This window comes from Quercus suber, unplaced genomic scaffold (genome assembly GCF_002906115.3).
Source record: "Quercus suber isolate HL8 unplaced genomic scaffold, Cork oak 2.0 scaffold_1032, whole genome shotgun sequence".
NCBI classification, from domain to species: Eukaryota; Viridiplantae; Streptophyta; class Magnoliopsida; order Fagales; family Fagaceae; genus Quercus; species Quercus suber.
The window spans coordinates 44,513-111,796 of NW_027070443.1; the positions used below are offsets into that span (position 1 = coordinate 44,513).

Consider the following 67,284-nt stretch of genomic DNA (forward strand, 5'->3'; position numbering starts at 1 on the left):
AATGCTTGGCTGCGAGCATGGATCAAGTTGATAATTTATAGTTATGGGGGAGCGAAAACATCAAGAGGTATTAATTAAGTTATGAAACTTCTTCTGATCACTAACTCTTTGTTAATATTACATTATCTCTTTACACTATTCAAGCTTACAAAATATCAAGAATTTTAAAAAATGATAATTATCTGATTTATAAAATGGTTAAATTTTAATATTTTTTATTTTATTTTAAAATTATACACAAAAAAGAGTTTATGAACTGAGTAGTACATAACATCTAATTGATAAGAAAGTTCTATAATGTTACTACATTTATAAGTTTATCCTCCCTCCCCTAAGATATGCCATCTTGACTTCAACAAACAAAAAATCTTTCGTACTCAGATAGATCCACTTTAAAAAATAAAATAAAAATAAAAAAACTAAATGTTATGAGTGATATATATAAACACACATAAAATATTGTATAAGTTTTATATGGAGTAAGAACACCTATAGACGCACATGATTTTTCAATTTTTATTCTCTTTAAAACAAATTTCATAATAAAACAACATTATGTTTATATTTGATTTATTTTTTGACAATTCAATAATCCGGGGGGGGGGGTGGTTAGAGTTGAACCCTTACATGACTCCATTGGAAACACAAAAAGATGTCAACTGGTTGAGCAAAACACTTTTGGCAGCTATATTTGAATTTATTAATTATATTCTATTTAAGTCTCAAGTATTCAAATGACATATTTAACTTAATATTTTATATTAATGGATTTTGCTGTTTTTAGGTCTAGATGGTTTCTCTGCTTCTGAGCCCGTACATGTCATAGCTCCTATGGTGCCACCTTCCTTAGGCAGAGGGTTGCTCATATGAGAACTCCTCGAGTTGAGCCTTCTGGTACTGTACCCCTCCTCCCACTTCTACAGGTGATGCATAGACTAAGGCGTCTGGTGCTACTGCTGCTGATGCTAATGTTCTTCCACCAATTACTTTGGATGATTCTGACATTCGACTTACGTTGGATCATGTCTTGACCGTTCAGTCTGCTCATGGATAGATTTTGGTGGACTTGCTCGATGAGGTTCGTGCTTTGCATGCAGAGTTGGCACATTTTAGACGATCACCTTCGCTACCTCCTTTTGATGATGGATTCTGATTGCCCTTTGGCATTCCGTCACAAAAAGGGGGAGTAGCATTTTAAGTAGCTTATAGAGTTTTTGTTGATAAAGGGAGTTTTTGATTGTCTTGGAAAGCCTAAGGTGATTAGATTATATCTAGGAGCTACACTTTGTATTTACATTTTTTTTTTTTTTTGGCTCTTGATGTATGTTGTTGGGCTATTCATGTTAGAGGGAGATACATTTATTTTGTTGCATATGTTTCTTATTTCAGTGCTTATTGATTTATATTTATGATGTTATTCATTGATATATGTCTTTATTTTGTGTTGTGTGGAAAATACAAGAATGTTCTGTTTAAGGGGGAGTTAACATTGTTTTTGATGTATCTAACTTAGGGGGAGAGCTAGTTTGCATATTTGTTGATTTACTGTTTTTTTGCCACACATGCGTTTATGCATGTTGTTTAGTGTTTCAGGAAATATGTAGGTTGATTCAATTTTGCTGATGTCTACACTTGCAACTGATAGATAGTAGTTAGGATTGGATTTGTTTTAATGAGCATTTTTTATGTAAAGGGCTTTTATTTGTAAACTTTGAGTTTTTAGTTTGAGTTTTGTCATGGATTGCCAAAGGGGGAGTTTGTTAGGTTCTAAACACTTAGAATTAATGTATTTAGAACTCTAATTTGTATTGTTGGCAAACCATGATCAAAACAGGCTGTTTAGTCGTGTTTAGACTTGCTCAAAGTTGTGACTTTTATGTAAAGTTGGAATCAAGCTGATGCAGAAGTTACTATGCATTTCGGCCTGACTCGATCGATCGAAGCTTAGGCTTGATCGATCGAATCTCGGGCAGAATGCGTTTTTCTACAGAATTCCAACTCAGCCCTAGCTCATTTAAAACGTTTAAGGTTTTATGTTTTGCCCTATGTATATAAGGATAACCCTAGTCACATTTTAGAGGTTGCTCATATTGTTGTTTGTGTGAATCTCTTGTGAGATCTGAGAGGAGCTTTCCTTCACACATGCTTAGGATTATCAAGGAGGAGATTTCTTCAAGAACTTGATAATCATTCAGTCGCTGCCATAAGAGCTTAACGATACACAAGCGAGAGTGCTTGTATTTGCTGGAAGAATCCAAGAAAGAAGGAGTCCGTGGTCTCGGAGCTTACACGTGGTCGTGTCAATAAGTTTCTACTGGTGGGTAGCAATAGAATGTCAGTTGTTTAAGTTCTATTGTGTTAACCTAGAACTACATAATTTGACTAAGTAACAACTTGACTAATTAACTAGGTTAATCCAGTTGTGTTTTAAGGGGTCTAAAAACAAACAGGTTTTCTATGTAACACCTTTGGTCGTCTTCTATCTAAGGATTTTTCCTACAACTTTCTGTCCTAGGGCTTATTAATTCTCCTCTGTGGTTAAAATTATGCATCAAACTTTAAAAGTTTAATCCGTAAGTTTTTAATAAAAAGAAATGCCACACCATTTAAATTAAAAAATGTCCAGTCATTATTTCGTTAGCCATGTAAACAATACTATTAACAAAAGTTAACCAAAGGACTTATACAACTCATTTTGAAAATTTGAGAGACCAATTACGCTCACTTGAAACTTGAGAGATCAATTGCACATACATGATAAACTTCAAGAGCTGATAGTATAGTTTCGCCATATTAATTTAATTCTCCTTGGTGATTAAAATTATGCATAAAGCTTTAAAAAGTTTAATCTGTTGTGAGTGAATACGCAGTGGGCGAAATCTGTCTCTGTATCATACATTACAATAATCAATTCAAACTTGGAAGGAAACAAAAACAAAAAGAAAAGGGGCCTACATGAGCAATTTGCAAATTTGCAATCCCATCCTATTGAAAGTGAAGTCTACTGAATCCAAAAAAGAGTTGGAGTTTCTATAGCCAAAGACTTGGGACCGTATCGAGTTGGACAGGTCTTCTTGGTCTCATCATTTTTATTTTCTTGCCATGCCATTACAACGACGAAGACTAGAAATGGCTTGAACCAATGTTAGGATGGCTAAGAAATTTGGAATGCTTGGCTGCAAGCATGGATCAAGTTGATAATTGATAGTTATAGGTAAGGGAAAACATCAAGTGGTATCAATTAAGTTACAAAATTTCTTCTGACCACTCACTCTTTGTTGATCTATACTATCTCCAACTCCAGTTAAAATGCTTACAAAATAAGATACTCTCCTACTAATTCATGTCTTCACAACAAATTTATCCACACGCAAAGCTGAGATACAAGATTTTTGAAGACTTATTATTATTAAAAGAATTTTAAAATATGGCACTAACTACTAAGTAACAAGTTGGTATTATTTGTGTGGTCAATAGAAGATTTTTCTCCCATGGCTGGAGCTTGTAGGATTCCAAAATAGACTTCGGGTTGTTTTATTGAGAGCAAGTTGGTGGAAGATGGAAGTGATGGGTGTCTAACCTAACCAAGATGTTTTCTAATTTCTAAGAATCTGTAGCAAATAAATGCGTGAATTATGCATAACAAGGATAATTCTTCTGCCTTGTAAGCCCTTTCCTTCCGTCCTCATGATGGATATACATGTGGTGTCTAATTTGTTGGGTTGCTTATCTCATATTTTTTTTTTTTTTTTTATTTATTACAAATAATACACTAGTTGGCAGCTGGCTCAGGCTTGTTATTGAAATTTCAAACATGGATACGGTCCACAAATAAAATAGACTTATATATGGGTATATTATACCCTTTTTGTGGTTGAGCCTGGTCGTCATTTAGTTTACAAACTTTCAATTGTTACATTTTCCCTTTATAGTTTAAATTAAGATGAAACGATTGGTTCAGCCCAAATCTATAGATTTTGAATTTTTTAAACAAATAAATTACTTGTTTTCAGTTTGATAAAGAATTAGGAGCTACACATTCCGATCGATTATATTATGCTTGTACGATAATTATATTGACTCAATCAACTCAATTTAGATTAAAAGGCACATGTTTAATACAACTTGTTCTATTATGCAAGGTTGGAATCCATAAATGCAAAGCTATTCAAGTCTTCAAACTTTCGTGAAAATACTCAAAATAGACCTACTTCATGATAAAATTCCCTTAATGGATCCGTTAATCATTCTAATTTGATGACGTTATAATAAAGATCTAAACACATGAGATGTACCCCAATCTTTCATGAAAAATACTTCAGATTGATACATCAATAACAATCTGCATAAATCATTCATTGCTTCCCAACGAACTGAGCTCTCATTCAACGACACTTGGACCAAAATCATTTTGAACCCAACAAGGGCCAACCGGCCCAACCCAAGAAACTGGAGCAGGACCAAACTGGTTTAGGCCCAAAAACATTGTCTTTTGTTTAACATAAGATTAGGCCAGATCCAAATGAGCCCAATTTGAATTAAACGGGCTTTAGGCCTGGAAACATTGACTTCTGTTCAGAATAAAGTTATACCCGACCAAAAATGAGCCCAGTAGTTTAAAACTAGGATTGAGTCAAAAGTGTTTGATCCTAGCCAACTTAAAAAGTAACAGGGAAACACCAATACGTATATTAGAAGATCCAAATTCACATGAACCCAATCTTAAAATAGAAAGTGACCGAAAAGCTCTGTACAAAAAGAAAAAGAAAAAGAGAAAAACAAATTCTCCATCAAAATTTGTAAAATTACATCTTCTATGTTTAAAATTAAATTCACCTTTCTTTATATAAAAAAAAAAAAAAATCACCTTAATAAAAAAAATTACACCTAAGGCCAAAACNAGATTAAAAGGCACATGTTTAATACAACTTGTTCTATTATGCAAGGTTGGAATCCATGGATGCAAAGCTATTCAAAAGTCTTCAAACTTTCATGAAAATACTCAAAATAGACCTACTTCATGGTAAAACTCCCTTAATGGATCAGTTAATCATTCTAATTTTATTACGTTATAATAAAGATCTAAACACATGAGATGTACCCCGATCTTTCATGAAAAATACTTCAGATTATTCAAAGTTACATCAATAACAATCTGCATAAATCATTCATTGCTTCCCAACGAACTGAGCTCTCATTCAACAACACTTGGACCAAATCATTTTCAAGCCAACAAGGGCCAACCGGCCCAAACCAAGAAACTAGAGCAGGACCAAACTGGCTAAGGCCTAAAAACATTGCCTTTTGTTTAACATAAGATTAGGCCAGCTCTAAAATGAGCCCAATTTGAATTTAACTGGCTTTAGGCCAGAAAACATTGACTTCTGATCAGAATAAACTTATAAAGTTATACCGGACCAAAAATGAGCCGAGTAGTTTAAAACTAGGATTGGGTCAGAAGTGTTTGATCCAAGCCAGCGTTAAAAATAACAGGGAAACACCAATACCTATATTACAAGCTCCAAATTCACATGAACCCAATCTTAAAATAGAAATGACCGAAAAGCACTGTACAAAAAGAAAAAGAAAAAGAGAAAAACAAATTCTCAATCAAAATTTGTAAAATTACATCTTCTATGTTTAAAATTAAATTCACCTTTCTCTATTAAAAAAAAAAAAAAATCACCTTAATCAAAAAAATTACACCTAAGGCCAAAACTTTTAAGATTGGCAAAAATTATTCTTGAATACTGCACATTACTTGGCTAAAATTCATGAAATTAGTTTGAATTATACAATATAAGTTGATGAAATTGTAAAAGTTCCCTTGGATTATACCTTAGCCACTTAGATACCACAGCATATACACATGCGTCATAGCCCATTTTTAATTTGTTGAAGGGAAAATCATCCACCTGTGACATGCGATGTCTTTTGAAAATTCAATGAATTTCCAACAAATAAAATTTAGAAAAAAGGGAAAAGAAAATAAATAAAAACACCCTTGAAATAATTGAATTTCCTCATGGCTTGAAGTAATAGTGATACCAAGCACAGACTTCTCTGTTGTGGTAAAACTAGGAAACGTGCACATAGCTTCTAGGACACAGGATGAGAAACAGGAAAAGGCAATAGCATTACGATTACGAATAATATATTCACTAAATGGGCCATGTTTGAAACAATTATTGGGAAATTGTCTCAAATTACAATTTTAACTTGGAAAACTGTCTCAAATTACAATTTCAACCTGGAAAGCTAATTGAATTAATCATTCTAGTGCTAATATGCAAGATTGGAATCATAGATGCTAAATTATTGAATTCTTCTCCATTAGCGAAAAACATTACCGTCTATATAACTAAAAAAACAGGAAGCTAAGTTATATTTTGTTTTCTTTTATTGTAAGTTTGACATTAATTTATTTGACTTTTGTTGATTGCTTTTGCAGAAAGTTGGGTTAAATGTATTTGTATTTGAAAGGAAAAAAAAAAATGTAGAGATTTAATTTAATAATAGATCTCACTTCATTGATCTGTTAATCATTTTAACTTAATAACGCTATGATAAGTTTAATTTTACTTAATCGACCAATTAATCATTTTAATTTGCACCATTACCCGTTAAGCTTGAAAAAAATATTGTGCAATTTTTCAGGATTGCATAATTACTTGCAACAGTTTCAAGGAGTTATAAGAAAAGGCGCATCATGATGTCTAATACTAGCAAGTAACTCACTACATATGCGCAAGTACACTTGAGTTTAGTACAACCAATTTTAGGTTTTGAATTTCTACAATCTCTTGAAAAGAATCTTGTAAGGGCATTCACAATAAGTTCTACAAAGTTCTAGCAAACTTTTTGCTAGAAAGCCCAATTCCTTTTTTACCTACCTACTTTTTTGAATACAAGTTCTAACAAACTCTTTATTTCTTTCTCTATCTATTTAAATATTTTTATTTTTCTATCCCAATAACCCCCACAGCAGCACACCTACACCAAGGGATACCCAAAAAAACCCACAGAAACCCATAAATTCTCGGCCAAACAAAGTTTAGCTTCAAACATGTTTGAAGTTTTGGATTCCAACTCTCAATAAAAGATGATATGTGTGTTCTTGTTAATTTCAATACGCATGATTCACATAATCTAATTAACCAAGTAAGTCATGTGTATTATACGTAAGAGGGACACACAAATATCATTTTCTTATTGGGAATTAAAATACAGGACTCCAAACATTTTTAGAGACAAACTTTCTCTACCCCGCAAACCCACCCTGACCCACCTTTGACCAAATTTCATTTCTCATCAACCCACCACCGCTGTAGGTAAATCCTAACCCCCATCAACTCCCCACACATAGTGCCGAATTATAAATAGTATAAGTATATCTAGTACTGCGTATTAGAAGTCAAAAGACCAATTTAAGAACCAAGTGTGGTAAGTATCTAACAATTCCTATCTTGTAATTAACTTGATTTATGAACCAAAATTAAGGAATGTAGATAGAGGTTTCCATTGTGTTTAAGTCATATCTTATAATTTTTATTTCTTCCAGATTGTAACTAAGGCCAAAAACTATGTAATTGATTTTTTAAAATTTTTTTTGTGATCATCATTTATAAAAAAAAATAAATAAAAAAATTTCCAACTGTTCCCAACTCACGTTGTTAAGTCTAGAGTTTGTTTAGGGTTTGTCACGGAAATGGCCAAAGGGGAGATTGTAAGGTAGAATTAATCAATCATCTGTTTGCTTTATTCCGTGCCAATTTGCTTGTAATTTAAGCACTTAGTAACCCTGTATTTAGGTGGGATTATTGTAAGGGTAATGCGTGAGAAGATGTGAAGAAAAGCTCAAGTTTGTGCAAAGAAGCAGAGTTTCACAATTAGGACTCACGGCTGACTCGCGACTGGCAAGCTGCCAAATACAGGCACGTAAGATGCACACAAGGGAGCTGAAGGGTCGCGCCAACTGTAGCACTACAGGACAAAAGTCCCAGACTGGCCAGGCTGTTACTTCGCGACTTGAACTCGCGGCTTGAACTCGAGACTCAGACCAGTCGCAAGGCTAAGCCGCCAATCAGCCCTGTTTGGGAAAATTGACTCTTCGCATTCCTTTCTCACCCCATTATATATAGACCCTTATACCCACTAAATTGAGAGAGTTTCCAGAGAGAATTTTTTAGAGAAACCTTAGAGAAAAATAAGATTAATTCATCCACAATCTTTACCTTAGAGTCTCTAAAAATTCCTCTACTCTCTTTCTCTCCATTGATACATCCTTAAGAGGTCATTGACCAAATCTTGTTCTCACCAAACCCACGTTTGTGAGAAGGTTCATTTGGTGCTAAGGGAAGCAGTTTGGAAGGAACAATATACATTGGTTAATGCTATGTTCTAGTAGCAGAATTCAGGAATCTAAAAAAGAAAAAGGTTCGGCGCAACCTCATTGGAGCAGAAAGCTTGGAGGCTTAGGTACTTGGGTAGATTAGGCTTGGAGGGTCTATTGCTGTTCATATATCCCACCTATATTCTAGTGGATTATTGACCGCTTGGAGGCGACAGAGAGGTTTTACGCGAGGACTTCGGTTTTCTCTTCGATAGCACATCGTGTGTTGTCCGTGTGTTTGCATGTTTCTTCCTTTTATCTTTGCCTTATATTTACTACTGTGGATGTGTTTATATTTGGCTTGGATTAGTTATCAATTCTGTGTTTGGCTTATGTTCATGTTCCGCACCTTAATTGTTTGATTATAAGCTTGAGTTGATATTTTGTATTTTGGGGTCTAAACGTTCAAGGGTGTTTTAGACATATATTGAACTTTCAGTGTTCTTAACCTTCTTTGTACCTTCATATGTAATCTCCAAAATCTCCCAAGCTTCCTTGGCCACTGTCATGTGAGATATCCTATAGAATCATCTGAAGACACACCACAGAATATAGCATTTAAAGTTTTAGTGTTAGCATTGGCTGCCGCAAGAGCTGCCTTATCCTAAGTAGATTTAGCAGCCTCCAGCCTAGTCCAATCTATTTCAACCGCATCCCACATAATGTCATCAATAGAACATAGAAATGCCCTCATTCTAACTTTCCAAAAAGCATAATTGTGCCATCAAAAAATGGTGGAACATTTAAGGATTGAGACCTATCCATCTCAAAAAGGGTCAAGAATCACACTCAAGTATTTAAACCACAGTGAGTGTACCCACTCTGATACCAATTGATAGTTCAAAATGCGTGTAAAACACATTTAAACGTTTGGACCCCCAATTACAAAGTTACCAATTCAAGTTTTATATCAAACAATGTATGTGTAGAAAATGATAACAAGCTTAAAACAGAATTGATAAACAATCTAAGCCAAATATAAACACATCCACAACAGAAAATAAATGGCAAAGATAAAGGAAGAGAGATGTAAACATAAGGACAACACACGATGTGTTATCGAAAAAGAAACCGAAGCCCTCGGCGTAAAACCTCTCCGCGCCCTCCAAGCGGTCAATAATCTACTAGAAAATGTAGTTGAGATACATGAACAGCAATAGACCCTCCAAACCTAATCTAACCAAGTACCTAAGCCCTCCAACTTCCTGCTCCAACAAGGTTGGGTCGAACTTTTCTTTTCTAACTTCCCAGATTCCGCTACTAGACCATAGCATTAACCAATGTATATTGGTTCCTTCCAAATTACTTCCCTTAGCACCAAATAAACCCTCCCACAGACGTGGGTGGTTAGAAAATGATTTGGTCAATGACCTCTCAAGATGTATTAATGGAGAGGAAGAGAGTAGAGGAATTGTAGAATCTCTTAGATGAAGATTGGGGACTGAGCAATCTTGTTTTGCTCTAGGGTTTCTCTCACAAATTCTCTTTGAAAGCTCTCTACATTTCGTGGGTATAAGGGTCTATATATAGTGGGGTAAGAAAGGAATGCGAAGAGTCAGTTTTTCCCAAACAGGGCTGATTGGCGGCCTGGCCTCGTGACTGGTCTGAGATGCGAGTTCAAGCCGCGAGATAACGGCCTAACCAGCCTGAAATTTTGTCTGTAATGCGACAGCTGGCGCGACCTTCAGCTCCCCTGTGTGCATCTCACGTGCCTGCAGTTGGCAGCTTGCCAGTCGTGAGTCAGCCGCGAGTCCTAGCCGTAATCTCTGTCTTCTTGCACATACTTGAGCTTTTCTTCACATCTTCTCACACACTACCCTTACAATAATCCAACCTAAATACAGGATTACTAAGTGCTTAAATTACAAGCAAATTAGCACGGAATAAAGCCAATAAGATGGTTGATTAAATTCAACCTTACATGGTCGTCATTTAGTTTACAAACTTTCAGTTGTTATATTTTCCCTTTATAGTTTGAATTAAGATGAAACAATTGGTTTGGCCCAAATCTATAGATTTTGAATTTTTTAAACAAATAAATTACTTGTTTCCGATTTGATAAAGAATAAGGAGCTACACATTTCGTTCGATTAGTATACTTGTACAATAATTATATTTACTCAATCAACTCAATTTAGATTAAAAGGCACATGTTTAATACAACTTGTTCTATTATGCAAGGTTGGAATCCATGGATGCAAAGCTATTCAAAAGTCTTCAAACTTTCATGAAAATACTCAAAATAGACCTACTTCATGGTAAAACTCCCTTAATGGATCAGTTAATCATTCTAATTTTATTACGTTATAATAAAGATCTAAACACATGAGATGTACCCCGATCTTTCATGAAAAATACTTCAGATTATTCAAAGTTACATCAATAACAATCTGCATAAATCATTCATTGCTTCCCAACGAACTGAGCTCTCATTCAACAACACTTGGACCAAATCATTTTCAAGCCAACAAGGGCCAACCGGCCCAAACCAAGAAACTAGAGCAGGACCAAACTGGCTAAGGCCTAAAAACATTGCCTTTTGTTTAACATAAGATTAGGCCAGCTCTAAAATGAGCCCAATTTGAATTTAACTGGCTTTAGGCCAGAAAACATTGACTTCTGATCAGAATAAACTTATAAAGTTATACCTGACCAAAAATGAGCCGAGTAGTTTAAAACTAGGATTGGGTCAGAAGTGTTTGATCCAAGCCAGCGTTAAAAATAACAGGGAAACACCAACCCAAATGGCAGCGGAGACAAAGGTTAGTTCCTCATTGATCAGGACCAAGTGAGGTGGAAGGAGGAGGTGGTGCGAAATTTATTCCTTCCACATGAGGCTGAATCATTCTAGCCATACCGTTGAGCTTTCGGCGACCCCCTGATCGTATTGCTTGGAAGCACACCCCATCGGGTTTGTTCACAACTAGCAGCGCCTATAAATTAATTGTTTCATGTGATTCCATGTCTAATGCAGGTAGCTCAAGTGCAGAACACCAAAAGAAATTCTGGAAGAGTCTTTGGCAACTCCGGGTGCCAAACAAAATCAAAAACTTTGTTTGGAGGGCATGTAACGAGGCTTTACCAACAAAGCTGAATCTTCATCATCGACACGTCATGGACTCTGATACTTGTGATTTGTGTGGAGAGTTTTCTGAGGATACCGTCCATGCTCTTTGGACATGCAAGGAAATAGCTTCGGTTTGGTTGTCTTTGGAATGGTTCCACCATTATGTCCCTGTTCAGCCTATGAATTACAGAGAGTTGTTGGCCAGATTTTTGCCGAGTCAAGATGATTACAAAGCGGAGATTTTTGCTATTGCTGGGTGGCTCGTGTGGAATAGGCGCAATGCCATTCACTTCAATAGAGCTGTCCGACCTGTGGATAGCATTTGCAGAGAGGCCGGTAGTTTTCTCCAGGAATTCCTTCAAGCACGGGAGAATGAACAGAGTTCTTCACGTCCTCAGGTGACTCAAAAATGGCGACCCCCTGCACCGAATATTTACAAGATTAATTTTGATGCTGTGGTTTTTCGAGCTTCGAACCTGGCAGGTTTGGGTGTGATTGCGCCCAATTTGACATATTCCTTTGTGTGATTGCCCAATTTGACAACCCCCTATAGCTGTTGTTTAGCTTTTAACATATTCCTTGTTTACCAAAAAATAATAAGAATTAAGATAAGCGGGAAATCTCGTTATATAACATTCTATATAACTTTAAAATATAGTAAAAGACAAAGAGAAAAGGAACACAACTAGATTTAAAAAATAAAAAAATATTTACCTAAAGGAGTATAACCAATTGTGCCTCTTATTCCAATGGAGCTTGCTTGGTGAATAGAATAATCTTGGGTAGCATTAAAAAGCAATCTTGCCAAGCCAAAGTCACCTACATGTCCAACCATTTCATCATCAAGAAGAACATTGCTAGGTTTGAGGTCACAGTGAATGATTGGTGTATGGCAATGATGATGAAGATAATTCAATGCATTAGCAACATCAATGGCAATATCTAGTCTTTGAAGAAGACTCAAATTCCTTGGTTCCTCAAGAGTCTCGCCTATTCTTAGAGTTGGATGCAGCCATTCATCTAGGTTGCCGTTCGCCATGAACTCATATACCAATGCTTTAAAATCATTACCTTCATAGTCAATACTAGAACATGATGTAAGAACCTTTACAATATTTTGATGTCTAATGTTTTGTAGAGCCTCACACTTGGCCATGAAACTTTTAGAAGCTCCATGACACAAAAGGTTGAGCACCTTGATAGCAATCATATGTCTACCTTGATAAAAAATTCCCTCATACACGGATCCAAAGTTACCCATACCAATTAAATTGGTAGAAGAGAACCCATCAGTTGCTTTAAGGAGATTTTGGTAAGATAGATTCAAAAACAAATTCCCCGAGTCACTTGAGGTATTTTCTTTTCTTTTATTTCTTAAAGAGGAAAGAAATAGAAGTGACAGAACCAAAGTTATTCCAAGAAGCATAGAAAATATAGAGAATATTAACTTAAAGGTGACGGTCAACTTTCTCTTCTTAGATTTTTGGTATTTACATTTCGGAAGCTGAAACTTAGGTATTAGCCTTAACAAAAGTTGCACTTCCGTTCTTAAAAACTCTAACTGTTGGCACCACACCTTCAAAATTGTTAAAAGATAGATTCAAAAATTGCAAGTAGACAAAGAGCTCCAAAAAGTTTGGAATTTGTCCAAACAAATTATTGTTGGAAAGATCAAGATCTTCCAGACCTCTTAATGATTCCAAAGAAGATGGAACAGTTCCTTGGAAGAGGTTTCCTCTCATGGCTAGAGTTTCAAGCTTTACACAACTACCAAGACTTGTTGGAATTTTACCAAAAAAACTTGTTTTCATAAATATCCAAATATTCAAGATTCTTAAAATTTCCTATTTCCATCGGAAGTGCTCCAGCAAATTGGTTGGCAGACAAATCAAGAAAAGTTAATGAGAATGAGAGACCAATGACTTGTGGAGATATTAAACCATTGAGATTGTTATTAGCAAGATTCAAAGAAAACAATCCTTTGCACTTGCTTAGACTTAACGGAATGTTTCCTTCAAGATTATTATAAAGTAAATACAAGTTAATCAAGACCGTTAAATTTCCAAGAGAGGAAGGAATGTTATTCCCAAAGAAATTGTTTGCATGTAATTCCAAAACTTTTAACTTTTGAAGTTGTCCAATTTCAGAGGGAATGTTACCTGATAATTTGTTGTTCCACATGTTAAGTCTCTCCAAGTTGATCATGTTTCCAATTTCAATAGGAATCTTTCCATATATTTTATTATTATCTAGACTTAAATAGATAAGAGAAGTTGAGAATTTTCCAATGCACTTAGGCAACTCTCCCCCAAAGTTTTTGAAACTTATCTCCAACTTAGTCAAATAGCTGGAATTTGTCAAAGAACAAAGAAAACTCAAGTCATTCTCACCTCCATTTCCAAAATTGTTACTGCTAATGGAAAAAGAGGAAATTCTATTTAGCTTTTCCAAAGAATGAAAATTTTCACTTAGCTCATTTAGATCCAATTGAAATGTCCCTAAATTTGAGGCATTAAATATTGCGACAGGGATAGATCCAGTAAATTGGTTGTTTGCAATAATAAATGCTTCCATATTTTGTAGGGTGATATCTATGTATGATGGAAGATGTCCTTGGATTTGGTTGTCTGCTATATCAAATAGTATCAATGAAGAGAGATTGGATATTAAGGAAGGAATTGTACCAGACAACCTATTTCCTGCCACACTAAAGAATATAAGTTTGGTCAATTGACCAAAAAAAGTAGGGATAGTCCCGCCTAACTTATTATCAGATGCTACAAAGGCGTATAGAGAGGTTAAGTTCCCAAAAGAAGGTGGGATAACTCCTATCATTTTATTGTTAAGAATAAAAAAGGATTGGAGCTTTGACAAGTTGCCTAGCGCTGCAGGGATTTCTCCAGTCAGAAGGTTGTAACCGACAGAAAGTTTTTTGAGATTGACGCAATTGGATAAATTGCTAGGAATGTTACCACTGATTGAGTTATTGTTCAATCGTAAGACTTGCAATTTATGCAAATAACCAATTTCAAGAGGGATTTCGTTATTAAAGCTGTTGTTTTGGAGGGTTATTTGCCTCAAAAAACTTAAATTTCCAATATGTGGTGATATGGAGCCTACCAGTTTCGAAGATGACAAATTCAATATGGAGACCCTCTGATGCCGGCGACCACAGGTGACCCCTTGCCATTGGCAAAAGTGGATGCTGTCATTCCAAGAGCTCATAACCTGGAGAGGATCATCAGTGATCTTGGCTTTGAACTCAAGCAATGCTAACCGATCTGTCTCATTATTCCCGCCAGCAACAAAGGTGGTCAACAAACCACAACTCAAGATAAGGATAAAAGCATGCATGGAAAAAGAAGAGGATGGTGGAGTTGAACTCCAGTGGGAAAGTCTTATATGCAATATGGTTGAAGAAGCAGTTGGTTTTTTGAAACAAAACAGATAAAGAGGGTTTGATTTTGCAGCTTAGCACTCATAGGAGTCCAACTAACGGGCTCCACACAAAAGATGGCACGAAGGGAAAGCCCCAACGTTGGGTTCTCGGATGAAGATGCGCGTCGTCTTCATCATCCGCATGACGACGCACTCGTTGTCAGCATACGTGTGGGGGACTACAATGTGCATCGGGTGTTGATCGACAATGGCAGCTCGTCAGATATCCTATACTACTCGACATTCCAGCAAATGAGAATACAGAGAGAAAGACTAATACCGACGAACTCCTCATTGGTAGGCTTTGGAGGAATAAAAGTATTCCCATTAAGCACATTCATGCTTTCGGTAACTGTAGGCGACTATCCTCAACAAATCATGAAGGATGTGACATTCCTTGTGGTCGATTGTTCGTTTGCTTACAATGCTATCCTTGGACGACCCACCCTTAACTCGTAGAAAGCCGCAACATCCATATACCACCCAATGGTTAAGTTTCCTACAGAATATGGGATCGGCGAGTTGCATGGAGACCAAGTGGCCGCCCACGAATGCTATATTGCCAAGCTAGAGATGGAAGATCACCAGCAGACCATGCGTATAAAAGAGCAGTGGGCAGCGGAGGAGCCGGTCGAAGAATTGGAAGAGGTAACCCTTGATGAATCGAGGCCCAAACAGATGACTAGGATAGGGACATTGGCTAGCCAGCTGATACGTCAAGCCCTCACAACTTTTCTGAGGATGAATCAAGATGTGTTCACATGGAGCCACGAGGACATGCCAGGAATTGATCCCTTGGTCATAGTTCATAGTCTGAATGTAAACCCCACATCCACACCCGTCCGACAGAAAATGCGAGTATTCGCACAAGAGAGAGACAAAGCGATAGCAGAAGAGGTAAGGAAGCTGCTGGAAGCAAGCTTTATTCGAGAAGTATATTACCCTGACTAGTTGGCGAACGTGGTCATGGTCAAGAAGGCTAATGGGAAGTGGCGAATGTGCGTCGATTTCATGGACCTCAACAAGGTGTGCCTGAAAGACAGCTACCCACTCCCCCAAATAGATACTTTAGTAGACTCGCCGATGAGACACCATCTCCTGAGCTTCATGGATGCATTTTCGGACTATAATCAAATCAAGATGAAGGATGCTGATCAAGAGAAAACTTCCTTTATCACCAACCAAGGGATCTTTTGTTACAAGGTAATGCCGTTTGGGCTCAAGAACGCAGGAGCAACCTACCAGAGGCTGATGAACAAAATGTTCTCGCACCAAATTGGGAGGAACATGCAAGTCTATGTTGATGACATGTTAGTGAAGAGCTTGCACGAAAAAGACCACCTAGACAACCTCCAAGAGACGTTCGACACCCTGCAGTCATAGAACATGAAACTGAATCCAAGCAAGTGCATATTCGGAGTAACAGCAGGAAAATTTTTAGGCTTCATGGTATCCCAAAGAGGCATAGAGGTCAACTCGGAGAAGGTACGGGCCATAATGGAGTTAAAGCCACCAAAGACAGTGAAAGAAGTGTTAAGCTTGAACGGTAAAATTGCAGCCTTAAACAGGTTTGTCTCTAAGGCGACGGACAAATGTTTGCCATTCTTCTGCACTCTAAAAAAATCGTTAGAATGGATGGACGAGTGCCAGAAGGCATTCGAAGACTTGAAGAAATATCTCTCATTTTCACCATTGCTCAGCCCGTCCAAACTAGGAGAAGAACTCTACCTCTACTTAGCAGTTTCGCAAGTAGCGGTCAGCGCGGCCTTAGTAAGACAAGAAGAAGGATATCAACGACTCATCTATTTTATAAGTAAGGCTTTCCAAGGAGTAGAAGAAAGGTATACCTAGATAGAGAAGTTAGTCTACACGCTGGTAACTGCAGGCCGAAAGCTCAAGCCATACTTCCAAACCCATACCATCATAGTCCTGACCGATCAGCCACTAAAAAAAGCCATGAGCAGCCCTGAGGCTGCCAGACGAATGGCTCTGTGGGCAATAGAGCTGAGCGAATTTGATATACAGTATCGCTCGTGAATCGCGATAAAAAGGCAAGTTGTGGCAGACTTCATCGCTGAATATACTCAATTGGAACGTAAGGGGGTAAAAGTCCTCGAATAGTGGAGCATCTACACGGACGAATCTTCAAATAGACAAGCCAGAGGTGTCGGTGTGGTAATCCAAACCTCGGAGGTAGACAAAATCGAATGCATGATCCGACTAAACTTCCCCACGACCAACAACGAGGCCGAATATGAAGCCCTAGTGGCAGAGTTAGACCTCACAAAGGCAACAAGTGCTGAGAGCATAGTCATACATTGCGATTCCTAGGTGATAACCAGTCAGATTAATGGCGTCTACGAGTGCAAAAATTAAAGAATGAAGAAGTACCTGGAAGAAGTGAAGAATCAGATCGACTGCCTTAAAGTCCAATTCATTCAAATCCCAAGGGAGGAGAAGGAATGTGTTGATCGTCTAGTAAAGGCAGCCTCTGCAGAATTAATACATGTCCTCGAACAGGTATTGTCGTTTGTCCAATTTTCCCCGCTTATTGATAACGGAACAAATGTGCAGGAAGTGAATTCTGAAAACAATTGGACCACACCATTAAGAGCATACCTGAGATCCGGCACACTGCTAGATGGCAAAGACGCTGCTAGGAAATTGAAAATCTGAGCCTCACGATTTGTGTTGATCAGAGATGTCTTATATAAGAGAGGGTTCTCTCGTCCGTACCTGAGGTGTTTAACCAGTGATGAAGTAGATTATGTGATGAGAGAAGTTCACAAAGGTATCTGCGGAAACCACTTGGGTGCACGGTCCTTGGTGCATAAGCTGATTCGAGCAGGGTACTATTGGCCCACAATGTTGAAGGACGTACAGGCTTAAGTTAAGACCTACGACAAGTGCCAAAGGTTCAGTAATTTCATAAGGCAGCCATCCTAGGAGCTGACCACAATGATGACTCCTTGGCCGTTCGCCCAATGGGGACTGGACATCATGGGCCCCTTCCCGACGGCAGTACGACAGTTGAAATTTCTAGTAGTCGGGATTGACTACTTCACTAAGTGGGTGGAAGCAGAAGCTTGGCTACTATCACAGAGAAGAACATTTGTAGTTTTGTATGGAGGAATATCATCTGCAGGTACAGGATACCCCGAGTGCTCATCTCTGACAACAGAAAGCAATTCGACAATAGCGCATTCAGGGACTTCTGTTCGGAGCTAGGCATAAAGAATCACTACTCTTCGCCAGCACATCCATAAGCCAATGGGCAAGTTGAGGTCACGAACTAATCCTTGCTCAAGATTTTTAAGACCCGGCTTGAAGGGGCAAAGGGCATCTAGCCTGATGAACTACCAAGCGTCCTATGGGCATATCGTACTACAGTAAGAACACCCACGAGAGAAACGCCATTCCGACTAGCTTATGAAAGTGACATCGTCATCCCAGCAAAAATAGGACTCACAAGCTATCGAGTGGAGAGCTACGACGAGGACAAAAACAAAGAAGCTTTACGCCTCTAGCTAGACCTAGTGGACGAGATCCAGGTAACAGCAGAGTAGAGGTTGGCGCGGTACCAGAATCTTATGGCAAAACACTACAACACCAACGTCAGGCATAGGGACTTCCAGATCGGAGATCTTGTTCTATGAAAGGTAATGGGCACTGCTAGAGATCCTTCACAAGGAAAGCTTGGCCCTAACTGGGAAGGATCCTACAAGATCACGTGATGGTAGAGGAAGGGGAACAACCACCTTGAAACTATGGATGGGATAAAGCTGTAACACCCATGGAACACAGAGCACCTACGAAAATACTACTAGTAGAGACAATATGAAGAGCATCAATGCTCTGCGATTTCCCAATTGTTTAGTTTTTACTATTGCTAGTTTCTTATTTCGAACAATTCTTTCTACAAGTGCCTTTTTAAGCCCAAAGGGGCCGGTACTTTTTCTACAAACTCATGATTTTATTTTTTAATTAATAAGAGGAATATTCAGAAAATACTGTGTTTTTCTACTTAATCTCTCTTACAATCCAAAAACAGCGGAGTATATAGTCGCATAAAATTCCAAGTCCAAAAGTGGACGGATCAACCTGAGTCCACAAGATGGACGGATTATCCCAAGAGGAAGAAAAATTCCAAATCCAGAAGTGGATGGATCAAACTCAGTCCACAAGATGGACGGATCATCCCAAGAGGATGAAAAATTCCAAGTCCAAGAATGGACGGATCAACCTGTGTCCACAAGATGGACGAATCATCAGGATGAAAATTCTATGTCCATAAGTGGACAGATCAAACTCAGTCCAAAAGATGGATGGATCATCCCAAGAGGATGAAAATTTTGTCCATAAGTGGACGGATCAAAGTCAGTCCACAAGATGGATGAATCATCCCAAGAGGATAAAAATTCTAAGTCCAAAAGTGGACAAATCAATCTTAGTCCACAAGATGGACGAACCACCCCAGGAAAGAAAATTCTAATTCCTCAAAGTGGACGGATATAAATTAAAGTCCACAAGATGGACAATTCAACCCATGAGGGTGATAATCCTAAGCCTAAACTGGACGGATATAAATTAAAGTCCATAAACTTAGCAAATGCAAACAAATATTCAGCGAGAAAGACGGATTCATTAAACATGACGGTCTCATATAAAGCATAAATATAAAACAAAGGAATAATAAAAACCCAAGTGGGGAAGAGTCTACATAATCCCAAAATTATGACGGGTGCTTATAAATTGTTCTGCCAATATTCTTGAATAAATAAATAAAAAATTTTTTTTAAAAAAAAGGGAAGAAGCTATTGCTGCGCAGACGGGGCCGTGGTTCCATCCTTATCCTCCATATCCGTTGGGTGACGGGCTTGTTCATCATGCACCTCGACGTTAGTCACTTCATCTTGGGCGTTGTTGAGAAGGGCCTCTTCACCAAACAACTCATTTGTGTTCTCAGATTGAACGGGCTGGACTTGTGACTGTTCCTGGGCATTGATCTTGACAGTGGATAAATTAAGCTCGGGATATAGGGACTTTACTTGACGGAGGGCATCATCGAAGCCGTCACCATAAGAAACTCCTAGCTCGGCCCGAAGGTTGTCAGAGTCACGGTACTCTTGTACCACAACCTCCTTTGCCAGAAGGATTGCCTTTTCCTTCTCTTCCAAGACCTTTTTTTAATCTCCTTCGTCCTCTAATGAAATTCATCCCTTGCTTTCTCCGCTATCGCCAGTTTCTGTAATTGTATAAATTTCCAAGTCCTAAGCTCGTCCAGCTTCTCCTCCGTTGCCTTCATTTTGTCATGAAGATGGTCTAGTGAGGTCTCACGGTTCAGGCACCGTCCCATCAACCCCTTCATCATTATCATAGCCTGAAATATTGAAAGTAGCAATTAGTTTCAAACTAAGAAGAGATGACGAATAGAAAATGGACGGAGGATTAACTGTGTGATGCTGAACAGCCCCGTCTCACCCATCGCCTCCATCAAGTGATTGCTCAAATCTTCATAGTCCTCGGAAGTTATGATGGACGATAACTTCTCTAGAGCATACTTAGAATCTTCTCGCAAAAGGGAAGGTGGTGGATTTTCCTGCTGGGATGACGGACCTTTCATAAATCCTTTACTGGCCCCAGCTTGATGGGGGTAACCGTCTTTGTTCCCCTAGCCATTAACCCTATGACGGGTTCTAGGGGGACTTTGGGTTTTTTAGGAGGACGGTCCACTTTGGGTAGATACTTCCTTTTTTGGGCCTGGGTGCTTGAGCCCGTCCCCTTTGGGTCCTCATCGATGGAGTCCTTTTTCTTTGTAGCATTTGCTTTGATCAAAACTCTTCTCTTAGCATCATCCATCTCTATAGAAGCCGACAGAGGAAGTTAATTAACTAAAAAAATTAAAAACCATCATAACAGAATAAGGATGACGGATTTTAGCGTTGTATTTTCTTGCAGCAGGTGAAGGTTCAGGCCCGTCACAATACCAGAAGGTGGTATCAGGTGTGACCAGTTTTGCCCAAGTCCTTTCCTCCAGCGTGGTCTTCTTAAAAAAAATTTCCAAAAAACTAAACTCTTCAAGATCTACCTGTGGGCGTCGTCTGACTACAAAAAAAAAAGAAGGTAGACGGTTAAAACGTGTTAAAATTAAATTGGAACACTGCAAACAACTGAACGGCTATGAGTTCAACACTAGGACGGGCGCATATCGGACGGGTTCAATACGCCCCAAGTTGTGTCGATGGGCATATGTTCCGTATCCCCTGGACGACACATCCACTCGTCATCCTTTAGGAAAAAATAGTGACTCTTTTAGTCCCTATTGAAGTCTGGTGTATCATAAACGACTTTCAACAATGGACTCCTAGCTACAAAACTATACATCCCCCTTGATTTATCTATTTCATCTAGATGGTAGCAGTGGAGGAATTCTCTCACCGTCAATCTCTTGGCACTATCTGTCATGGCACCATAAAAGACCTCCATGGCTATGAAGACCCTCCAGGCATTAGGGAATATTTGGTTGATGGACAGGCCCAGGTACTTGACAAGCTGACGGTGAAGGGAACTTAACGGAAACTTGAGCCCTACCTTCAGCATTTGTTCATACACCCCGAGACCTTCCACCCCTTCATAGTAGCATTTCTCTGACTTGTAGGGAAGATGGATGGGGATACCGTCTGAAATTTGGTAATTTGCTCTAAGTGTATTAAAGTGTTTTTCTTTGATGGAAGATATAAAGGCATTCACCGTCCACTCCGGAAGCATGATGAACTCCCCAGGTCCACCAACTCCTATGACGGGCTGTATTGGTTCTTCCCCACTATCCTCAGAACTTTCCTCTGACTCAGCCGTCTCCATATCCTCATTTGTTGAGGACTGGGAAGAGGCGGGCGGACTCCTATCTTCTTCCAGACTGTGTTGGTCTTTGTGACCTGACGGGTGAAAATCCTCGTAGTCTGCCCCGTCACGAACAACGAATTGATTACTTGACGCACTAGACATGGCCTACACGGGATGACAAAACCTAAGACTATGACGGGTCTAGAGAAAGGTGATGGAGTCTAAATCTAGAAAAATAAATAGTATGTTCGACAGAAAAGAAACACATAAGGGGTACTTACCAAGTTAGCAAGATGATGGAAGAAAGTTGATGACGGATGCAGTAATTGAATGGAGTGGTCTCTGACAAAGGTGATGGTTGCGCTCTGACAAAGTATTCTTAGCATAAAGTGTGAAAATGAAAGGAGATGGGTGATATATATATGGGGGGAGTGCACGGAAGTTGAAGCGTCGCTTCGATCCCAGAAAAAAAAAAAACCAATGGAGGTGTGACACGTGTCCTACGACCTGATGGCTTTTAGGCCAGGCTGTCAGTCATGTGTTATTCACAGAGTCCTTAATTAGTCGTCACCCCATGAGTCCGTCATGACGGACCCATGGGGTGAAGGGGGTAACTGAAGAGGAAAAATTATACACTTGATGGCTTATATGACGGATCCACTTAAATCACCTATATCGGACGGATCTCATACAGACGGGCTCTACACTGATGGGTCAAACACCCATGCAATGTCCAAATCAATTATCTTCGAGGAGCCCTAGTTAAAGGAACTCTTGCGGTCCACGCTTGGACATCTCAAAATCCTAGTATAAATGGAATTCTAAGACAAAGAGGATTCTAGAAGATATGCGCATTAATGGAGATCTCCTCCATCAGGAAAAGTCTTGTTCATCACGTTTGGGATTGTTAAAGGAGACTCCTATAAGGAAAAGACTTCTGCTTCAAGGAAGAGAGGTCAACCTTCGACTACTATAAAAGTCCCAATACCCTCACAAATCGAAGTACGCATAAATGACCCTCTCTAGCACTCTGGAGTTGTAAAAGATTCTAACTTAACTTTCGGAGGGTATTTGGCCGGCACCACATCGGTGCTCTCTGTAGGTTTTCTCTTTTTGTCGTGCGGGTGACTTTTTGAGCGTGCAAGTAACGTGTGACTCACTGCTAATTTTTTAGGCATCATCATAATAAAACTAGAAAATCATAATGATCACAACCTTCATAATAAATCATCATTCTTGTGCACCTACAAAGAAGGAAGATAATTTCAATATATTAGAATGATAAGCTTCGGAATTCATAAATGACAGTATGCTAAATGGTCGTTTTCCTAAAAATAAATAGAATTGAAAAGATATTCATCATCAGTAACTTAATATTTATGTTTTACTAGTGAGAAAATTCATGATGCGAGAATCCTTATTTGCGGTATGAAAAAATCCCAACCCATTCAATAATTGTGGAATTGGTGTGCATTTGCTTGGATTCATTTAGAATTCTAAACAAGAAAACTCCTCCAACAAATTCGTCAAATTTAACTACACCCTTCAAATGTCTATGTTATTCATTCAGTAAAACTGAGATAATATAATCTTATGTTATCGATATAGAGACCTCCTACATCTTGTGGACCACTTCAACGATAGAAATCAACAAATAAAAAATAGATTTTAGAGGCATATTATGTGTTTTGGTATTATAAAAAAGTAATTGGGCTTATTCCCTAACTAAATGTAACATAATGTGCTATATGATTAGTGACACCTTCTTCCCTTAAAATATTTGGACTAGCCTTATCATATTAGGTCATGTAGTGTGGGGTGCTACCAAATTATAACATATACACAAAGGCAAACAATATATTACCTGTGGATTGAAGCCTTTGTCTGTGTCTATTAGTTCCAAGAAGTTTCTGTCGAATTGAATGTAGCTCAATTATATCAGCACTCTTGTTCATCCATTCTCTTGGAAATTCAACCGAACAAGCAACCCCAATTTTGAAAATCATAATCAAGCATTCTTGACTTGTTACACTTCCATTTTGACCCTCATTGTGAGTAATGTTATTTGTACGTGTCTCTCCTTCTCTTTCATGCACACGCAGAAGGATAGGATCTATAATGTCAATTATCTGTTCTGGCAAAACTGCTTTAACAAGGTCGTGGAGGTTTAAGTTATCTTGAAAAATATTATTAGTAGGCATTTTTTCCGTGAACATCTCTAATAATAATATGCCACAACTATAGACATCGCCATATGTTGACACGTTATTTCCCAAACCATACTCAACAAAAAAACAGTTACATATAACATATATGTAACGTGAGCATAGGTTTCCACTAAAAAAAAAAGATGGAAAAATATATGTAACAGGCAAGTATATTAAAAGAGCATTTTCTCTGCAACCAGCTACTAATCCAGGAGTTACTTATAGAACTTGATGCTAAAGCTGTTATTAGCCTTCTAGCTTGCAATACAGAATCCTTTCCTCAATATGCTCCTTTTATTGATGACTGTAGGAACCTATTGCATCGGCACCCATTGTGGAAGATCCAACATTGTTACAGGGAATCTAATGCCTATGTCGACGCTCTGGCCAAGAAGGCAGTCTTTATTCAACATGATTTTTGAACATTAGACACTCCGCCTATGGAGATGTCCCAACTGTTGATGCAAGACCTCTCTGATCTATTTTGTAACCGGGTTTGTAACTATACAGCCCCTGTGGCTGTTGTTTAGCTTTTAATATATTTCATGTTTACCAAAAAATAATAAGAATTAAGATAAGTGGGAAATTTTGTTATACAACATTCTATATAACTTTAAAATATAGTAAAAGACAAAGAGAAAAGGAACATAACTAAATTTAAAAAATAAACAAATGTTTACCTGGAGAAGTATAACCAATTGTGCCTCTTATTCCAATGGAGCTTGATTGGTGAATAGAATAATCTTGGGCAGCATCAAAAAGTAATCTTGCCAAGCCAAAGTCATCTACATGTCCAACCATTTCATCATCAAGAAGAACATTGCTAGGCTTGAGGTCACAGTGAATGATTGGTGTATGGCAATGATAATGAAGATAATTCAATGCATTAGCAACATCAATGGCAATATCCAGTCTCTGAAGAAGACTCAAATTCCTTCGTTCCTCAAGAGTCTCGCCTGTTCTTAGAGTTGGATGCAGCCATTCATCTAGGTTGCCATTCGCCATGAACTCATATACCAATGCTTTAAAATCATTACCTTGATAGTCAATACTAGAACACGATGTAAGAACCTTTACAATATTTCGATGTCTAATGTTTTGTAGAGCCTCACACTCGGCCATGAAACTTTTAGAAGCTCCATGACGCAAAAGGTTGAGCACCTTGATAGCAATCGTATGTCTACCTTGATCAAGAATTCCCTTATACACAGATCCAAAGTTAACCATACCAATTAAATTGGTAGAAGAGAATCCATCAGTTGCTTTAAGTAGATTTTGGTAAGATAGATTCAAAAGCAAATTCCCCGAGTCACTGGAGGTATTTTCTTTTCTTTTCTTTCTTAAAGAGGAAAGAAATGGAAGTGATAGAACCAAAGTTACTCCAAAAAGCCCAGAAATATAGAGAATATTAACTTAAAGGTGACGGTAAACTTTCTCTTCTTAGATTTTTGGTATTTACATTTTGGAAGCTGAAACTTAGGTATACCCCCACAAAGCTTACTATTACCCTTAACAAAAGTTGCACTTCCGTTCTTAAAAACCCCAACTGTTGGCACCTCACATTCAAAATTGTTATAAGATAGATTCAAAAATTGCAAGTAGACAAAGAGCTCCAAAAAGTTTGGAATTTGTCCAAACAAATTATTGTTGGAAAGATCAAGATCTTCAAGACCTCTTAATGATTCCAAAGAAGACGGAACAATTCCTTGGAAGAGGTTCCTCTCATGGCTAGAGTTTCGAGCCTTACACAACTACCAAGACTTGTTGGAATTTTACCAAAAAACTTGTTTTCAGAAATATCCAAGTATTCAAGATTCTTAAAATTTCCTAGTTCCATCAGAAGTGCTCCAGCAAATTGGTTGGCAGACAAATCAAGAAAAGTTAATGAGAATGAGAGACCAATGACTTGTGGAGATATTGAACCATTGAGATTGTTATTAGCAAGATTCAAAGAAAACAATTCTTTGCACTTGCTTAGACTTAACGGGATGTTTCCTTCAAGATTATTATATCAAATAGTATCAATGAAGAGAGATTGGATATTGAGGGAGGAATTGTACCAGACAACCTATTTCCTGCCACACTAAAGAATATAAGTTTGGTCAATTGACCAAAAAAAGTAGGGATAATCCCGCCTAACTTATTATCAGATGCTACAAAGGCGTATTGAGAGGGTAAGTTCCCAAAAGAAGGTGGGATAACTCCTATCATTTTATTGTTAAGAATAAAAAAGGATTGGAGCTTTGACAAGTTGCCTAGCGCTGCAGGGATTTCTCCAGTCAGAAGGTTGTAACCGACAGAAAGTTTTTTGAGATTGACGCAATTGGATAAATTGCTAGGAATTTTACCACTGATTGAGTTATTGTTCAATCGTAAGACTTGCAATTTATGCAAATAACCAATTTCAAGAGGGATTTCATTATTAAAGATGTTGTTTTGGAGGGTTATTTGCCTCAAAAAACTTAAATTTCCAATATGTGGTGATATGGAGCCTGTGAAGTTTTGAGCTTGCAATGAACAATAATGGTGAACAACAATGGCGGAGAGAGAGAGAGAGGAAAAGAGAGAACTCTATTGATTAATCAAAACAGAAAAGTGTTTTTACAAGCTCATTTGATACATTACTATAACCACTACTTATATAGCTTTCAATAATAGATACAATCTGAAATCTTCTAAGAGGTTCCATCATAACTGAATCTTGATAGCTCTGCAACTGCTTCCGGGTTTTAAGGGAGGGTAGTTATAAACGGTTATCATCTGGGCTCTCTCTGTGACTAGCTTTAACATCTGTGGAGAACAGAGCAAGCCTTGAGCACCTGAGTGGAAGAAGATCAAAACTGTGTCGTTCTTGTTACTCAGAAAGATGACGTTTTCTCTTAACTCCTCTTAAACTCAACTTCATTTAAGTCCTACGACACCGTTTTGACTTTAGCACCAATTTACCGTTGGATAGAACTAGCCGTTACTCTGCACCTCTTTGTTCTTCTTCTTTCAACTTCAACCTACAATGTTCCTCAGGTCTCAAGTCCTTGCTTACTCTATCAGAGCCTACCAGTTTCGAAGATGACAAATTCAATATGGTGACCCTCTAATGCCGGCGACCACAGGTGACCCCTTGCCATTGGCAAAAGTGGATGCTGTCATTCCAAGAGCTCCTAACCTGGAGAGGATCATCGTGATCTTGGCTTTGAACTCAAGCAATGCTAAGTGCTAACCGTCTGTCTCATTATTCCCGCCAGCAACAAAGGTGGTCAACAAACCACAACTCAAGAGAAGGATAAAAGCATGCATGGAAAAAGAAGAGGATGGTGGAGTTGAACTCCAGTGGGAAAGTCTTATATGCAATATGGCTGAAGAAGCAGTTGGTTTTTTGAAACAAAACAAATAAAGAGGGTTTGATTTCGCAGCTTAGCACTCATAGGAAAAGCACATTTATAAGAATTTGGTAAAGATTGAAGAACCAACATACTGCATGTAGTACGGACCCCAGCCTGAAAGACTACAAGGACTTCGGGAATTCACCTAACTGTAATCAAAGCATGTAATAGTCAGTGACCTCAGTGCTCCCTTTACCTTTATAATTAGAGGAAAAATCAAAATATTCTTTGTGATTGAATATGAAAAATATTTAAATAAACGTCATTTCCGAATACTTGGCTGATTTCCTATTTTAATTTTGGGTTTTTTAAAAAGAAGGACAAATTATATCGAATGGAAGCTTTTTTTTTTTTTTTTTTTTGAGAACTGTCAAATCGAAGCTTATAATTGAAATATAGAAATTGAACAAATTCTACGTTCCAAGATTTTAGTTATAATATTCCAACAATATAACTAAAATTATTATTATTCTCAAGTAATGAGTATTTCTTGACCAATTTCAAATATAAAATAAGAAAGTAATTATTGAGGGATTAATAGTTTTGGATGAATAAGCATACTTTTTCCTATTATTTATAAGATATGAGTTTATTTTTCAAAATCATAACAAATTCATTACCAAACCCATAAACAAGCCTACACTCGTCTTGTATTTTATCAAGCTCTATTGTTTAAAAGTCTATTAATGTACAATTTTTTTTGTTTTGGCTGGGGCTAAACTTGTTTATTAAATAAGTCTAAAATTAAGGCTCAAATTTGACTCATTTATAAACAAACAAATATGAACGAGTTTTTTATAAATCCAAGTCCAAGCTGTTTATGAACGGCTTGATTCATGTACATCCATAATTTTAAATATATTTATATGAATGGAATGCTAGGGTTGGGACCAAATTAGAAAGTTCACAAAATATAATTGGAATTTCAAGAAATTTGGTAAAGAAGAAAGAAAGAAAAAAGAAAGAAAAGAAGAAACAGAAAAGCGGACATAAAGAGAAGAAAGAAAGAAAGAAAGAAATAGAACAAAAAAGAAGAAGAAAGAGAGCTGGTGATTAGACAAGACACTGAGCAGTGGGTCCCATTTAGTGAATGAAATTACAATATTACCATAAAACTCATATTTCAAAACTTGAAAACAAGTTTTTCTTGTTTCTGAATTTGTTCACTCATATCCCAAAAAATTGAGATATTTTAACTGAGTTAAGTGTTTGATAAATCATCCAAACAAGCTTCGTACCCATGGGGCCCACCGATTTTGGGTTATGAGTTACCAAAACTAAGATATGTTAACTTAGTTTACCAAAATCCAAACAAGGCCTAAAAACTCAGGATTGCTTGGCTTGCTCTCACTTGTGATCATCAAACACGAGTGCGGAATTTTGGTATGGAAAACATAGTACCATTAATAACAAGTTCTAAAACACGATGATGGATTAAGTTCCACTAAATTCTTTGTTTGTTATGAGTTCGAGTTAGCTCAATTGTTAAAAAAATTTATAATCGAATAAAAAATTTAGGATTCAAATTCCCGTCAACACCAAAAATTAATGAGTGTTTTAGCTTAATGATAAGAGTAATTTTTAATAACTGGTTATAGGTTGAAATCCTCTATTTATAAAAAACAAAACAAATTTGTTTGTTTGTTTGCTTCTTAAAAATATTTCAATGGGAGGGAGGGTTAAACCCTAACTAGACACATCAAGAGATACGGTGTAAACTCTTAATTAGTTAATACTTAATATTATATAATTTTGTAATTTTTTTTATTGAATGCTTTTTTTAGGTGCTTTTTTCCTTTTATATAGTATTACGCTTACAAAATATATTGGTTCAAAAATAATAATAATCTAATTTAAAAATGTTTAAATTTAAATTTTTTACTTTAATATATATTTTAATATTATATACAAGATTGTGTTATGGATGGTAGTACATAACATCTTATTGATAAGTAATTTGGTATGTTTATTAAGAATAAAATACAGAGAAGAAAGAAAGAAAGAAAGAAATAGAACAAAAAAGAAGAAGAAAGAAAGCTGGTGATTAGACAAGACACTGAGCAGTGGGTCCCATATTTAGTGAATGAAATTACAATATTGCCATAAAACTCATATTTCAAAACTTGAAAACAAGTTTTTCTTGTTTCCGAATTTGTTCACTCATATCCCAAAAAAATAAGATATTTTAACTGAGTTAAGTGTTTGACAAATCATCCAAACTAGCTTTGTACCCATGGGGCCCACCGATTTTGGGTTATGAGTTAACAAAACTAAGATATGTTAACTCAATTTACCAAAATCCAAACAAGGCCTAAAAACTTAGGATTGCTTGGCTTGCTCTCACTAGTGATCAGTCAAACATGAGTGGAATTTTGGTATAGAAAACATAGCACCATTAATAACAAGTTCTAAAACACGATGATGGATTAAGTTCCACTAAATTCTTTGTTTGTTATAAGTTCGAGTTAGCTCAATTGTTAAAAAAATTTATAATCGAATAAAAAATTTAGGATTCAAATTCCCGTTGTAGGGACCGGGTTTGGTCGCTGTCGCTATTGGATGAGTGGATTCAGGCCCAACTAGCTCAATACAATGAATTTGTAAAGAATGGGTTCAAGAACTAGGTCCTAGTGAGGATTACAACGATTAAGCATGGGTGCATGTGGATTGGATAATAAAGATGTGGACTGAAGTCTGGGGTGCTGTCCTCGGCCCTAATCTTAAGGGCTTGAAGTTCTTATTACTTCTTTAGTACTTGGTTACAAAGATGATACAAGTTACTACAATGTTCGTTCTTCCAAGTTCCCGTCCCTTTCTCTGGGAGGTCTCTCACATTATATACCCTCTTTCAGTTGATCTTGACCCTCCATTTGTTGACAATATAAGTCACTACTTAAGTGCTTGTCCCATCAGCCGCCTTCCCAAACTTTCTGTAGGTTGCAGCAACCAAGGCAACACTGTTCAGGGGTCTTTTCCTCATTAATATGACCAGAACGTTAGTTGTGGGCATTTAATGTGGAGGTTACAGTTCCTCCCTGAATTGCTCCTTCATCATACTCCTATGGCTGACACGTTGTACTTGTTCTTTCTCTTGGGACACTCTAGGAGGCTGCCTTTGAGGGTCTGTTGCCTCTTCCTCCTCTGGTCTTAGTTGGTCGAGGACAGAATTGTCCTTGGCGATGTTCCTGGGCAATTTGGACTCTCTCACTTCGTCCTTGGACGATCCTTCCTCCTCAGCATGGGCCTAGGGCCTGGTACGAAGTGGGTCGGGGCTGCCTAATTCCTTGGTCCCACACCTATCAACGCCAAAAATTAATGAGTGTTTTAGCTTAATGATAAGAGTAATTTTTAATAACTGGTTATAGGTTGAAATCCCCTATTTATAAAAAACAAAAAAAATTTGTTTGTTTGTTTTCTTCTTAAAAATATTTCAATGGGAGGGAGGGTTAAACCCTAGCTAGACACATCAAGAGATACGGTGTAAACTCTTAATTAGTTAATACTTAATATTATATAATTTTATAATTTTTTTTATTGAATACTTTTTTTTAGATTTATTGGTTCAAAAAATATATTGGTTATTATAATAATAATCTAATTTAAAAATGTTTAAATTTAAATTTTTTATTTTAATATATATTTTAATATTATATACAGTATTGTGTTATGGATGGTAGTACATAACATCTTATTGATAAGTAATTTGGTATGTTTATTAAGAATAAAATACTCTATAATCCAATTATTGGATTTTCAAAATTCATCTAAAAAAATTATTAAATAAAATAATGTTAACAAAGACTTAACATTAAAAAGTTATCAAAATTATGGATTTCATTGATTTAAACAAAGGTTTGCTCCCTTAAAAAAAAATGAGGTTTGTTACTTCATAATAAGAGAAGTAAACTCAGCCGGATCGCACTCAAAAAAGTTCTTAATAATATGAGGTTTGCCTTTAAAATTTTTAATAATATAAATTTCAAATTTTATTCTCTTTTAAAATTCGTTCCATTATACAACAACATCCCTTTTGAGTTGTTTTTCGATTTATAGATTATATTTGTATTTTTTTAATTTCAATTTACTCTTAAGTTTTTTTTGAGAATCTACTCTTAAGTATTCAAATGATACATTTATATCAATTAATTTAATACATTAATGATTTTATAAAGAGTTTTTTGTTTATAAGTATATATTATATGCTAAAGTTATTTGAGATGATCTTTTAATTATAGTATTAATTAATAATTAACTTTCCATATTTTCTTTTAACATTGTTTCCTATCTAAAATCCTCGTTATGCCATTGCTACTATGTACTAGTATAACTTTTTATTTTTATTATTGACTTCAAAAATCAAAATTATTATTATTATTATTATTATTAATGTGTGTTTCAATTAGCTTAGTTGGTAAATTTCATGTTCGGAATATGAACTCTATCTACACCAAAAATAGATTAGTGTCCTTTTTTTTTTTTTTTTTTTTTTTTTTTTGTGGAGAAAAAACCGATTTGTGTCTTAAGATAACGATAAGAGCAATCGTCATGGAATGAACCCGTAAATTAGAAATATTACCATCTCAAATAAAAAAATAAAAATATTTACTTGCTATTATTTTTTTTTGATAATGGTAATAATTAACAATTGAAATATAATTATTTGTGAGATTAGCTACAAGTTTTTCTCAACTTTCTGTTTGTTTTCCATATTACTCTATTCTTTCATTGTATAATCGTTTAATTTCCAACAAGGAAGACTCCAATTGAGGGGTCAATATAACATATAAGGACACCACTTAATCAAAAATTCTACGCCAATGAGTTTTGGTCCAATTATACTATATTAAGCACTCCTTCTCATTAGTATCCAATCTAGGATTTCACTACTCAACTCACAACACTAGTAACACATGAAAATTCCAACATAACTTGTAGCAATGAATTTTGAAAAGAAAGAATAAAGTGAAGGTTCAAATAAACGTTCAGTAACCTTTTATAAAATATATTAGCATTTTTTCCATTTCAAATCTTGCACAACTTATGAGAGAGAGAAAGAGAGAGAGAGAGAGAGAGAGAGAGAGAGATCATCTATGGTAACCCATGAAAATTAAAATGACTCCATCTAGTTAGAAAATGTTACTCTCACCACAAATCTATTAGCTATGATACCATGTTTTTGAAGTTGGTGGGCCTCCACATAATCACATTCCCAAACACTGATAGACCACATATAATGGAAGAGTCACAATCTCAAAGCACACCAAGGAAGATAGAATGAATGGAGAAGAGGATGGGAACTCTTTGTTTGGAATGGAGAAAAGCATGAGTATATACACTATACCATACAATCTAAAATTCCACCATATTAAATTAGATAATTTTTTAAAATTTTACTACTCCATAGAATAACCTTTTTTATATAATTGAATCAGAGAGTTTCATATGACATATGGCTTTTAGGTACATTTGGTGTGACATGAAGAAAACAAGAAAACGATTCCCCTCTTCATATGTTTCCCTCTTTCTCCTTATTTTGAAACAATAATCTAAATGATCATGGACAACTGGGGTTTCTACCAGGACCACCAAAATAAAAGAAGTCTCCAGAACTTATGAGATTATAGCAATTGGGTTTTGTTATGATTGTATGACTGTTCCGAGGACCCCTGAGAACTGTTAAACCATCAATAACCTTGAGTTTATTGAAGAAACTAGCCTTGCCAGGCCCTTCTTCAGGGAAATGGCCACTGCCCATTTGTGTTGTGGTGTGCTGCCCATCATGCTTTGAGTTTATCACCTCTCCTCCCCATTCAACCACTGAAGCGCTATCAGACAGGATCGAGAATATGGAAGATGGCCAATATCCGAAGTCTCTGTCCGCAATTTTCATCCACCAGTCTCCCTTTCCATTAATGTCCTACCTCATTGTACATGTCATGCAAATCAGTCTAATATTTTGAATGATAAATGAAGGTCTAAAGATTAATGAAAGAGAAAAAAAAAAAAAAATGAATCTTTTTGTGTAGAACAACATGGACACTTAAATTCACTGTCTTAAAAAATAAGTTAGGTAAAAATAAATTGTGTACAGAAAAAACAAATTAAACAATTAAATTTAAAAAGTTGTATATAAAAATACATAAACCGAGAAATAAGAATTTCAAATATACACTGTTACAACTAAAACCAAAAGAAATTCAAACATATCTGTAACATTTGTTACTATGTGTATCCAAAAAGTAAAAGTACTTGATAAAGTAATTAAATTGAAATATTGTACTACCTTCCAAACATAGAATTTGACTGAATGTTGGGTACCACCATAGATGGAATAAGGGGTGACGGTTGCACCCATCGCAATCTGGTTGTCGACTTGAACAAAGCCAGAGCACATCAGATTGTAGCAACCTGTGTTTTGATATGAATCATCCTGCAGCGATGATAATTTTTTTTTTTTTTTTTTTAAAGAAGCTTTTCAAAAATGAAACAGTATATATAAACATGGTCAGTGCTAGTAGGGAAGTCAAATATTAAAACACGTACAGTCCAATACGTGAACAGTCTAGTGTTGCTATCTCCATATAGATGTTCGCAGACCTGTTTTTCCACATAAAATAATTTTGTAAAAAAAAAAAAAAGGAAAATTATTACTAATTAATTGTTTAGCATTCGCCTAAGAGAAAAGATGATGATGAAATTATATATACCATCATGCCGGCTTCAATGGTATTAAGATCTTGACCATATTTACCAGCTATCATCCAAAATTGAGACAAGCTGAACTCATTTGTTTCCTGGGTATGGGGATTCCACACGTTCATCTCTGCCATCATTCCATAGTACTTATCTCCTTGCTCAATAAGCACTGCATGCTAGAAACTCAACCAGGAAAATAAAGGTTGTGAATGCCGATTTAAGTCCTTCATTATAGTAGATAGTAAATCTGTCTGGTCTGTAGCTAAGGGGGCAACTATAATGCCCATGAACAATAACTGGTTTAATCCAGTTTTTTGTCTCTGATGTACTCCCTTTGACTGGTATAAAAAAAGAAGAAGCATTGAGCTTAAACCTATTAATAATATTCGTTAAAAATTAAGTAGTACCTCATGGGTAGATAGATCGATTTTAGACTGAGCATTAGAGATGTTATGATGTTTTTTCCTTCCATAATTTGTTGCAGAGCCTGCCCTTAATAAATCTTCTTCTTTAGTTCTTCTTATGGGAATGGTTCCTTCTGGGCACCTTCCATTCAAGTGCCATGGCTGAGTAAATTTGGGCTTGGAGTTTGAAGAGACATCGTTCCTCTCATCAAATGAAAACCCTTCTGGGTAAGAACTTGGTCTCATCTATTGCATTCAGCATAGATACCAATGCAAACCCAGCCCATACCATACATACAATAAGTATCAAATTATTCATGATACCAAATGAAATTTACTTAATTAAACTAGTTACCTGTATTGTGTGATTTTTTAACAAAGGATGATCAAAAGCTGGCTGCTTGTTGATATCTACGCAGTCGATTATATCTCCATCCGGGCTCTGTATCACATAAATTTTCTCAACACACGTACATAGATATTAGTCTGAATTCTCAGTGTCGTAATAAAATTACACTGCTATTGTACATGGGACTTATGAAGACACCACAACCCACAAAAGTGAATGACTCTTCTAAGACTAAAGCAGAAAATACAATATAGAACACAAACATATTATATGAAGTGATTAATAACCTCGATGGATTTAAGAGCAGGCTTGTTAAGGCGCTTCAATTGCTGCTGAACCTCTAGTTTTTGTTTCTTATCGAATATGGTGTTAGTGTTTCTATTTCCAACTGATGACATTGGTATGAGAAAGAACAAACAAAATGTCATCTTTACTGCCCTCTTCCACCTCCTCCCACTTCCACAAGGCAGAGCCATGAGTGACTAGCTAATATTCGAATCAAGTGGCGGATTTGTGGTGTATAGAGATGTAATAGCTAGCTTTGGTCGTCCCCTTTGCAGTACTTAAACATATATATACTTACAAACTTCTATAGAAATGATCACCCTATTTTTGGCCATATCTAAATGGGACTTTGATTTAGCTATTTAACGTAAATTTTTTCACCTTATAAGTACAAACTTCCTATTTAATTTCCTATTGACCACTACAATTCTTTTGTTTCTTTGTTATTTTGCTGGACCACTGGAGGATTCCAAAATAGACTTTTGCCTTGTTGAAGCTGCCTTGTTGAAAGCTAGCTGGTGGATGTGATGGGTGTTTAATAAATGACTCTAATCTAATGACTTAACAAGGAGTCAATACAAAACTTTTGCCTTGATTTACTGTAATGGAATAGGAATTTGGTTCCGGTTTGGTTTTCTATGTAACACCTTTGGTCGTCTTCTATCTAAGAATTTTTCCAACAACTTTCTATCCTAGGGTTTATTAATTCTCCTCTGTGGTAAAATTATGCATCAAACTTTAAAAGTTTAATCTGTAATTTTTTAATATAAAGAAATGCCACATCATTTAAAAAATACCAAGTCATTATTCTATTAGCTATGTAAGTAATACCAATAACGGAAATTAACCAAAGGACTTATACGGCTCATTTTGAAAATTTGAGGGACCAATTGTGTTCACTTGAAACTCGAGGGACCAATTGTGCACACAAGATAAACTTCAAGGCTTAATAGTGTAGTTTTGCCATATTAATTCTCCTCTGTGATTAAAATTATGCATAAAGCTTTAAAAGTTTAATTTGTAATTTTTTAATAAAAAGAAATGTCACATCATTTAAAAAATGCTAAGTCATTATTCCGTTAACCACGTAAGCAATACTAATAACGGAAGTTAATACTGCTCATTTTGAAAATTTGAGAGACCAATCGTGCTCACTTGAAACTTGAGGGACCAATTGCGCACACAAGATAAACTTCAAACACTAATAGTGTAGTTTTGCCTTATTAATTCTCCTCTGTTATTAAAATTATGCACGAAGTCCATTGAATTCGAAAAAAGTTGGAGTTTCTGTAGCCAAAGGCTTGGGACAACATCGAGTAGGACAAGTCTTCGTGGTCCCATCATTTTTATTTTATTGCTATGCCATTACAACAATGAAGACTAGAAATGGCTTGAATCAATGTTAGAACTTAGATCACTAAGAAATTGAGAATGCTTGGCTGCGGGCATGGATCAAGTTGATAAGGAGAAAATGACCAAATACCACCCTTTTATGAATTTTATAGCAAAAAAACACTATTTCGGAAATAATTGATGATCTACCACTTTTTCTAGTACTCGAGTTCACTAAACTCGAGTACCATATTTTCTAATTCCACCGTGGCATGGCTGATATGGCATTTGGGGATTTAAAAATGCTGCTACATACTCGAGTTTCCTGGGCTTGAGTACTATATAGTGGTACCCGAGTTTATATAACTCGAGTATGGTTCGTGTTACACGGTACTAAAACACCCAAGATTGAACTTTATTTGTCACTTTCACTTCTCACTCTCACTTCTTAGAACACACTCTCACTCTCCTTTGCACCTAAACATACAAACCCCAAACCCTCACACCATTAGCGGCAAAAAACCCGTCGGCGGCAAAAGACTCTCGTCAGTGACCTCTCACTCAGCTCTTACTGTGAACACACTCTCACTCTCCTTCACACCCAAACATACAAACCCCAAGCCCTTACTCCATTGGTGGCAGAAGACTCTCATCGGCGACCTCTCACTCAGCTCTCTCACTGTCTCACACTAAGGTTAGTTTTTTAGTTTTAGGGTTACATCTTTCATTTGAAATTTTACTGGATTCAAAATTAGAAATATTGAAAAAAAAATTAAAAAAAAATTAAAAATAAAAACACAAAGCTGATATTGTGTTTCTATAGTGCAAAAAAGTAAGACTCAAAAGTACTTTCCATTTTTTCTTTTTTTTAATTATTTTGGGGCCTAAGAAACAAGATTCTTATATATCTTAGCTTAATATATTTGGGTTATTTCAAATTTGGAAGAAAGATAAATGTAAGACTCAAAAGTACTTTTCCTACAAATAGAGCTGGAATTGATATGGTTGCTTGGAGTTTAAATTATCTGTTTTGATTTTATATTTTTTGGGATAGTTGAATTTTATTTTGATTTTGCCTTTTATTTTATTTTTGGGTGGAAAATGTAATTGGGCTATTGCTGAATCATGCTAATAAGTTTGTGTACGTTATTGCTGATGATAACAAACATTATGGCATGCGCAACAACAACATATTATTTGCTCACCATGTAGAAATTACTATAATAAGTTTTGTTTATTGCAATGAAAAATGTCCTAAAATGCTAATCTGAGGCTATCATAGAAACTTTGTTTGTTTCTTAAAAGCAATTCTCCAAAAAAAAAAAAAAAAAATTTACAACTCCCCATTTTTTTTTCCTTCTATATCAGATAAGAATTACACATTGTTTTGAAATTCATATTTGTTTGTTTCTTAAAAGCAATTCTCAAAAAAAAAAAAAAAAAATTTACAACTCCCCATTTTTTTTTCCTTCTATATCAGATAAGAATTACACATTGTTTTGAAATTCATCAGTGAAACTCTCTCTCTTTCTCTCTCTCCTAATATTGTTTTTTTGAAAATAAATTGTATAGAATACATAGTGATTGATACATCCACTAACATTAAAAATTCTAAACTTTATTGATGCTAAAGTGAGTTTAGTTGTTCTTGTGGTTGATGTGATCCTTGTTGAACTAAACTGGTAGGGCTAGTTTTAATGGTGGTGGTGGGGTTGTGAAGGGGGTGTTCAATTTTGTTTCTTTATTTGTTAAATTGGTAGTTGTGTGGTAGACTTGTTGAACTTGATTGCTTTGAATATCTCTTATATATATTACGAATTGGGATTGATTAGGGGAGATTAGCTCTGCTTACATTGGCATTGCTGGTTTTGAGGGATTAATTACTTGAGAAAAGAAAATATAGTAGGATATTTTTGTCTTCTTGCACTTCATTTGGAGTTTCATGCTTCCAATCCAATAAGTTTTTATTCATTTTTAGATTTTTGTGCACCAATGCATCCTTTGGTGATTTATTCTTGATTAAGCTTGAAACTTATCTATTTGAGGCATTAGTTATAGCATAATAGATAATTATATAACGAATGTGATTGGTGAATATTAATTTGGCATTTTACTTATCAAAATTTTATATAGTATTTTAAAATGTTTTTTGTGTTATGTTTCAGAATCTAGAACTCAGCTTGAAGCTCTTTGTCATGTGAGAGTTTTATGCTTTTATTGAAATGAGTCCTTTTACTCCATGCAATGTTTTATTTGTTAGCTTTTCTGACAATTTAATACTCATTATGTTAATTTTGATTCAAGTGTATATGCTCCAATCACCACAGATATATATTCTTTTAGGTTTATGAATTGGCTTCTTTTCTTTCCTTTTTGTTTGATGTTGTTGTTTTATTAGTGGGTATATGTCGGTAATGCCATGACTCTGTTTACCTACTAGGCATAAACACATCCAAAACAAATGCCTTCACTTTACCCTACTGCAATTCTCTTTCTTTTAAATTTGCCAATAAACTATATAACAAATAACACTTTTTTCTTCGTCTAGTAGTTCATTGAATGCTTGTAAGGTATATAGCCCCTCTCTCTTGAATGAAATTCAAGCTTATAAAAGAAATGTATTAATGAAAAAGAAAGAAAAAGTAGGAACTCAATTATGTGAATTTTCCTCATGTGTCATGCTCCTTAAAAAGAGAATTAGAATGTTTATGCTTTGCATTTGACCTAATGGGCCATTAATCACCTTTAATTTATGCCAGATATGGACCCATATCAAGCGGGACCCTCTATACGGGATGTCTTGATGAGGCAAGATGTGCATCGTTCAAGTTTGCTTTGGGATGCAACTTTGGCAGGCGAGGTATGCACTTGTCCAAAATCATAGTCAATATATGTAGTAGAAAGATTTTTGGCATCTAAGTTTAAAGTGTAATTATTATGTGCTTAGTGAATGCTATTATTAATACTAAGCTGCTCTGTTTGTAGGAAGTGCTAGATGTACTGACTTGTCGTCACTGAGAGAAAGGTCTGCTTGAAGGTGGGTTAGATCCACGAATCGCCGCTTATATCATAGATGTGGGGTTAGATGGGCTACTTCGGGTCCCAAATATAGACATTGACCATAGCTTAATCACGACATTCGTGGAGAGATGGCGGTTAGAGACGCACTCATTCCACTCGCCCTATGGTGAGATGACTATCACGTTACAAGACATGGGGGTTATAATGGGGGTACCTGTAGATGGCTTGCCGGTGGTGGGATTTACCCCTATGGACGATTGGGGCGACCTTTGGTCTGACTTGCTAGGGCATAGGTTACCGAGAGATGTTCGTGGGAATAAGAACACTGCATTGATGGAAGGGCCGAGGGTAAAAGCCAAATGGCTCGAGGAGCGGTTTAGCAACCCTCTCCTAGCTGACGCCAGTGAGGAGCTTGTGCAGCAATATGCTCGGTTTTACATACTAGAGATGTTGGCTGGTATATTGGAGATGTTCCTAGCATACGTACTTGAGCGCTATATACGAGAAGACCCTGTGTATAGGATAAAGAACTTATGCCACGTTGCTTTGGCAGACTTAAAACACGAAATATCTCACTACAAGGTATTCTTTAACTTGCATTCTTTTTTCAATATATTGTAGAGACATCAGTCTTCTGTGAAGTATAAGCATGATATTTTTTTCCTAAAACCCATGAATACTTGATATTATGAAAATTGAAATTGAAAAAGAAAAAGAAAAAAAGGAATAAAGCGAAAGAAATATTATCTTCATCTTATAGCCTTACAAGTCTTGATTTGTTTTCTTCAACTATAATTATTTAACTTGTATTCATTTCTAACATAATCATTATGGTTCACATACAAAGTATGGGATGCCAAACAAAAGGCCATTGCAGTTATATACAGGGATTTTAAGGAGTCTTATGCAGAGTTGCCGCATTTTTTGGCAGGACTTAAGGATGCAAGTCTAGGTACAAAGTATAAGTTACTAGTGGACGATAATTATGGGGAACCTGTACATTCAAGTCTGTATTTTGGGTGTTTCGTCCATGTATTGTTGGGTTCAAGAAGTGTAGGCCTGTGATTAGCATTGATGCAACCCACCTCTATGGAAAATATAAAGGGAAATTGATGATTGCAATGGCAATGGATGCTAATAATAAGATTTATCCACTAGCCTTCGCCGTTGTCGAGAGGGAGAGCATAGAGACTTAGGGTTGGTTCTTGGCTTTTATAAGAACGTATGTTACCGACCGGAGACACCTGTGTGTCATATCTGACAGACACCCTAAGATACAAGCTATCTTTAGAGACACTAATTGAGACGTCTCCTTACAGCCTTCCATTACTAAACATCGTTACTGCCTTCATCATCTATGCAGTAACGTCAACACTAGATAGAACAATGAAACTTTAAAGAATCTAGTATGGAGAGCAGCAAGTGCTACCCAAGAGCGAAAGTTCAATGCCACCTCCGATTTAATTGAGAATGTCAATCGGGATGCGCAACAATATCTGAAGGATGTGCCCAAAGAGAAATGGGCTCTAACTTTTGACAAGAGTTACCGTTATAGGGCGATGACTACAAACGTCTTCAATTGCTTCAATGGTGTTCTAAAGGTTGCTTATAGGCTACCCATTACGGCAATGGTGAAATCCACATGGTTCAAACTGAATGCTTACTTCAATGATCATCGCAATAAGAGCATAGCGCAGTTGAATTCGAGAAAAAAATGGCCTAAATATGCCTTGGATATCTTCATGAGAAATACGGCGAAGGTGGAGTATCACAGGGTAACGAGATTGAGTGCATAACAACAATCATATCAAGTAGATACACCGCATAATCCAGGGACTGCTGGATGTAGGGATCACACACATGGAGTTAATCTGCTGCAATGAACTTACACATGTCAGAAATGGAAACTGTACAAGATACCATGTTCACATGTCATTGCAGTCTGCATTAGGTATCAACATGATGCAAAGCAGTACATTGACCCAGTCTGCATTAGGTATCAACATGATGCAAAGCAGTACATTGACCCATGCTATAGCGTGGACACATTACTCTAGAGCTATGCTCCCATTTTCCCTACGTTGAAAGATAGATTATCATGGCTGGATCCTAAAGAAACTCGAAAGGTCCTCCCTAACCCCCAATTAATCTGAGAGAAAGATTGCCTTGTCTCAACACAAATTAGGAATGAGATGGACGAGGGCGGAAAACGGCTGAGAACCACACCATGGAAGGAGGGGGGGAGGAAGGTGCAATGCGGGTTGTGTGACTAAGAGGGGCATAACCGAAGAACATGCCCTAAGCGGAACGAGGTACCGACGAGTGGTGGTCTCGTGGACTAGGTACGCTAAGTTTGAATCGTGGCATCCTTTTAAATGTAAAATTTTTCCATTTTTTTAATGCTGATCATAGAAGTTCTGACTTCTGACTTGTTCTAAACATTGCTATGATATGATCGGTTTTTAAATCTTAATTTACTGTTGTTTGTATGGAAAGAAACTTATGCATTAATTGTTAAAAAAAGTGTTCTAAGCTTTTGAGTGAGGTTGCTTATAAGTGATTATGGTATTTTCTTTATGGACTCTTAACAATCTCCCTTCAATTCTTTATTTTGCTTTCACAATTCATCATTGAAGTTGCGGTAGATATGCTAAATCTGCCACATATTTACTTTTCATTCATACATGCAGTAGGTGTAATGCAGAAATGCGCAGGTGTTTCTTTTGCTGTGTATTAGTTGTATAGCAATAGTACATTTCCTGGTAATTCTTGATAGAGCTACTATGTAGCTGTACAATACGTAGGCTAGTCTTGATGGTATATGCTACTTTAAGTTAAGTTAAGCATTCAAAATATCAACTGTCCATTATTTTAATATCAACTGTCATCGTTTTATCTTCAGAAGCAGAGGAATTCGCTGAAGTTTTATCCAAGCCTATTAGATCTCTTCCATATGATACACTTGGACAGACCTTCATGGCGTTTGAGAAGCCAGAGGGAGTCCCAGTTGTGGGCAAATTTTCAAATATGTTAAAATTCATTGTTAAAGAGGTATAAGTACTCCCATTACTCATGAAGATGCTTGGCTTCTCTCACCCTCTCTTGGTGCTTTAAAAAATATTATTGATGCCTCTAAAATTAAGTCTGATATTTATTATCTAGTCATATTGGTTTTATTTTTTTTCCTTGTAGAATTTATGGGCTTTATGTGCTAATTTCATGTAGGCAAAAACATAGAAAACGATCTCATAAATTTTGCTTTGTGCAGACTCAATAAGCTTATTTTATAGTGGTTGTTGATAGCTGTAGATCTTTAGTCTCCGTATCCTACTTTGTTTGGTTAAAACAACAACTTGTGCGGTATCTGTGGTTGTTTCCATGCATAGATTCTTTAAGTTATTATGATCAAAATGAAGGATGGGATATGGAAAATTTATGTCAATCATGAACATATCATAGTTGTTTTATTAACTTATGCATTTGGCGATACTATTTGGTTGATCCAACCACTGGTGAGACAGAGGATGATGGTGTTGAAGATGAATACCAGCTAGAGGACCTGGAGGTTGTAACAATTGATTACATGTTGAAAGTGGGGGTTTCCAATTTCAAAAATGCATGGGAAAGCATGGTTGATGACTGCTTCCCATGCATTATACTATTACTAGCAGGGGAGATTTTCTCTCTTTTATTTTTTTTGGGGGATGGGGGTGAATCTTAGTATGTAACATACCAAATCTTAACTTCTTTCCCTACCAAATACAGAATCAATTAAAATGATAATAGATAGAGAAGAAAATAAATGCTCTTAACCATGCAAACTAATGTACTTAGAACAAGTCAACAGAGCAAGAACTTGCAAATTGCAATGAACTATGCATCTTAGGAAAGCAGTATTGCACAGTTTAACAAGTTCATAAAATTTTCTATTTGGCTTGGAGGGATGTTAAGTTCTAAAACAAATAGAACTGTTTTGAAAAAAATAATTATACAGATTAACACTGGGATTAAGTGAAAATGCCCAAATAATACCACCTCTGAGTTCTCAAGGGTACCATATAAGTTGTGCTGAATGAGTTATGATGTTGGTGATTTTATAAACAGCCTTTCCATATACCACCCATATGATCACATGTAAGTATTAAAAAACCTTAGGCATGTCATAATATAATATAATATAATATAATATTATAAAATAATGAAGGCAGGGGGGTGTGGGGGGAAGAAAATCAACCAATTGGGAATATATATATATATATATATATTAAATATTGTGAATTTCTTCATAAAGCAAAAGAAGAAGATGAGAAGATGAAACCAACTGATTAAAGAAAAGGGAAGAAAATCAACCAATTGGGAATATATATATATATATATATATTAAATATTGTGAATTTCTTCATAAAGCAAAAGAAGAAGATGAGAAGATGAAACCAACTGATTAAAGAAACCATTGGGGCCATTGTATTCTGTTTCTAATGATTTGAGTTAGATGGCTAACCAAAACCAAAGAAAAAAACATATATGGGGACTTTTCTTTCTTTGTTTTTTTATTGAGAGAGAGAGAGAGAGAGAGAGAGAGAGAGAGAGAGAGCATGAGCTTCTAGCCAAGTGGACCCATTGCCTTTAGTTTCCAGTGAATTTAGTTAGATGGGCAGCCACAACCCCCATTCCCCCCTAAAAAAACACAGCATAATCAATTTGAATGCTTGCTAATGAAAAAAAGATAAGCGTGGGGGCATATTACCTGTTGCACTAGTACTTTACTAAAAAAACATAGGATTTTTGTCCAAAAAAAAAGTTTTGAACTTTCATATATAGTATAGATTTATGTCACTACATCAATCAGAATTTGACTTGTATATATAGTGGGTTTGATGCTAGAGTTGTAAAGCTTATTATTGATTTTTACTTTTAAGTTTGCTGAGATCATTACTAATCCCTTTAGGATCACTTATAACACATTATAAGTGGATTTTGATAATTGTAATCGGAGGACTTAATAGTGAATATATTAAACTGCTAATACTGTTTTGGCTAAACATCAAAACAATATGCCATGCAATAATGAGAGGAATTTGTGGGAAAAAAAAAGATAAGAATCAGAAGGCCAGACTATCATAGTTCAAATTCACCTCATCCACCCCATCTCTGTCCATAATTTCCACAAATCCTTTGATCAATGAATTAAAAATGACAAGGTTAGGGCGCACCCCAAGATCCTTCATCCTATGCACAAACCTCAAGGCCTCCTTTAATTTACCTTCCTTACAATACCCACTTATGATGATGCCACAAGTTCGCTCATTGGCCTGCACTTTGTTGTTCTACATCTCTAAAATCATCCCTTCGGCCTGATCTGTCTCTCCATTTTGAGCATAAGCTGTTGCTATTGTGTGTTGTATGTAACTGCATCAGGTTGCGTCCCAGAATCTACCATCTTATATACCAGATTCCAAGCCTCTGTGATGTTGTTCTTCACCATGCTCTGACAAGCACATTATAAGTCCTGAGATTGGGCAGTGTCTTCTGACTCTTGTCCATTTGCATGAAGTTCTGGCTTCAATCACCAAAATCAACTTATCAAAAAAAAAAAAAAAAAATTGTTCACTACAAAATCAAATGGATGTAAAGATTTTAAGAGTACAACAATAAGCAAGAACTTCATGCAAATGGACGTAAAAATCAAATGGACGTAAAGATTTTAGGTGCATGATTTTACACTCCAGAAATTGGGGCCACATACAGATTGATACTCAAGTTTGACGCAATCGGGTACTACTAACACAGTACTCGAGTTTAATGGACTTGAGTATCAATGGGCATGAAAAATCACTCGACCAATACAGATTGATACCCGAGTTTAATGGGCTCGAGTACTGAATGCAATAAGTTTAATGTACTCGAGTATATTGGGCATTGCAGCAATGCTAATACAGATTGATACCCGAGTTTAATGGACTTAGGTACTAAACATAGTACTTGAGTTTCATGTGCTCGAGTATCAATCTGTACTGGCCGCGTTGCATGATTGCACTGAAGCAATTGGGGCCAATACAGATTGATACCCGAGTTTAATGGACTCGGGTACTGAACACAGTAATCGAGTTTCATGTGCTCGAGTATCAATCTGTATTGGCCGCGTTGCATGATTGCACTGAAGCAATTGGGGCCAATACAGATTGATACCCGAGTTTGATGGACTTGGGTACAAAACACAGCGCTCGAGTTTCATGTGCTCAAGTTTCAATTTGTGTTGGCTGAGTTGCATGATTGCACTGAAGCAAATGGGGCCAATATAGATTGATACCCGAGTTTAGTGGACTCGGGTACCACACTATACAGTACTCGAGCCCAGGAAACTCAAGTACGAAATGGCATTTTTAAATCCCAAATGCCATGTTAGCCATGCCATAGTGGAACTATAAAATAGGGTACTCGAGTTTGGTGAACTTAAGTAGTAGAAAAAGTGGTAGATCACCATTTATTTCTAAAACAATGTTTTTTTGCTATAAATTTTATGAAAAGGTGGTATTTGGCCATTTTCACCTAGGGGGAGGGAAAACATCAAGAGGTATTAATTAAGTTACAAAACTTCTTCTGATCACTAACAATACCTTCTAAGGGAGAGATTCGTTCCTCCACATTAAATGGCGCCATCTGTGAGATTCGTTCCCACAGACAGCGCCAATTGTAGGGTCACGTTTCACAACCTAAGCCCAATATGCATGGGATTATGGGTTAATGAGCTCAATACAATAAATTTGTAGAGAGTGGGTCAAAGAACTAGGCCCTAATGAATCTAATAACGGTTAGGATGGATTTGAAAGACCACCATGCAAGAATGATACACGTGAGGTTAGATGAACGTATTGTCCAAGGAGGCCAATATTCATATACTCTAGTAGCAATAGTTACCAGTACAATTCTGGTTGTTATAGTCCCTCCTTTCTCTCTCTTTCTTTTTTCCTACCCCATGGAGGGTTGCCCTTACTATATAGTCCCTCTTAGGCAATTCTTACCCTACACTTGTCGATTATTTGGGTTGCTACTTGAGTACATATCACATCAGACACCCCTTCTAACCTTCTATGAGTTGCGGTGGTCAAGGAAACACTGTTCAGAGGTCTTTTCCACATAAATGCGGCCAGAAACGTTGCTGCAGTGTATTTAATGTGGAGGCATCAGCCTTTCCCTAGATATTTCTGGGTTCTCTTCCTTTTCATGGGTTTATAAGGCACTCTTCTGACACTGGAGTTATAGCCAATAAATATTATAAAAATAATATTTCTAACACAAAACTATTCTAAGCTGATTGGAATTACCACAAAATTTGCCTACACTGATTTGGTGGAGAGGCGGTACGATCTTCTAAGAAAATTGCAAATGGGTGTGTTCAAACGGAGAGGCTAAGAAAAGGAGGCATGGGATCTAGAGAGTTCTGAGAAGAGAGTTTTTTTTTTTTTTTTTTTTTTTTTTTAATTTTTTTTAATTTTAATTTCACTTCCAATACTTATCATCTAAGATTTAATTCAAACAAACATAAAAGCAACACAAAGCAAGATTAATGACAAAATCAAAAACCAAAACTCAGCATACCATATCGTCTCCCCAACAGCCAGATGATTCTAGCGAAAACCCATTAGGAGAAATAACTGTAGCCTTTCTCCAATGAATCGTCTTAGTTTCTGAAACTTGATTTGTCTCATTATCCCATGAGAGGCGGTATCTTAGATCTGATTGGGATTTCTGTGGTTTTGAAGTGTTCTTGTACAGCGACAGTTAGAGATTGGAACAAACACTTCAAATGGAATATACCGACAACTAAATCGGAAGATGGAGGAGACCGGTCTGATGGTGAAGATGGCTTCCTTAGATCTGTCTCTCCAACTGTCTCTGCATCTTATCAAATTTCTCTCTATGTCTTACGGATGCTCTCTAATATCATTGATATATGTATGTTATATCTCTCTGGCAAAACTAAAGATTCACAATTGTTTGTTCAGTGTTTTTAAAAGGAAACGTGTCGTACATTTGCCCAAACGAAGAGACATTAATGTTTAGATGTTTTTTATTATAAACGTGTCGTAGTTGTGTAGCCACGTGGTGCAATGAGGCGCAATCAACAAAAAGTCAAACGTTTCAACTATTAATTATATATAGATAAGAGTTTTACTAACTATGCCTAAGGCATATGTTAACAAACCATTTTAAGAATCTTTTTTTATAAAACTTGTCAAAAGTCTTTTATGTCAATTGATTGACATATTCTTCCAAAAAAAAAATAATAATTGGAATCTCTTGGTGTTTCCGATAAACCATCCATGGGTCAAATCCTCTCAACCTTACTATGGAATTATTAAATTATAATTAATTGTTGTACAGGGCATAGTTTAAACATAAATTGTAATCCATCTAAATATAAGTTCATTTGGAACTATATAATTTTACATATGTTAATGTGACTTCATCATCTCAAAAAACCATAGGTATTATATATATATAATCATTAATTTATTAATATAAAATATTAAGTTAAATATGTCATTTGAATACATAAGAGTAAATTGAGATTGAAATAGAATATAATTAATAAATTCAAATATAGCTGCCAAGAATGTTTTTCAACTAGTTGACGTCTTTTTGTGTTTCCAACAGAGTCATGTAAGGGTTCAAATCCAACCCCCCCCCCCTTCTAATTATTGAATTGTCAAAAAACGAATCAAATATAACATAATGTTGTTTTATTATGAAATTTGTTTTAAAGAGAAATAAAAATTGAAAAATCATGTACGTCTATACGTGTACTTACTCTATATAAAACTTATACAATATTTTATGTGTGTTTATATATATACACTTGTAGGGATAAGGGCCCAAAAATCGTATATTGGGCCTTGGCCTCAGCCGAGGCTTCGTATTGTTTGAGGATGGATGAATAGCTTTTGAGGGCTTCGAGTGCATGGGCCCATGAATAGGGAGTTAATGGTGGTCCGAGGAACAATTACTCCTCGGTCGTAGCAAATACAGCTCAGATACGCGTTCCATTAACAAGAATGACTCCCATAGAAACTCCAGTGTCAGAAGAGTGCCTTATANTTTTTTTTTTTTTTTTTTTTTTTTTTTTTTTTTGCTTATTTGTTGTGTTTGCTATTGTTGTTGTGTTGTGTGAGAACTAAGTATTGTTTTCTATGGTTATGTACATTATGGTTGCTTTATAGATAAAATAGAAAGAGTTATTTAGTACACACTGAATCTAGATTACAGGAGCAATATTATTATTTACAATTTTTGAAATTTAGGACTTTTGATTTATATGAGTTATTATTATTTAAAAACTTTCATCAATTATTAATACACATTGAATCAATGGATCTTTTTTTGATCAATGCCTATTAATGTAGATGCAGTATGTATACTGTGAATGACTATTTGTGTTTTATAGATTGAGTTTTTTTTTTTTTTTCTTTGAGTAAAGGAGGTCATAAAAATTTATTTGTTACAATTGGTCCTTTCATTTATTTGTATGTATTAGATAATGAACAAAGACAATTAGAAAAGATTGAGAAACAAGAAACTGTAGGTCTTCTCGCAACATACATAAAAGTAATAGAAAGTCAGAAAGGGAAAAAGGGAGGGGAGGGGACTGGTACATGGGTGAAGAGGGATGTTTGATTGTAAAAGGGGAGAGTTTTTTTTTTTTTTATATGATTTGTAGTGTAGTTTTTTGGCCTTTTAGAATCTGAAAGTTCCTGAATACTTAAAATGAAGGGTTCGTTTTTGTTATCACATGTTTATTACGCTTCTTTTTTTTCTTTTGCATCCTATTGATCTTATGCTATTGGAATCATTATTAACCTTCAAAAAAAAATTTATATGTAAGTTTCCTGTCATTTTCTTAAAGATTATGGTGCATTCTGATCTAGGTTCAGTTCAGAAATTGAGGCCCACTTGGTTGATGCCAAAAAGTAATTTACATGGATAAAACATATAAATTAATATATGTAAATATAAATGAAGTTCAGAAGCCAAAAATGCTACTCTAAGATAACAGGGGACTCTGTTTTTATCGCTTTTCAGAACTATACTATAATCTCTGACATGTAATTTCTGAATTCTGAACTAAATTTTGTGGGGTGTGTATGGTTGTGGTGCAGTAGGTATTCTCTGCTTAGGGATCCCCAGTACAATAAAGGACTTACTTTCATTGAGAAAGAGAGGGATGCTCATTACTTGTGCGGTCTTCTGCCTCCAATAATTTTGTCTCAACAACTTCAGGTTGTATTAGTGATATTGGCTTATAGCATTGTTTTATCTGATTCATTGTCCTCATAGTTTGAATTTTCGCTAACCCTTTTTTGTATTTTACTAATCCCAAGAGAAGAAATTGATGCAGAACATCCGACAATATCAAGTCCTGCTGCAAAAGTACATTGCCTCGATGGAGCTTCAAGTAGGACTTAGGAGTTTCACCATCATTGAATTTAGTTTTGATGATGATTGTTGTACATTGTTCGCATATGATCACCATGTGCAGACAAATTGTCTGATAATATTTTGAATAGTATTGAAAATGATTGTCTTGTGCATAATGACATTTGGACTGATTGTGTATTTTCAAGTTTGGGATCATCTTGAGATGTTGAGACATTGTAGGACTATAGTTTGTTTAATTATAATGCCTTAACGTTTTTATTGTTTCTTTATTTCCTTCGTCTTTCTATTGTTGGTATAATTAAACCCCTTTCTTTAATAAGGCTTTGTTGGAATGCATGTTTGTGTGCTTAGAATTTTGTGGAAAGACAAATGGACTTAATTTATTATTATGTGATGAATGAAGTCCTATTGAAATTTTGAAAGAGGTGTAATACAAATTTTTTTATTTTTTTATTTTTATGTTTTATTTTTTACAGGAGAGGAATGAAAGGCTGTTCTACAAACTTCTAATTGATAATGTTGAGGAATTTCTCCCAGTTGTCTATACTCCAACTGTGGGTGAGGCTTGCCAGAAATATGGGAGCATCTTCAAGCGCCCTCAAGGTCTTTACATAAGTTTGAAAGAAAAGTATGAATATCTGTTTTTGCTGTAACTATTTGCAACTTGGAGCTACTTTAGTCATAATATGAAGGAGTGCTTGGATTTTGCAGGGGCAAGGTTCTTGAGGTGTTAAAGAACTGGCCTGAGAGGACTATTTAAGCAATTGTTATGACGGATGGTGAGCGAATTTTGGGACTTGGGGATCTTGGCTATCAGGTAATTATGTTGTCAATCATTGTTTTAAAATTCTAAACTTATTAAACAGGGTTTGCTATTTATGAAGAAACATTTAAGGCAATGTCATACTCAATTTGATTGATTTTACAGTTATTATTATTTATTTATTTAATAAATATTTGTAATTTTTGTTTAACTATCCCATGCATCGTACGGGTTAGCGACTAGTTATAAGTATTTTAGAAAATGGTACTAAGTAACATGTTATTATTATTTTGAGGTCAACATAGGATTTTTCTCTCTTGGTTGGAGGATTCCAAAATAGACTTTGGGTTGCTTTATTGAAAGCAAGCTGGTGGAAGATGGAAGTGATGAGTATCTAACAAGGACAAGTCTTTTGCCGTATAAGTCCTTTTCTTCCATCCTCATGATGGATGGATTAGGATCCAGTGCAATACCTAAGGTATTGCATTGCACCGGGTGCAATTCACCCATCTCCTTTCACAATTTTTTTTTTTTTCACTTTTCACCTTTTTAACTTTCACTTTTTATTTTTCTTAATTTTTTTCTTAACCTTTTTGAATCAATGGTTGAGATTGAAAATTACTTTTTGCAACTATCAATCTCAACCATTCATAGGAATTGAATCAAGTGCAATTCATGATGGATATATGTGTGGTGTCTAATATATTGGGTTACTTATCTTTGCAGTTAAAGAAGACGAAATTAAAGAATACACTAGTTATTGTAACTAGGTATTGTAGACATCGCATTTTGTGCTCCTTAGAACTCGGGCCCCCCTTCCCCAATGATGCTCAAAATCTAGGCCCAAGGCCAGTTTAAAGCCCAATTGGATATCAAATTGACTTGAGGAGTGTAAATATGGAAAATATAACCTTTTGAATGAGCGAAAATCTATTTTTGGAAATAAAATGACCAAAGTGGCCATCGGCCTGCTTACGTGGGCCGCAGCCTACATACGTGGGCCAAAGCTTGTGTACGCAGGCACATTCTTGTGTACGCAACTAAAGTTTCAGAAGCATAAGAAAGGCAAGTTTTCTGCAATAATAGCTAAGGTTTGTAATGAATCTCACATCGTTTGGGAGCCACTCCAAACCCCTTTTTTCCACTATAAAAAGCCTTACATGATACATTTTTAGACACACTGAAATCCCATGGGGAAAAACCTAAGATTCACTAGAAAATAGCGAATCAAAAGGAAGTTTTTTCACAAAACACCCTCAAGTTATTTTTATATGATTGGGACCTTTTCTGGCCCCAATCCTTTTAGTTTAACGTTGCTAATCGTTATTTCATTGAATTGTGATAAATTTGATTGAGGGCAACTGTCAAAAATCAAGCCTAGGAGCTTTTTGCTTTAAGGTATTCTTTCTAGCTTTCTTTTTATTTTTTGTCTTTCTTTTCTTGTTTTAATCTTGTTTTTGGTTTGGTTTATGTTTATGCATGTTTGCCTAGGTTAGTATATAGTTTTGCTTATGTTCTAAGCATGCTAGGTTGTTAGAATTAGGGTTTTCTTGCTTGTGCTCTGTTTTCTACTTCGTGTTTTTGGGTTAGGGTTTTGAGTAAGTCCCACACACGCATGCCATGAGCATGTGTATGCAGGTTAAATCGTGCGTATGCAAGCTTCAAGCTGTGTACGCAAGTGCTTGCCTAGAAACACTAATCTAGATCTCTTGTTGTTTGGGTTGATTGTTTCACATGTTTTGTCTCTTTTCTTTTAAAGCCTTTTTCACATGTTTATACATATTTGTGTCTCTTATATGCTTAACATGCTTAGATTAGGGTTTTGTTTCCTTGCTTTGATGCCATTCCATTCATTCAAATGTCCGTGCATCAATGCTATAGGTACCGTTGTTGTTGAAAGGTAAGTAGAGGTAAGTTATGCATTCAAATGCACATGCATACTATTTGATAAAATGGTTTGATGATGAGCATGAATGTGTTTGGTCAAACAACATAATCTGCATGTCCCCAATGTGATTCTTTGATATGTTGTTGCCTTAGATGGGATGTGTGATATGATGCTAGATGAATGTTAGGTGGATGATATATAGGATGATAGCATGCTAGGGTTTGGATATTTGTGTGTTTGGATCTCTTTTTCTTTGTGGATAGATAAGTATGCTTGTTTAGGGATAAAGATGCCATGATTGTATGTTAGATGCATGCTAGTGTGTGTGTGAGTTTAGGATACAAGTGCTGAGATTGTTTTTAATAAGGTTAAGGTATAAGACACAATGATGGGAGGCCAACCTTAGGCTTAGGCAATCTTGGGTGCCTAACACCTTCCCAAGAGCGTACCTAAACTCTAAACCATACTCTGGTAGTAAGATCAAACGGTCCTTTCTTAAAGGGATTCTATATATAAGGTTCCTAGACCATTGCAAAAACTAGGTGGCAACTCCAACTCCTTGTGTCCATAGGCATTGCAACTAGGTATTGCACCTAATCTCAATCCATGATGGATATATGTGTGGTGTCTAATATATTGGGTTTCTTATATCTGTGGTCAAAGAAAACAAAATTAAAGAATTCACTAGTTTTTTATTTGTGTTTTTATTTTATTTTTCCAAATAATACACTAGTTGGCAGTTGCCTTAGAGCATTAGCATTTGATTTCTAAAAAATATTTTATTTTATCATCTCAAAAGCTATTTTATCTATTATACCATACCATTTTATAATACACCTAACATCCCAACTTTTATTTTACCATACAACACATTAAAATAATATAACCCAAAACCCAATAAAATATATATATATTTTTTTTAAATACCATCTTGCTACAGTACCATCATAAAAGTAGGATGGTACTGGAGTGCAATGATAAAAGTTTTTAGAATTGGAAGTGCTAATAATGCAAGATTTATGAGGTTTGATGCTAAATTTTAGCATATTTGGAGTTTTAGCATGCTGAATACTGATGCTCTTAGAGCACTTGCATGAGTAAGTGCCAAATAGAAAAGTGTTGAGTTTTACACATTTTTGCTCAAAAACTACCTATATCAGTCTATCTGTAACATTGTTCATATGCAAAATTGCTACAATAACCGTGTAAATATACACAGTTATTGTAGCTTTTTATTTGATTATTTTAAAATTTTCTCTCTCTCCTATCTTACCTTGTCAGAATCTCTCTCACCTCTCCTCTTTCTCACCCTCCCTTCAATGTTCAGATTCAGATTAAGAAGACGAAGGAGGAGGAGGAGGAGGGGGAGAAGAAGGAAACAGTCACCAGCAAAACACTCACAAAGCGAGTCTTTGAGACTCGAGTTTTAATATGGATCTCAAGTTTCTAAAACTCGAGATGCTATTTTTCTTAAAACTTTGAAACGTTGCCTAACTTACTACATTGTTGCCCCTCTCACCGCTAGTCTGCCCATTCCCCCTCAATTCTCTCCCAAACTGAATTACTATTTCGAAGTTCCTACTCCAGGTATATTTTGAATCCACAAAACCCAAACCAAATCCATAAACCCACACTCATCTATAACATCTTTGAAAAGCTGCATTTGATTATGAGGCCGTATTGCACCCCCGAATTTTTCATCTTATTGGATAATTTCATTAAAATCGCCGAAACACAACCATGGAATATGTGGCTATGAGTTGAGATCCCATAGCTTATTCCACACTTCAATCCTTCTTGCTGTCTTGGGTTCTCCATAAAACCCCGTTAATCGCCATTCGTTCTCTGAGTCCTTATCAATAGTAGTATCAATGAATTTTTTATCTAATCCTATAATTGTCAGATTTATTGACGACTTGCAATAGAGAACCAATCCACCTTCTCTGCCTTTTCTTGGAACCACCCATCGATGGTCAAAATCAATACTTCTTTGTAAAATCTCTAGCCTTGCTTCATTTGTCATTGTCTCGGCCGTAAACATGACAAAGGAATCTTTAGCCTGTACAGTATCGACAAGCTCTCCCCCTGTACGTAGGTTCCTAAGCCCACAATAGTTCCATACTATGCAACTCATTGTTGCTGGCGGGGCTGATGATTAGCCTCCACCAAAGATGCACTATCACCATCTTGAGAAGCTTGGAAACGCTTAGTAGGCAACTCGGAGTGATCTACTGAATCTACTGGAACAGAGATGCTGTCGGGGGCAGGTCTGCTTCTACGGGTCCCGGATGGAAGAACGCGCAAAGTTTCCTTTGGATTGGAAACCCTAGGAGGGGCATGACCAGCACGTGACTTATTAAGTTAACTTGAATCTGGTTTACTGAAGTGCTCACGTGATTCACTGGAATTTGTATGGGCCGGCCCTGAGCTGTCGTTCATGATTAAACCTTCATCAATTTCCTTTAGCGCCGATTCAAACACACTTGGGGAATTGAAGCCTCAGTAATCACATGATTGGCTGTATCCGAAATAATTGGAGCCATTTTTCAGATGGAATAACTCCATTTATTTCGCTTGCAGAATTTAAAGCCAAAGTAATCACGGAATTTGGTGGGTTCGAAAATATAGGAGTCGTTTCCTCTGATGGATTTACTTCATTAACATCGTTGCGCATTGATGGGGAGATATTAGGGATTGTGTAACGGCCCATGATGTTTGGGTCCTACTCCATTGCGGTGGTACGCACTGAAGGGTGTGGCTGGTCTATGTCTTTCTCTGCCGTGGCTTGGAAAGTCCCACCACTGCCAGGGCTTGTCTTCTTCCGTGCAGGGTAATAACCAGGTACATTTATAACACTCTTCCTTGAGGCTGCAAAAGGAAGTGCATGAAGGCTTGGTCTGAATTCCCTTTAATCAACCCGTAAGGTACCATCACTCTCAATCCATAGATTGCAATCCCTGTCGTCATGAGTTAGATGATCACACCACTAGTAAATGTTAGGCTATCTTTCATACTTGAAAGTCACCCACAATTGTTTTTCATTGTTCAAAGAGATGAGCCGGCCACAGCATAATGGTAGGGATAAATCTATGGAGAAGCAGAAAGTTGCAACCATTGAAAACTCGAAGAAAATGGGTATTTGCCCTTTTCGCCAAAACTTTTCAGCAAAATATCCCATATCTAAAACTAATCTGATTGATAAAAAATTTAACATGCTTGATCAAAATAGAAGAAAATTTGTTGAATTTTGTCAAAGGTCTTATAGCTCAACTGACACTTTTATTTTTGCTGAAAAAAAATTAAAAAAAATTAAAAAAAATAAGACAACACCATTTTCTTTAGTCTTATTTCTTCCTTCTTAACATGTGATAAAATGATTTGAAGTGGTAATTTATCCCGTTTGATAACCAAATTGATAAAAATATTTTTAATATGAGTGATAACAGAACGAGAACATAATAAAAGTAATTTATATTGTCATTTTTGGACCCAATTTATTCAATGAATAGGTATTATTATTACTAAATATCTCTCTTAAAATGGCTATGAATTGAGTGCTATTTTGCAAAATAATGACCACTTTTATCAATTCATTATATTTTTATTAAAAGACAGAATAATGCAGTAAAGAGATGTAATTCTAAAGATTCAAAATTTTATAGAACATGAACATCTCAATATTACTAGATTTTATTTTGAAGTTGAATTTTATTTTCTAAATCTTCCAAAATTAAGAGTTTCATATCATTTAAAAACAAAAAGAAAAGGGACCTAGATGAGCAATTTGCTTTTTAGTGAATCCCCCATTTTCAAATGCACCGAGTCTAACTTAGAATAATAATAATAATAATAATAATAATAAATTATAAATTATAAATTATTATTATTATTGACGTGTGTTCCATTTAACTTAGTCAGTAAAATCTCATGTCATCAAATAAGATTCGGAATATGAACTCTATCTATACCAAAAATCGATTAGTGTCTTAACATAATTGTTGAAGTGGGCCATGTGTGGCTTGAATTGCCACAAGCCCAAGTCTACCTAGTCGGTCACAGTTAACCGAATTCAACTAGGAATACATCTTCTAGTAACAGCCGACTTTGACATATATATAAATATATATATATATATATATATATATTAGGTTATGAGATGAAGCAGCCGTGTAATTAGAGAATTCCAATTAACCTAGTGAGTAGCCGCATGAGAGAAAAATAGAGAAAAGAGAGGCAGCCAGCTTCTATTCTTATTGTTTCTGTGAGAGAGTGCTAGGGTGTAATTGGGATTTGGGTTTCTTGAGAGTGTTATTGTGCACTATTGTATCTCCCTATTTTTATAGTGAAATTTCTCCGTCGTCTCCGTGGAGGTAGGCAGTTTGCCGAACCACGTAAATTCTTGTGTTTTTGTGTGTGCTTGTTATTTAATTTCCGCTTATTTACTGTTATTGATTGGAGTCCTGGGGTGCTATCTGCACAACAAGTGGTATCAGAGCCAAGTTAGGATTCAATCCTTTGAACACAGTAAAGATGTCAAGCACAAAGTATGATGTAGAGAAGTTTTGTGGCAAGGGAAATTTTTCTCTTTGGCAAAGGCGGATGAAGGATCTCCTAATTCAACAAGGAGTTCACAAGGCCTTGCTTGGGAAGGAGAAGAAACCGGAAACGATGAAGGATGTAGAATGGGTAGAGATGGATGAGAAAGCAGCTAGCGCTATTCGTCTAAACCTAGGTGATGAGGTCATTCACAACATCCTAGAAGCAAAGACCGCAAAGGAGGTTTGGGAAAAACTAGAAGGTCTTTATATGAGAAAGAATCTGACGAACAAGTTGTACGTGAAGAAGCAACTGTATAGTTTGCATATGAAGGAGGGTTCAGATCTGTTGGAGCATCTCAACACATTTAATATGTTGAACACCCAACTGTCAAGTTTTGGGGTGAATTATGAGGATGAAGATAAAGCATTACTCTTGTTAGCGTCGCTTCCTACTTCTTTTGATCATCTAGTGACTACGTTGATGTACGGCAAAGAGACTATAGTACTCGAGGAGGTGACTAGTGCTCTCTTGTCACACATAAAGATGAAGCAAGATGGTGATGGTTCTCAGGCTGATGGACTTATTGTAAAGTCTGAGTCAAGCAATAGAGGTAGAACCAGGTCAAGAGGACGGAACTCCAACAGGAACAGATCATAGTCTAAATCACGTGCAAAGAAAGATGTAGAGTGCTTTTATTGTCACAAGAAAGGAAACTACAAGAATCAATGTAAAGAATTGAAAGAGCATTTACAGGAGAAGAAGAATGGAAAGAAGCCCCTAGAATCAGCTAGTGTTGCTGAAGAAACATCAGATGAGAGTGAAGCTGGTGCAGATTTACTTTCAATTTCATCAAGTAACAACGTTCTATTGGAATCTTGGGTTTTAGATTCAGCATGCTCTTATCATATGACTCCAAAGAAAGATTGGTTTGACACGTATAAGCCTTACAACAGTGGTATGGTCCAAATGGGTAATGATGCCACATGCCTGGTTATTGGGATTGGTACCGTGAAGATCAAGATGTTTGATGGAGTTGTGAGAGTTCTTAGTAATGTCAGACATGTTCCAGATCTTAGAAAGAATTTAATTTCTTTAGGAGTATTAGATGATTTGGGCTATTCATACTCATCAAAGGGTGGAATCATGAAGATTACCAAAGGTGCTTTGATGGTGATGAAAGGACAGAAAGTAAGCACGCTTTACAGATTGATTGGGAACACAGTTGTAGGAAGAGTTGCAGTCACCACTCTGATAGAGTCCAGCACTAACGACACAAAATTATGGCATATGCAACTTGGCCATATTGGTGAACGTGGTATGTTAGAGCTGCACAAGAGAAATTTATTGAAAGGGGTGAAGACATGCAAGCTAGACTTCTGCAAGTATTGTGTGTATGGGAAGCAGCATAGAGTCAGTTTCAAGACAGGCTCTCATACAAGTAAGGGTGTTCTTGACTACATTCATTCAGATGTTTGGGGTCCGGTATCAGTTTCTTCTCATAGCGGTGCTCAGTATTTTATCAGTTTCATTGATGACTACTCTAGAAAGGTATGGATTTATTTTATGAAGCATAAGTCTGATGTGTTTGGCATATTTAAAAAGTAGAAAGCACAGGTTGAGAATCAGACTGACAGGAAAATAAAATATCTTAGAACAGATAATGGACTAGAGTATAGAGATAAAGAATTCATAAAATTTTGTGAATTAGAAGGCATTACTCGTCACTTCACAGTTAAAGGAACTCCACAGTAGAATGGGGTTGCAGAGAGAATGAACAGAACCTTAGCAGAAAGAGCCAGATGCATGAGATTAAATGCAGGGTTGCCTAAGGTGTTCTGGGTAGAGACAGTTAACACAGCAAGCTTCATTATTAATAGATCTCCATCATCAGCCATAGATTTCAAGATTCCAGAAGAGGTTTGGTCAGGTAGACTAGTTGATTATTCAAGTCTAAAAATCTTTGGTTGTCCAACTTATGTGCATGTGCAGAGTGGAGAGCATTCTAAATTGGATTCGAAGTCAAGAAAATGCGTATTTCTTGGTTTTGAAAAAGGTGTTAAAGGCTATAGGCTTTGGGATCCAATCTCAAAGAAAACGGTGACCAGCAGAGATGTTATATTTGATGAAGCCTTTATGTTGAATCAGAATAAAGCAGAAACATGTGATGATAGTCCACAGGAGAAATTAACTGTTGAGGTGGAGTTTGACGAGAATAGTTCATCTAGAGACAAGGGTGATGCTGAGATTGATCCACAGCAGCAACAAGAAGAGCCTTATTCAATCGCTAAAGGTAGAGAGAAGCAGGTTCACAAAGCACCACAGAGATATGGTTTTGAAGATATGGTTAGCTTTGCTCTCGTAACCAGCAGTGGGGATCCATTCACTTTCAAGGAGGCTACAAATAGTAAAGACAATGATAAATGGCTTGTAGCAATGTCAGAAGAGATGGAGTCACTACAAAAGAATAAGACTTGGGAATTAGTAAAATTGCCCAAGGGAAAGAAGGCTATTGGTTGCAAGTGGATATTCCGCAAGAAAGAAGCATTGTCAGAAAAGGAAGGTGAAAAATTCAAAGCACGGTTAGTGGCTAAGGGTTACTCACAAAGAGAAGGAATTGATTATAATGAGATTTTTTCACCAGTTGTGAAGCACACCTCAATTCGAGTAATCCTAGGATTTGTGACAATGCATGACATGGAGTTAGAGCAGCTAGATGTGAAGACTGCATTCCTCCATGGAGATTTAGAAGAAGAGATTTACATGCAACAGCCCGAAGGCTTCAAAGAACCTGGCAAGGAAGATTATGTTTGTCTATTGAAGAGATCATTATATGGCTTGAAGCAATCTCCCAGGCAGTGGTACAAATGATTTGATTCATTCATGGTCACACATGGGTACATGCGCTATGAGTATGACTGTTGTGTTTATTTTAGAGTACTTGCTGATGGCTCCTATATATTTCTTGCTCTATATGTTGATGACATGTTAGTAGCTGTAAAGAGTAAGCAAGAAATTGTGAAGTTAAAGTCTTTGTTGAGTAGTGAATTTGACATGAAGGATCTTGGAGCTGCCAAGAAGATCCTTGGGATAGAAATTCACCGAGATAGAGGGGCTAATAAATTATGGTTATCTCAGAAGGGATATCTTAAGAAGGTGTTAGAGAGGTTTAGTATGCTTGATGCAAAACCTGTTAATACACCACTTTCTGCCCATTTTAAATTGTCCTCAGAGTTGTGTCCAAGTACAGATGAGGAGTCAGAGTATATGTCTAAAGTGCCATATGCAAATGCAGTTGGGTGTCTCATGTATTTGATGGTGTGCACTAGGCCTGATATTTCTCATGCAGTCAGTGTGGTCAATAGGTATATGGCAGATCCAGGCAAAGAGCATTGGAATGCAGTAAAGTGGATCTTTAGATATCTTACAGGCACTCGTGATTTCGGTATCCTATTTGATCAGAAAGCTAGTACAGAAGCTGTGGATTATGTGGATTCCGACTATGCAGGGGACCTTGATTCTAGAAAGTCCACAATAGGCTATGTGTTTAGGTTTGCTGGTGGCCCAATTTACTGGAAGTCTACACTACAAGATGTAGTTGCTTTATCCACTACAGAAGCAGAATATATGGCGATGACAGAGGCAAGAAAAGAAGCCGTTTGGCTTAGTGGACTGGTTAATGAGCTTGGTTTCAAGCAGGATAGCATGGTGCTACATTGTGATAGTCAGAGTGCAATTCATTTGGTGAAGAATCAGGTATATCATGCAAGATCAAAGCATATTGCTGTGCGGTATCACAAGTTCAGAGAATGGGTTTCGTCTGGTGATATTTCTTTGTCAAAGATTCTCACTAGTGAGAATGCCTCTAATATGTTAACAAAGCCAGTTCCAACAAACAAGTTCAAGCATTGCTTGGACTTAATTGGTGTTTGCAGCTTGTGAGCCCTTAAGGGCTAAGGTGGAGGTGATGGAAGAGTTTGCTCGTGCAACTTGATCAATTCAAGCCAAGGTGGAGATTTGTTGAAGTGGGCCGTGTGTGGCTTGAATTGCCACAAGCCCAAGTCTACCTAGTCGGTCACAGTTAACCGAATTCAACTAGGAATACATCTCCTAGTAACAGCCGACTTTGACATATATATAAATATATATATTTTTTAGGTTATGAGGTGAAGCAGCCGTGTAATTAGAGAATTCCAATTAACCTAGTGAGCAGCCGCATGAGAGAAAAATAGAGAAAAGAGAGGCAGCCAGCTTCTATTCTTATTGTTTCTGTGAGAGAGTGCTAGGGTGTAATTGGGATTTGGGTTTCTTGAGAGTGTTATTGTGCACTATTGTATCTCCCTATTTTTTATAATGAAATTTCTCCATCGTCTCCGTGGAGGTAGGCAGTTTGCCGAACCACGTAAATTCTTGAGTTTTGTGTGTGCTTGTTATTTAATTTCCGCTTATTTACTGTTATTGATTGGAGTCTTGGGGTGCTATCTGCACAACAATAATGATAAGAGCAATCATCATTGAATGAACCCCATAAATTAGAAATATTACCATCTCAAATAAAAAAGAAAAATATTTACTTACTATTATTATTTTTTTTATAATGGTTTTTTTTCTTTTGATAATCTTGATAATGGTAATAATTAAAACTTGAAGTATAATTATTTGTGAGATTGCCACAAGATTTTTCTCCCCTAGCTGGCTAGACCACCGAAGGATTCCAAAATAGACCTTTGTCTTGTTGAGAGCTAGCTGGTGGAAGTGATGGGTGTCTAATAAATGACTCTAAATCTAATGACTTAGCAAGGAGTCAGTATAGATCTTCTGTCGTGATATACTGTGATGGAATTTGGTTACAATTTGGTTTTCTATGTAACACCTTTGGTCATCTTCTATCTAAGGATTTTTCCTACAACTTTCTGTCCTAGGGTTTATTAATTCTCCTCTGTGGTTAAAATTATGCATCAAACTTTAAAAGTTTAATCCGTAAGTTTTTAATAAAAAGAAATGCCACACCATTTAAATTAAAAAATATCCAGTCATTATTTTGTTAGCCATGTAAACATTACTATTAACAAAAGTTAACCAAAGGACTTATATAGCTCATTTTGAAAATTTGAGAGACCAATTACGTTCACTTGAAACTTGAGAGATCAATTTCACATACATGATAAACTTCAAGAACTGATAGTATAGTTTCGCCATATTAATTTAATTCTCCTCAGTGATTAAAATTATGCATAAAGCTTTAAAAAGTTTAATCTGTTGTGAGTGAATACGCAGTGGGCGAAATTTGTCTATGTATCATACATTATAATAATCAATTCAAACTTGGAAGGAAACAAAAACAAAAAGAAAAGGGGCCTAGATGAGCAATTTGCCAATTTGCAATCCCATCCAATTGAAAGTGAAGTCTACTGAATCCAAAAAAGAGTTGGAGTTTCTATAGCCAAAGACTTGAGACCGCATAGAGTAGGACAAGTCTTCTTGGTCTTATCATTTTTATTTTCTTGCCATGCCATTACAACGACGAAGACTAGAAATGGCTTGAACCAATGTTAGGATGGCTAAGAAATTTGGAATGCTTGGCTGCAAGCATGGATCAAGTTGATAATTGATAGTTACAGGTAAGGGAAAACATCAAGTGGTATCAATTAAGTTACAAAATTTCTTCTGACCACTCACTCTTTGTTGATCTATACTATCTCCAACTCCAGTTAAAATGCTTTCAAAATAAGATACTCTCCTACTAGTTCATGTCTTCGCAACAAATTTATCCACACGCAAAGCTAAGATACAAGATTTTTGAAAACTTATTATTATTAAAAGTATTTTAAAAATGGCACTAACTACTAAGTAACAAGTTGGTATTATTTGTGAGGTCGATGGAAGATTTTTCTCCCATGGTTGGTGCCTGTAGGATTCCAAAATAGACTTCGAGTTGTTTTATTGAAAGCAAGCTAGTGGAAGATGGAAGTGATGGGTGTCTAACCTAACCAAGATGTTTTCTAATTTCTAAGAAATCTGTAGCAAATAAATGCGTGAATTATGCATAACAAGGACAGGTCTTCTGCCTTGTAAGCCCTTTCCTTTCGTCCTCATGATGGATATATATGTGGTGTCTAATTTATTGGGTTGCTTATCTCTGCGGTCATAGAAAACGGAATTAAAGAATACACTAGTTTTTTTTTTTTTTTTTTTTTTCTTTTTATTACAAATAATACGCTAGTTGGCAGTTGGCTCAGGCTTGTTATTGAAATTTCAAACATGTATATGGTCCACAAATAAAATAGACTTATATATGGGTATATTATACCCCCTTTGTGGTTGGGCCTGATTGTCATTTAGTTTACAAACTTTCAATTGTTACATTTTCCCTTTATAGTTTGAATTAAGATGAAACGATTGGTTTAGCCCGAATCTATAGATTTTGAATTTTTTAAACAAATAAATTACTTGTTTTCAGTTTGATAAAGAATAAGAAGCTACACATTCCGATCGATTATGTTATGCTTGTACAATAATTATATTGACTCAATCAACTCAATTTAGATTAAAAGGCACATGTTTAATACAACTTGTTCTATTATGCAAGGTTGGAATCCATAGATGCAAAGCTATTCAAGTTTTCAAACTTTCGTGAAAATACTCAAAATAGACCTACTTCATGATAAAATTCCCTTAATGGATCAGTTAATCATTCTAATTTGATGACGTTATAATAAAGATCTAAACACATGAGATGTACCCCAATCTTTCATGAAAAATACTTCAGATTATTCAAAGTTACATCAATAACAATCTGCATAAATCATTCATTGCTTCCCAACGAACTGAGCTCTCATTCAACAACACTTGGACCAAAATCATTTTGAACCCAACAAGGGCCAACCGGCCCAACCCATGAAACTGGAGCAGGACCAAATTGGCTTAGGCCTAAAAACATTGTTTTTGTTTAACATAAGATTAGGCCAGATCCAAATGAGCCCAATTTGAATTTAACTGGCTTTAGGCCTGAAAAAATTGACTTCTGTTCAGAATAAAGTTATACCTGACCAAAAATGAGCCCAGTAGTTTAAAACTAGGATTGGGTCAAAAGTGTTTGATCCTAGCCAACGTTAAAAATAACAGGGAAACACCAATACGTATATTACAAGATCCAAATTCACATGAACCCAATCTTAAAATAGAAAATGACCGAAAAGCACTGTACAAAAAGAAAAAGAAAAAGAGAAAAACAAATTCTCCATCAAAATTTGTAAAATTACATCTTCTATGTTTAAAATTAAATTCACCTTTCTCTAGAAAAAATTTTAAAAAAAAATCACCTTAATAAAAAAAATTACACCTAAGGCCAAAACTTTTAAGATTGTCTGGAATACTACACTTTACTTGGCTAAAATTCATGAAATTAGTTTGAATTATACAATATAAGTTGATGAAATTGTAAAAATTCCCTTGGAATATACCTTAGCCAATTAGATACCACAGCATATACACATGCGTCATAGCCCATTTTTAATTTGTTGAAGGGAAAATCGTCCACCTGTGGCATGCGATGTCTTTTGAAAATTCAATGAATTTCCAAAAAATAAAATTTAGAAAAAAGGGAAAAGAAAATAAATAAAAACACCCTTGAAATAATTGAATTTTCTCTTAGCTTGAAATAATAGTGATACCAAGTACGGACTTCTCTGTTGTGGTAGAACTGGGAAAGGTACACTGTGCACATAGTTTCTAGGACACAGGATGAGAAACAGGAAGAGGCAATAGCGTTACGATTACGAATAATATATTCACTAAATGGGCCATGTTTGAAACAATTATTAGGAAATTGTCTCAAATTACAATTTTGACTTGGAAAATTGTCTCAAATTACAATTTTAACCTAGAAAGCTAATTGAATTCATCATTCTAGTGCTAATATGCAAGATTGGAATCAAAGGTGCTAAATTATTGAATTCTTATCCATTAGCGAAAAACATTACCGTCTATATAACTAAAAAAAACAGGAAGCTAAGTTATATTTTGTTTTCTTTTATTGTAAGTTTGAGATTAATTTATTTGACTTTTGTTGATTGCTTTTGCAGAAAGTTGGGTAAAATATATTTTATTTGAAAGAAAAAAAAAAGTCGAGATTTAAAAAAACATTGTACATAAACAAAATAAACAAAAAAACTCCTGTGACAAAATCATTTTAATTTATTTAATAGATCTCACTTCATTGATCTGTTCATCATTTTAACTTAATAGCGTTATGATAAGTTTAATTTAACTTAATCGACCAATTAATCATTTTAATTTGCACCATTAGCCATTAAGCTTGAAAAAAATATTGTGCAATTTTTCAAGATTGCATAATTACTTGCAACAGTTTCAAGGAATTATAAGAAAAGAAGTATCATGATGCCTAATACTAGCAAGTAGCTCACTACATATGCGCAAGTACACTTGAGTTTAGTACAACCAATTTTAGGTTTTGAATTTCCACCATCTCTTGAAAGATCCTTGTAAGGGCATTCACAATAAGTTCTACAAAGTACTAGCAAAATTTTTGCTAGAAAGCCCAATTCTATTTTTACCTACCTACTTTTTTGAATACAAATTCTAACAAACTCTTTATTTCTTTCTCTATTTATTTAAATATTTTTATTTTTCTATCCCAATAACACCCACAGCAGCACACCTACACCAAGGGATACCCAAAAAAACCCATGGAGACCCATAAATTCTCAACCAAACAAAGTTTAGCTTCAAACATGTTTGAAGTTTTGGATTCCAACTCTCAATAAAAGATGATATGTATTCTTGTTAATTTCAATACACATGACTCACATAATCTAACTAACCAAGTAAGTCATGTGTATTATACATAAAAGGAACACACAAATATCATTTTCTTATTGGGAATTAAAATACAAGACTCTAAACATTTTTAGAGACAAACTTTCTCCGCCCCGCAAACCCACCTTGACCCACCTTTGACCAAATTTCACTTCTCATCAACCCACCACCGCCGTAGGTAAATCCTTACCCCATCAACTCCCCACACATGGTGTCGAATTATAAATAGTATTAGTAGATCTAGTATTTCGTATTAGAAGTCAAAAGACCAATTTAAGAACCAAGTGTGGTTGGTATCTAACAATTCCCATCTCGTAATTAACTTGATTTATGAACCAAAATCAAGGAATGTAGATAGAGGTTTCCATTGTGTTTGAGTCAAATTTTATAATTTTTATTTCTTCTAGATTGTAACTAAGGCCAAAAATTATATAATTGATTTTTTAAAATTTTATTTGTGATCATCATTTAAAAAAAATATATTCAAGTTTTTATTTATTTATTTATTTTAATTTTCTCTTTATTTAATATCCCAAGCTAATTTTCCATCATAAGAGTTGCAATTGGGGATCCAAATATTTGCAGTCCATTGAGTAATATTCTCATAATATAAGATAAGATACTTGGATTGTCCTATCTGCTTAAAGTTATTTGAGATGATTTTTTAATTATAGTATTAGTTGATAATTAACTTTCCATATTTGCTTTTAACTTTGTTTCCTATCTAAAATCTTCGTTATGCCATTGCTACTATTTACTGGTATAACTTTTTACTTTTATTATTGACTTCAAAACTCAAAATTATTATTATTAATGTGTGTTTCAATTAGCTTAGTTGGTAAATCTGATGTCATCGAATAAGATTTGGAAGATATACTCTATCTACACCAAAAACATATTAGTGTCCCTTTTTTTTTTTTTTTTTTTTGGGAGAAAAACTGATTAGTGTCTTAAGATAATGATAGGAGCAATCATCATGGAATGAACCCCATAAATTAGAAATATTACCATCTCAAATAAAAAATAAAAATATTTACTTACTATTATTATTTTTTTGATAATGGTAATAATTAACAATTGAAATATAATTATTTGTGAGATTGCTACAAGATTTCTCTCAACTTTCTGTTTGTTTTTTTCCATATTACTATGTTTTTTTCATTGTATAATCGTTTAATTTCCAACATGGGAGACTCTAATTGAGGAGTCAATATAAGATATAAGGACACCACTTAATCAAAAATTTTAGGCCAATGAGTTTGGTCCAATTATACTATATTAAGCACTTCTTCTCATTAGTATCCAATCTAGGATTTCACTACTCAACTAACAACACTAGTCACATAGGAAAATTCCAACATAACTTCTTGTAGCAATGAATTTTAAAAGAAAGACTAAGGTGAAGGTT

At 35.9% G+C, this 67,284-nt stretch overlaps 4 protein-coding genes and 1 long non-coding RNA gene across 7 annotated transcripts; 1 reads left to right on the top strand and 4 right to left on the bottom strand.

Moving 5' to 3' along the window:
• Positions 1 to 11,591: 11,591 nt before the first annotated feature.
• On the bottom strand, positions 11,592 to 12,885 carry LOC112031668 (probable LRR receptor-like serine/threonine-protein kinase At3g47570). Its single transcript, XM_024064376.2, has 2 exons — positions 12,174 to 12,885; positions 11,592 to 12,037 (listed from the first exon to the last, which is right to left on the bottom strand). Exons 1-2 carry the CDS (start codon positions 12,883 to 12,885, stop codon positions 12,027 to 12,029), a joined length of 723 nt encoding a protein of 240 aa, XP_023920144.2. The 3' UTR covers positions 11,592 to 12,026.
• Positions 12,886 to 13,247: 362 nt separating this feature from the next.
• On the bottom strand, positions 13,248 to 14,813 carry LOC136065575 (LRR receptor-like serine/threonine-protein kinase EFR). Its single transcript, XM_065768973.1, has one exon. It carries the CDS (start codon positions 14,811 to 14,813, stop codon positions 13,248 to 13,250), a length of 1,566 nt encoding a protein of 521 aa, XP_065625045.1.
• Positions 14,814 to 22,970: 8,157 nt separating this feature from the next.
• On the bottom strand, positions 22,971 to 25,210 carry LOC136065576 (probable LRR receptor-like serine/threonine-protein kinase At3g47570). The gene is made up of 3 exons (XM_065768974.1): positions 24,628 to 25,210; positions 23,605 to 23,883; positions 22,971 to 22,984 (listed from the first exon to the last, which is right to left on the bottom strand). The coding sequence occupies exons 1-3, from the start codon at positions 25,172 to 25,174 to the stop codon at positions 22,971 to 22,973; spliced, it is 840 nt and encodes a 279-aa protein (XP_065625046.1). The 5' UTR covers positions 25,175 to 25,210.
• Positions 25,211 to 32,677: 7,467 nt separating this feature from the next.
• On the bottom strand, positions 32,678 to 35,384 carry LOC112031677 (protein neprosin). The gene is made up of 7 exons (XM_024064389.2): positions 35,064 to 35,384; positions 34,783 to 34,869; positions 34,431 to 34,673; positions 34,035 to 34,199; positions 33,871 to 33,924; positions 33,611 to 33,757; positions 32,678 to 33,244 (listed from the first exon to the last, which is right to left on the bottom strand). Exons 1-7 carry the CDS (start codon positions 35,250 to 35,252, stop codon positions 32,882 to 32,884), a joined length of 1,248 nt encoding a protein of 415 aa, XP_023920157.1. The 5' UTR covers positions 35,253 to 35,384; the 3' UTR covers positions 32,678 to 32,881.
• Positions 35,385 to 49,426: 14,042 nt separating this feature from the next.
• LOC136065578 (uncharacterized) lies at positions 49,427 to 54,016 on the top strand. 3 transcript variants are annotated; one of them, XR_010627198.1, is made up of 4 exons: positions 49,427 to 49,692; positions 49,794 to 49,867; positions 50,328 to 50,479; positions 50,563 to 50,814. It is a non-coding gene; the product is annotated as an uncharacterized LOC136065578 (long non-coding RNA). The 3 variants fall into 3 exon arrangements; XR_010627199.1 differs by adding an exon at positions 51,341 to 54,016 and having other exon boundaries at positions 49,428 to 49,867; positions 50,563 to 50,668; XR_010627197.1 differs by having other exon boundaries at positions 49,429 to 49,867.
• The last annotated feature ends 13,268 nt before the right edge of the window (positions 54,017 to 67,284 follow it).

Excerpts from the sequence above, each read along its gene's own strand:
- LOC112031677 (XM_024064389.2), bottom strand. The coding sequence starts at position 35,252 with ATGGCTCTGCCTTGTGGAAGTGGGAGGAGGTGGAAGAGGGCAGTAAAG. Across the intron at positions 33,925-34,034 it reads CCATTGAAGCCGGCATGATG|GTCTGCGAACATCTATATGG; the intron begins GTATATATAATT and ends GTGGAAAAACAG. Across the intron at positions 33,245-33,610 it reads TCAAATTCTATGTTTGGAAG|GACATTAATGGAAAGGGAGA; the intron begins GTAGTACAATAT and ends ACAATGAGGTAG.
- LOC136065575 (XM_065768973.1), bottom strand. The coding sequence starts at position 14,813 with ATGCATGCTTTTATCCTTATCTTGAGTTGTGGTTTGTTGACCACCTTT.
- LOC112031668 (XM_024064376.2), bottom strand. The coding sequence starts at position 12,885 with ATGCTTCTTGGAATAACTTTGGTTCTGTCACTTCTATTTCTTTCCTCT.
- LOC136065576 (XM_065768974.1), bottom strand. The coding sequence starts at position 25,174 with ATGGTTAACTTTGGATCTGTGTATAAGGGAATTCTTGATCAAGGTAGA. Across the intron at positions 23,884-24,627 it reads AATTGGTTATACTTCTCCAG|TTTTGCCAGAACAGATAATT; the intron begins GTAAACATTTGT and ends TTGTTAAAGCAG.